Here is a 72089-nt window from a genome sequence, read left to right as displayed (position 1 = left end):
TACTTCTCACTAACGAAAAACAAGACTTTAAAAAAGAAGAAACAGAGGGCAGGGATGAGAACCAAAAATGAGAAATGACGAGTGGCAAACAAGAGGAAAGTATAAATGGCTTGTGACAGATGTCCACGAATGGAAAGAAAGATATGAAACCAAAAGAAAATACACAAAACATAGATGGAAAGAAAAGACTCAAAAAAACTAAAATGACAAACATGCCAAAATCACCACAACCAAAATACCAAAAAACGGAAACCAAAAAATCGGAGAGAAAAGCTTTACCTTAAGACTTTTAAAACTGACCTGTCCAGGATCAGATCATCAGCTCCACAAAACAGCACCAAAAATACTTCATTTTTCAGACTTTATCATATTGTTTTATATTATTTTGTATATGCCGTTGGTTCTCTTTCTAATTAGTGCTTTTAAGTTATTTTAATTTTTAAGACTTTTGCATACATTACCATTTTTGTCAATCTACCTCTGCTTTAACCTTGCTAAACTGAATTTATTTCAGACATTACCTTAGCTAAATTTAAGTAGCCACAAAGGTTTTACTGTCATCAGAGTTACACAAACAGCATGACTTTTCTTCTCAACCATTTATAATTTTTATTTCTTTATTATTTCTTTAATTGTTATTTTTGTGCCTAACCCTGACTCATTCTCTTGGATACCAAAGCCCTTGTCTTTCCTTGTAGCATCGACTAATAAGTGTTCAGACAAGACCTCAGACATGTCCAAAAAACATACACATACCACAAAGAAAGAGGAAAATATGCTGCTTCCATCCTCTATCAGATTTTCTCCTGAGTCCTGGAAAGTAAAGGATCAAAAGAGCTAAATCAAGAGTGGAAAATGGACGTGGGGGATCACAAAACACCAGGGAACAGGAGCCACGACTAAAGATGTGCAAGTGAAAAATCTATAAGCGTCATCTAAAAGGGAAGCATTCACACAGATTAAATTTTTCTTCTTTTGTTACTTTTCTGACATGAAGATCAAACCAAAAAATAAAAGGGAGCAAAACCAGTCAATGACTAAACTGAACAAGAATAAGAAACCCCCAAAGAATACAAGACAATGGGCCATTTAGAGGTGGACAAGGGGGTTGGACGATTTTACAGGAGCAAGGTGAGGTGATGGTTGTTTAGTCATATACTGACCCTGCTGTGACTGTAATAAGCAGTTTACAGAATTTAATGACATGCAAGCTCTATGTTCCTCTTCTTCTCCTGGCTCCTTTCCTTCCCATACAAGTGGCCTCAATTCGTTCACCTTCTCTCCTGGACAGAGGATTACTTATTAACCTCACTGAACTGAATTTTAAAATACATATATATTTTGTTTTAATGTTCTTTTGGGGTTTGTCTGTCAATGCTGTATGACCTTGTCTCATCCTTTGTATTTTTGGGACAACTGAAATAATGTATTGCCTATTTTCATATCTTGTTTTGATCTTGTTGTTGGGGAGTTTCTCATCAGGTAGTTTGAAATAATACTGTGAAAAATGTAGCTTCCAAGTAATTATTTAATTGAGAATGTTGTGAAAAAGCAAAAACTTAAAAACCAAAAGCAAAACCTTTTTTCACACACAAACAAACCAAATAGCAAACAAAACAATGCACAATGTCTGGAGCTTTTGAGAAGATTGTATTGGTGCTAGGTGTTTCTGAATAAAAAGACAGAGAGACCGGCAGAAGCAGAGACTTAAAATTAACACTGATCATTGTTCTGAAGAAACTCACGGATTGCTTGCTTACAGAATGAGTGATTGTGTGTAATTGTTTCTCTTTGTGTGTGTCTGAGAGAGAAATACAGAAAGTATTCTCCAGCATGTAAACCAAATCAGTTTGCTCAACCACTTTCTGTCAAAATGCAAGTTGTTGCCAAATGCAAGAACGCAGACACACAGAAACCAATGATAAAACTTGTATAGGGTGGTGTAGGCGGGTGGGCTTCAGTCAGCTGGGAATGTACCTGTTAGTGTTTCGATAGTTTTTGTAGGGGAAAAAAGATCTATGTTCTACTGCTTACGTATTGCTAATGTAAAAAAAAGGCTGTGAAAAAATCCTTATGAAATGTTGATGATAATGACTTGATTTTAGACCAAAAGCTTTAACCTTTCTCTCTTTGGATTTTCATTTTCATGCAAAAATGTGTGTTAATCGTTAGAGGGTGTTTTGCAATTTGCATTAATTTGCTTAATGATTTGTATGTTACAGACTCATGTTAATTTATTGGCCTATTTATATATTTATATATTTTTATTTATTAGTTTAATGCTTATATCTTTGTAAAGTAAACTGGGAAAATGTGGGGTAATGCTCTAGGAAGAGAACTGAACAAAACTGAGATTATTGCTAGTCTAATTTATTGAACCAAAACCAAGCTGTTTTTTTAATGGCCACAAGATTTCTCTGGGCCTAATTTACCCAGTGCTTTAAACCTACCAAAACACAGGACCAGATCAAATGGGGAAAACTGGAATTACAGAGTTCCATTCACTCATAATTATCTGTGGCGATTTTTTAACAGTATGCGTAGCTCAAGGAGCATAGCTCATTCTAGACCTAATTCATTTATTTTTCTTTTATCTCTATTTTAGATAAGTTTAATAAGAGAGAAAGACAGATAGGGTTCTGCATATACCTCGTGTTAGTAATGCCAAATAGATAAAACTAAAGCTTTAACTTTTTTGACAAAGATGAGCAAAGGGACGTTGCTCAGGAGAGAGGGTTTGATTAGCTTCAGTTGCTTAAGTATAAGGGTTAACAAACTTCCCCACCAATTACCACTTTTAGATTTTTATTATTTATGACCTAAACCTCTATGTTCAGAGACTTCAGAATGTACTTCCTACAATTTCTTATTTATACCTATACACTCTACCTTCAGAAACACAAATCCAGCTTAACAAAGATAAGTGATTGTGTTGTTTTTAATGTTGTCCTCGGCGTATATGTCTACTGAGCTTCTATGTGTGTGGATTTGGGACTTGGGGTGGACCTCTGTGGAGAACTTAGAGCGATACCAAAGTAAACCTCCCAGGCGACCTGTAACATCAAATATATACACACACATTTTTTTTTTACAAACAATAGTCATTCATTGGTTAGTCAGTCATCAGGAAGAGATGCTGCTTTTTATTTTTAAAATGACCTTGTTTGCTTTTAATTTGATTGCAGTGTAAGTTTGTTTTGAATGTAGATCAAATCTGACTGACAATGTTTTACTTTAATATGCAGTTCAGTGTGGCATGATGCTTTTTTTGTAGTTTCATTAGGTTGTAAGGAAAACATGCTGCCAAATGACTTTTTCTGGCCAGGTTACAATATCAACTGTATAAGTTCAGTATATTTGGAATATTTCATTTTTACAGTATTACAGTGAACTTAATTTGAAGAAGAATTTGTTTTAGAATTTCAAAGACACAGTAAATAAGACACATTCTTCAATATTACACATCTAAAAGAATACATCTTCATTTTCAGTTTCTTTTGTAATATGTTTATACCATTTTAAAAAAGCTTTGTGTTTTACTTTATTAATACAGCTTTAATCCAAAGGTTATTTAATGAGGGCAGCAGAGATACTTATAATAAAAAAACAACAGTGACACCAAAGAATTCCACTGTAGCTTTCTCTTTACACTTTTTCCTGAAACGTGGAAATGTTTATTCTTCTTGTGATCAGAAAATGTTCTCATAAGATAAGCCGATGTTGGTAGATGATAAAGACGTACGATTTCTGTATATGCTTGGATTTTTTTTCCTGCTCTTTGTCTGTGCTTATTCCTACTGTTACCTCAGAAGTGCTCCATGGAGTTTGTAAACCCATTCTTGATTTTGTTCTGAACTGTTAAACTGTCCCTTACTCATTCTCTGTGTGCCTGTTGTATGGTGTGACGATGGGGATGGGGGCGGGTGTGGGGCCAACAAACCAATATGTGTTAGGATTAAAGTGCGACTTTAGACTAAGACTTGTCCCTGTCTGATTTATTTCTCTTCCTAATATACCATTGTGAGGTGACCCTGTTCTTTTAAAAGTAAAGGCTACTATCTGTGTATGTGTGTAAAATACATTTTCTGATCTATAAATTATTTTTCTCCTACATTTATAAAGCAAGAAAGTGAAGTAAAGGCTTTTCTATTACATCCACCTGTCTGGTTAGAAACTGTAAAGAAAAATGTTAATATAGTTTTAAATGAAAATGTTAAAATCAGGCAAGAAGTGTTGAAATTTAGATGAAACCCAAGTAAAGACTTCAAGGGTTAATTGGGAGCCAATAACCTAGATTATATGTGAAAGAATAGAGTTTTATAAGCTCAACGTTCTTAAATGTGATGGATGCCTTTAATCACATTAATCGAATCAATCAAATGTCATTTTTATCAAATTATATTCAATTAAAACAGCTTGGCGGGATATTCTGCTAGCACACCATCGCCGAGATTCTGAACTCTTCGGTTCGAAACTCGGTGTTGCCACCGGTCGGCTGGGTGCCATCTAGCAGGCATAATTGGCAGTGCCTGCAGCAGACACGTTTCTGTGGGTGGGGTCTTCAAATGCTGTGTAAGGACCCTGATTTGCAGATAGAGAGGCGTCTGTGCAGAATGCATGGGTGAAAAAGAGCTTCGCTAAGGACTGCACACAGGTCGGATGAGGCGTGAGCAGCAATATACCCACCTCGACTGCAATCAGGGATCCCCCCAGCAGCGGAAGACAAATTGACTCCACCAAATTGGGTGAAAATGCATAAATAAAAAGAAACAAAACAGCAGTGTTACAAGTTGTTTTATTAGGAACCATACTGTTTCACCTAAGTCTAAATCTACCAAACTACCATTTGCATGTCACATCTGAAATCAAGAATTATCAGAGCAGGTAACAATAGCCAAATCCTCAATCATTCAGTTTTGCTAAGCCTGTGCCCACTGTAGCCTCAGATCGTTTTTGTTCTTGACTAACCAGAACATGAGAACATAATGTGGTATTTTGCTGTTGTAGTCCATCCACTTCAAGTGTAGTGCATTCTAATGGCCCTTTTGCATTACAGACCTATTTGTGCCATACTTAATGGGCTGTGATGCTATTCTAAACAAGATGCCTAGAGCAAATAGACAAAAGTAGTAGCAACAACAGTAATGGTTACACTGCACAGATTTTTGTGGTCTTTAATTTTTCTGTACCCCTGTTTAAGTTTTGGGGTGTGGAGGGTTTTATGGCACTGCTTTGCTGACCTCTGCTACCCCATGTAATGCATTCTCGGTGCATTTGCTTAAAAATATACTGCTCAAAGATTAAAGAAACATTTAATCATCACACTATTATACCAAGTCAAACTTCAGGGACATAAATCTGTCCAGTTAGGAAGCACAAGACAAATGAAAGTGACAACAGGTGTACTGGAGAGGCAACAAACCTCCACGTGATAGCCAATGATAACCTGACTGCTGTTAGGAACCAGGATGAAATCACCAGAGCCAGTGTCCAATTATCCTGATCATTGTTGATGTGCCTTGTTGTGCCTTTCAGAGCTGGGTAATAATTTATAATTGACAATGTGTCATTCATAAGCATCACACACCCATTCATGAACCAAAACCTATGGTAGATTCTGAGAAGCAAATCAACCTAATGGTTTTTTGGTAGACCTATCAGTTCCTATCAGTGTACTTTTTTTACTTTCTAGCTCCTATTGTTTATTTTCCTGTTTTGTCTAGTTTCCCATTCAATGTTTTATACTTTTTCAGTATTACATTTGTTCAACACATTTTGACCGTAGCAATATATTCTGTGCTACAGACAATATTCAACTTGCATCCAACATCCCACAGCTCCCACGGTGCTACAGTGATGAATGGTCTGGCAAAACATAGTAAATAAAATAATAACAATAAACCACAGCTTATTGCTGTGTAATAAGAAAATCATTGTGGTTCTATGGGTTGTACAAAGCTTTAAATTGCATGGAACTTTCCTAAATGAAAGGGCTGATCTATGGTTTTACAGGAAATGGTCCAAGTATGATCAATGGTCTGGTAAAAGAAATAGTAGCAATTTCATCAGAGTACTGTGTCAAGGCATGAAACACGGAATTAAAGAGAGCAGAAAAGCTTAACTTTTTCTGCCTGACAGAGTGCAGGAGATTGCTTTCAGGGGCAGATGTATTTCGATGAGAGGTGCCATCCTAGTTCATGTAAATATTAAACCACTTACCCACTCCCTCTCTGTATTTTTATTTAGTCTATATTTAGTGCTTAGATACTGTATATTGACAATTCAAAATATTCTCAACTGGCCTGACACACTACATTGTTTTTTTCACACCCAAGATATTTCACTGTTAAGAAGTATTTACATAGTGTATGTATGAATGTGTATGTATGTATGTATGTATGAAATTGTATGTATTTCACATATTTTATATCTAGAGCAGTTATTAATTTCATTTTCATTGAATTTTAATGTTTTACCATGGCATTATCCTCGTCAGATGCCCAACTGGCAGATAGCACAACTGGGAATTGTAACTCTGGATCTCAGATTAGTGGGCTAATGTGTGTGTGTGTGACAAGAATTTGTACAGCCTTGGTAAAAATATATTAATTTAATTTAGTGTTACTTCTTTCATTTACCATTAACTTTTTTTCACCACTGCTTTATCCAGGCCAACTGTTAACTATTAACTAAGAAAAACTTGGTGTATATTTCAATTGCAAGTGGGTTAAATAAACAAGGTTCCTTGTTTAAAATTGACATTAATGTATGTTTGGGTAGCAGTAAATTACATTAGCCCACTACTCTGAATTGTCAGTTGGGCATCTGACCATGATAATGCGGTGGTAAAACATGAAAATGAAATGAAAATGTAATTAATAACAACTATTGAAATAAAGTGTGTTTAGGTAAAGCAAGATAGCTATTATTTAATTATGTATTAATCTCTTCATCCTGATCAGTGTTGATGTGTGTTGTTGTATGTAAATATGTATGTAAAGTACGTGAAATATATACAGTTTCATCACATTAGGGGAGAGTGCTAGGACACTGTACATGTATATATACAGTTAATGTATATTCATTTACTTATTAATTATTCATTCATTCACCATCGCATTATCCAGGTCAGGACGTTCAGAGAGAGCTTCAGCGCATGCTCGAGCACCATCCATTTTGTGCCTTGTGGCAGTAGTGCTCTTTCTAAAAAAAAATTGTGTGGTACTGACATAGGCAACTTTTCTACAAATAATCGAATTAAGCAATAATGAACTTAAATAGGGTGAGGATCTGAACCGTTTATTTTGTTGATTAGAGAGTCGACGGTAAATATCTGATTCGGTTTACCAATAATTTAGCTCAAATCCGTTATTTTAGACTGTATAAATATAGATGTAATGTCTTTCCCTAAAAAGACTTATGATACCCCTTGTGTGCATCTTTAAAACTGTCTGCACGCAATATATTTGTCTTTATTGCTTAACTATATTTTCTTTGAACGTAAATACACCTTTTAAATTTGGCCACAGAGGTGTAGCAATACCACTGTTAAACACTAGGTGGACCCAAAGCTTAAACTATAAACTTTTCACTACTTTAAGGGGGAAAATACATCACGACGTGCTTAGCAAGAAACCGTTTCAGTTTGGATTTCCACCAAATGACTGCACTACTTTATGTAAATACTTCTTAACGGTGAAATTTCTTAGGTGTGACAAAACCAATGCAGTGTGTCAGGCCTTTTATATATTTTTTTTAATTGTCGACATATTTACATGTTAGCTGTCACTCCAAAATGGCTGTTTAGAGCTACACATTTAATTCAGGGGTTTAAGGATACAAAGTATAGCTGTATACACAACTGGTTTAAGGACAAGGGTAGCCCTGTGAGTAGAGCTTTGGGCTATTAATCAAAAGGTTGAGAGTTTGAATCCTGGCTCATCCTTGCAGCCACCACTGGGCTCTTGAGTTTGAATCCTGGCTCTTCCTTGCAGCCACCACTGGGCTCTTGAGTTTGAATCCTGGCTCTTCCTTGCAGCCACCACTGGGCTCTTGAGTTTGAATCCTGGCTCTTCCTTGCAGCCACTACTGGGCTCTTGATTTTGAATCCTGGCTCTTCCTTGCAGCCACCACTGGGCTCTTGAGTTTGAATCCTGGCTCTTCCTTGCAGCCACTACTGGGCTCTTGAGTTTGAATCCTGGCTCTTCCTTGCAGCCACTACTGGGCTCTTGAGCAAGGCCCTTAACCCTCTCTGCTCCAGGGGCGCTGTACAACGGCTGACACTGCACTTTTATCCCAACTTCCAAGTGAGCTCGGACATGCAGAAAAAGAATTTCATTGTACTGTAAATGTAAATATGACAAATGAAGATATTCTACATTCTATTCTGGTCAAATTAAGTGTATTTAGACTTTAAATAATGCAAAGAAACAAGTTCATATTCACTTCATAGAATACAAATGCTTTGACTAAGGAACTAATGAAGAATAACTAAGAAAGGAGTTCAGAAACCATTTTTCATGCATGTTGGCTTGCTCGTTAGCAGTCATATTGCTATTGGGTGAATTCATGCCACTTTTGACACAAAAATTCAAGCAGCTCAGCTTTATGGCTATTGACCATACATCTTCCTGTTGATCACATTCCAAAGATTTTCTTTGGCATTTAGGTCTGGAGATTGAGCTATTGAGCCATGATAGGGTCTTAATCTTGCAGTCTTCCATCCACACCTTGATTGACATAGCTGTGTGACATCAAGCACTGAGTTACTTGGAATAAAACAATTCTCATAATTGGAAAGCACTGTCAAAGCAGAAGGAAGCATGTTTTTGTCCTGGACAACCTTGTACATGGCTTGATTTATGCATAATTTACAAAGACAAATTTGCTTAATTCCAATCTTGCTGAAGCACCACCAGCTCTCCAGATCTCTTGTCTAACCACTGGCAGTTAACTCCCCTCCCAAGCAAAACGGATCAAATAAGCAGCTTGTAAATGAACAAAACTTAATTATTTAAACATCAAATGCTTTAGGCAAACTTATGGCTATAATAATGTTAATAAATAGGCCATATTTGGCTCTTTCACAGTGTATCAAAAACACAACATACAGTATTGAGCGGCTAGCTCACTAAAGCTAACCGATGTAAACAGTAGTCATCTTGCATTTCCCAGGATGCGCTGCTGTTTACTTGAGACAGTCAGTAGGCATGGTATTCCCAGAATACAGAGTGCCACCAGCTGAATGAGCAATTAGAAAGTGTAAATAATTCGTTTAACAAGATAATTAGTTTGTTTCCTAATGTCTCATCCTTTACTTCATCACAGTCAAAAAAAGAAGCATACATATTAGGTAACTTTCAGTATGTGGTTTAGCTAATTAGCCTGGTAACAAAAATCACAAAGTGCAACATTTAAATGGAAAACATAGTAACCAGCCGGTACAATAAGTGCTAGTTGTACAGCTACTAGGCCGCTAATATGAATCGGCATATTCTGCTGGCTTATTTTTTGTCTTCATGTTTCTTGCCAGGCAAACCAACATGTTTATTTCTTCCAGTTGAAGGGAGGATCTAAATGGAATGACAGTGTTGCCAGCCGCACTGTGTCACGGATCCAGCCTCTGTGTGCTCCTGCTGGAGCGCCTGTGCACCTGCCATGCCCTCTCGGTTTGATTGGTCCCCTGCTTATAATAAGCCCCAGCTGCACCTCATCTGAGGGCATTTAAGAGGGGAGCTGGGATTCAGCCACTGGAGACTATTTTATGTGAATTTGTTTTGTTGGTTTGACTTTGCTTGAATTTACCTTAGCCAATGATTTTGGTCTGGCTGTCTGGCTGTCTGGCTGTCTGGCTCTCTGGCTCTCTGGCTCTGTTTATTCCTGTTTAGCCTTTGTCTGTTAGCCTTAGCTCTTTTTAGCTCTGTTTATTCCTGTTTAGCCCTGTTTAGCTCTGTCTAGTTCTTTAGCTTAGTGTTTAGCCTTTAGATTGAATTATCATTGTTCATGTATGTATAGTTTAGGTTAGCATAGGTCTTGTTAGTTTGTCTTGTGTTGTTCCTACCTGTCTTGTGTAACCTTGTCATGTGTCTTGTCTTTTATCATCATTAAATCTTTGTTAATACATCTGTGTGTGTGTCTGCCCTCTCTTGTCTCGTCAAGTTGAACTGAACATTTTTGTGTCAAGTCCTTGAACACATGACGGTACACATGATGGTACCTAAACAATATATATTGTGTTTATATTTCATATCACACATCATATGCACTCATGTAACCACCTTCACAAGCAAAAAAGGCGAAATAATAAGCCGAAAGACCATGCTGTATATCATGGGAAACGGGGTTCCCATGCAATCCGCTCTTTACCCATGATCATCATGATTATCATGATAACGCACAGCCTCTCTTGTTTCTTACTGCATTTATAAGTAGTTTATAAGTGTTTATTTAAAATAATATTCACAATTAACCATTCTTCCACCAATGTAGTCTGTTTGTTTACAAGAGCTTAATTTAAACTGGTTGCTTGGTAAAATAGTGGCTAACGTATACTATATCCATTAACAAAACAACTTCATTCACATGGCGCAGTCAATCAGTCCTTAGAGCCGGAACTATCCACTTCATAAATAAATTATAACTGCAGTGATGACTACGGTGGCCGAGAAGTGCAAAACAAATTTACATTTCAGAAAACAAAATTACAAAAAAACAAAAACAAATTTACAACGAAAGCAAAAACAAATTTACAAGTGTTTGGGTACCCAGTGTTTGTAAATTTGTTTTGGCATATGTAAAAGTGTTTCAGCACTTGTAAATTTGTTTTCGGCATATGTAATTTTGTTTTCTAAAATGTTAATTTGTTTTGCACTTCTCGGCCGCACATTTCTGACGGAAAAGGTAGGGACAATAACACCGGAAGTGCGTGTTGCTTACCTGCTGTCAATCAAACTGTTTGTCAGCGGTAAAGTGAACGGAGTTTGTGATGGTGACGATAAACATCACTTAGTAAAGCGGTGTGTGCGCAACATAACCTGTTTAATACACCGCTGTATGAGTGCAGATGAAGCCTCATTTAAGCTTTTGAAGCTTTTTTCCTGATTGTGCTGAAAATACCTGGGGGGAGGGGGGGGCACCTTACACAGTCATGAGAAGGTTTTATTTATGGTGTTTAACATTTATTATTTTTATTCTTTATAATAATAAGTCAGAACCATATTTTAGGCAAAACAACGCACTCTGCCCACTGTGCTACTCATACAGCGGTGTATTAAACAGGTTATGCTGCTATAACCAGCGCACACACACCGTTACTAAGAATAAAAGTGAACACTACTTAATATAATTAATTAAACAGCAGTTTCCTTCTGTTTTTATACACATCACACTGTCTCCCATTGATAAAAATACAGAACAAAGCGTCCTGTATCAGTTCAATACAGAACGCGGCGTTTAGTCTCCAGATAAAGAAGGATTCTGTATTTTACAGGACGGTGGGTAACCCTGGTTTGATTGTCTCTTATATAATCAGTGAGATAAAACACAGCACCAAAGCTTCATCAGTCCCGCACATGCTGCTTTAATATAAGCTCCGATACACTGAGTCCAGTGTTACAAAAGTGAAACAAGCTTTAAAGCCTCGGTATCAAATGTTCCGTCCCTAATAAACAATGTTTTGTCCATTTTGTGTTAATTACTTTCATTATTTCGCTTTTGTTTTCCTCGTGGGAATTCCTTAGATGTTTAGAAGAGCGGACAGTAGATAGAGATGCACACACCACGTCTAAACATCTGCACAATCTAATAACTTTCCACAAGAAAAACAATAGCGGGTCAACTGGATAAAATGATTTCCACAAACTAGACAAAACCTTGTTTATCGTCACCATCACAAACTCCGTTCACTTTACCGCTGACAAACAGTTCGATTGACAGCAGGTAAGCAATGAAATGTGCGGCCGAGAAGTGCAAAACAAATTAACATTTTAGAAAACAAAATTACAAGTGCTGAAACACTTTTACATATGCCAAAACAAATTTACAAACACTGGGTACCCAAACACTTGTAAATTTGTTTTTGCTTTCGTTGTAAATTTGTTTTTGTTTTTTTGTAATTTTGTTTTCTGAAATGTAAATTTGTTTTGCACTTCTCGGCCACCGTAGATGACAGTAATGAGCACAACACCACGGTAGGCATCACATAACCGCGTTATTGCAGTAGTATTATTGTCACCGCTAGTTGCAACAAACCACTTTTTTTAGCTCTTACACCTCCCTTTTATTTATTTTATTCCAATGTTACATTACATTTTATTCATAAAATAGGTGGCTTTCAGGAAGCAAAGCATGGGACCAGCAAATGCTGAAATGAAAAATATAACATATATAAACGAGGGATCTTCAAAAAGTTTCCGCACTTTTATATTTTGGTTGGAAATGGTGAGGGCGAGAGGAGTAGTAATTGGTCGTGACTGAGAGACTGAGAGAGAGCTTATAGTCCGAATTTAGCTGCATCTGATTTCCACCTTTTTGGACCGCTCAAAGAAGCTTTAAGGGGAAAAAGATTTTTTATGTGATGTTGTGAAAGCAGAGGTGCATCAGTAGCTATGCGCTTATCCAAAAAAAATTTTTGCTGATGGCATTAGAAGTTGGTACAATGCTGGGAAGAATGCATCGGAAGGTGGCTATGTTGAAAAGTGATGTAATTTGTTTTTGAAATTCTTAATAAATATAGTTAAGAAAAGTGCAGAAACTTTTTGAAGATGGTTGATGACCAATATCAGTAGATATACTGTAACTGTAACTGTAATTTATCAACATAATGCAACATTTTCTGTGAAAATACTGTTATTATCACTTTACAAGTCCAGTCACTATCCATCAGCATCGTTCTGATAATTGTAGGCTAACGTTTCTGTTTTCATGATAACACTGTTTATTAAACTTCTCAAACTCCTCATACGCATTTTGAGTGGCGCACTCATCTTTTTTTCTTGATGCGGTGGCGTGAGCTGGATCATTTGGCTCATCTTGTTTTCCACTGTTTGCTCTTTCTTTCCTTCTTTCTTTCTTTCTTTCTTTCTCTTATTTTTCACCCTTTTACTGTCACATGCTTCAAACCAATGCTCTACCTTCAGTATAATTATGTTTTATAATGTAAATAATTGCATGATTCATTAAGTAACTGTGTTTGTAACATTACAAAGTAAATCTGTTTAATGTGGCGTCACGGCTGATGTGCTTTGTGAAGTTAGGCATGTGTTGTATTGGTTTTGGTGGGCTAAGCCCTGTGTTTACTGTTCCACTCGATATGAAAAACTATTTCCTCTGGTCTCGTCCATGACAGAGCCGACGCCACAATAAAAATGAAATGCAAAAGTAGCATCTGTAAATAAACAACAAAATGCTGACATATAATGTAAATTTGATGTAAAACAGGTATTTTACTGCCTTTTAATGTTTTAATGTACAACCCCAAATCAGAAAAAGTTGGGACAGCATGAAAAATGCTAATAATAAAAAAACTGAGTTTCTTACATTGACTTTGACTTTTATTTCATTGCAGACAGGATGAACCTGAGATATTTCATGTTTTGTCTGCTCAACTTCATTTCATTTATTAATAAACATCCATGCCTGCATTTCAGGTCTGTAACACATTCCAAAAAAAGTTGGGACACTAAAGCATTTACCACTTTGTAGTGTTGCCATTCCTTTTCACCACACTTAAAAGACGTTCTGTCACAGAGGAGACCAAGTGATTTAGTGTTTCAGGTTTTATTTTGTCTCATTCTTCCTGCAAACATGTCTTAAGATGTACAACAGTATGGGGTCGTCATTGTCACATTTTTCCTTTCCAAATTCTCTATTGGGGACAGGTCAGGACTGCAGGCAGGCCAGTCCAGTACCCGTACCCTCTTCTTCCGCAGCCATGTCTCTGTAATGTGTGCAGCATGTGGTTTTGCATTGTCTTGTTGAAAAATGCATGGACGTCCCTGGAAAAGATGACATCTCGAATGCAGCATATGTTGCTCTAAGATCTCAATGTACTTTTCTGCATTAATGCTGCCATCACAGTAGTGTAAATGACCTTTGCCAAGGGCACTGAAACAGCCCCATACCATGACAGACCCTGGCTTTTGGACTTGTTGCTGATAACGGTCTGGATGGTCCCTTTGTCTTTGCTCTGGAGCACACGGAGTCCTTTTTTTTCCAAAAATAGACCAGGAATGCTGATTCATCTGACCACAATACACGTTTCCACTGTGTGATTGTCCATCCTAGATGCCTCCGAGCCCAGAGAAGTCGACGCTGCTTCTGGACATAATTAACATAAGGCTTCTTTTTGCACAGTAAAGTTTTAAGTGGCATTTGTGCATGTAACTTCGTATTGTAGTGCTTGACAAAGGTTTGCCCAAGTAATCCCTCACCCATGTGGTTATATCAGCTATTGTTGAGTAGCGGTTGTTGATGCACTGCTTGTCTATAATCAAATAAAAGTAAAAGGTTGTACATTGATACACTTTTAAATTACATTAGATGCACTGTAAAATAATAGCAACATACTGGCATAGGGTAGCCATTTTCATAACCCCAAAAAAGGACATGAGACTCCAGAAAAGGATGGCATGACAGTGGGTAGTCAAGATAGTGTCTACAGCACACAGAATTAAAACCTCACTTGATATAATTGTGAATGCAACCAAAAGAACTAAAACATTGCCATATTAATGAGTGCTCTATTCACCACATTTAGAGTCTACTTGTGATACTTTATTACAAAAAGCTTAAAATTAATCTTTTCTACTATTTGAAATGAAAGGGTGGTGAGCTGGCCTCTCAGAACAAGTGAACAAGTATTAACACTTAGTAATTAACTAGCATTTCAGATTTTACACCATAACATATGAATCATGTGCATCATATGGATCATGATGAGGATCATGAATCATACGGATCAAGTGCAGATTCTATTCTTTTTAGGTAGTAATACACCTACCTAAGGTGGCACAACTGCCAGTGTGGATGCCACACAATTTTGCTGTCTGTAAGGAGTTTGACATGTTCTTCTCATGACAGACAGGTTGTTTTCCTCTCACCTTTAATTGTGCAGAAAGTGAACTGGGTCCTTTAATTGCCCCTGGGTGTAACTTACTGAGTGAATGGGTGAGCTGCAACGGGTTGGCGACTTGTCGAGTTTATTTAAGCCCTCTTGACTGTGTTTCCAGGTGGTGCTGGACCCACTACAATGTTTTAAAAGTGAATGATGAATGAATATAAATATCAGTAGTGTAGTTGTCTGTACAGTTGGGGGTCAACATTATTGGCACCTATGAATATTAAGTACACCGTGTAAAACATCTCCTAAAAGTGTTTAGTAAAACTGCTTGGAGAGAGATAAACCCATATGTTTAATGCATAAAAATACAAACTTGACAGGTAAAAAGTATACAAAATTTACACACACAAAAAATGCGGCAAAGAACCCAGTTACAACATCCAAAGAACTTCAGGCTGAGCTGGAGACATCTGGAGTGATGGTTTCAACTCCATACACTGCACACTGAATGAAACAGAGCTCTATTTAAGAAGGCCAAGGAGGACCCCAGTGCTTAAAGAAAGGCATAAAAAGGAGTGACTGAACTGATACCTACATAGACAAACCACAAAATACTCCTATAAAATGTCCTATAGAAAGATGAAACCAAGAAGAGCTATTTGATAATGCATGCCAGCGTTATGTTTATAGACGATGAAATAAAGTAAAGTATAAATTAAAGTACATTGTATCTACAGTGAATGGTGGAGGATCCATAATATTGGGGCTGCTTTGCTACCTTTGAGACTGGAGGCCTTGAGCTTTGTACCAGAGCAATGAAATCTGAAATTATTAGAGCATTTGAGTGACATGTGCTCCCAAGTGTACAAAAAAACTAGGTTTGAGTGGAACAAAGTGGGTTCTACAGCAGGATAATGACCCAGAGCATGCATCTAAAAGTACACAAGAGTGGTTAAGTAGAAATAAATGGACTATCTTAAACTGACCAGTTAGTCCTGATCTCAATCCAGTTGAAAATCTTTGGAGAGAGCTGCAAACATGCAAACATTCAAGAGCTTGAGAGAATTGCAGTGGAAGAAACTACCAGCAGACAGGTGCAGGAAGCTCAGAAATGGCTTCTAAAACATGGTCAAAGGAGGCTGTCACTGTTGCCAAAGGTTCTGCAACCAAGTATTATGCAATTTTGTTAATCCTGTCCATGTCATATACTATAGTTCTTCTTTATTTCTGCATGTATGTTGCAATATCTACATTATTTTATTGACTGCATGTACACCGATTAGGCATAACATTATGACCACTAGGGGTGGGCGATATGGCCTTTAAATAATATCACGATATTTTGGGATATTTTTACGATAACGATATTTACTCGTGATATATAAGAACACTTTTTAAAAAAGTTTATTTTAAAAACACCTTTGTTTTGCAGACACTCAGGAAATCTAAGGTACAAATGTTACTAAATGTACATTACATTAAGCATCACTTCCAGTAGGGCTGGGCGATATGGCTAAAAAACTCATATCTCCATATGCTTTTGAGAAGTGGTGATATACGATATGATATCATGTAAACTTGAAGTACAATGGCAGGCCACTGCTCGTATTTTACCTTATGTTTTAAGTTCTCTTAAAAACACAAAACTTTGTAGTTCTGATCAATTCTGACTCATTACAGTGTTTATATTTTGTATTATTATAAGGCTGTATTTATATTAATATTGACAACATTTATATTAAACAAACCAGCAGAATCTCACAATCACATTTCTGCTCCGTTTTACTTCAAATAAATGGGCATGAAAAAATCCCGAAAACGTTTAATATGTGATCATGTAATCATTTCATAATGAAAGCGTGTCTGTCAATTATACAACAACCATTGAAGCGAAAGCTAAATTCGAAGTTCTGATTGGTTCATACATCTGAATCTCTGAATCGGAGTTGTCTGAAGAGAGTCGTTTCTGACTCATTGACTCAGTTTCCTTGCTTATATTGCTCCACACTAGTGATGTAGTTCGGCTTTTTGGGACTAGTTCGTCCTCAGTGCTAACTCCGGTACTACTCTCTGCATTGGTCGCCATTATTTCACTGTTACAAGCTTGAGAGTGAGTGATGCACGTTTGCTAACAATATCGCGATATGGCAAAAATCATTTCGAGTTTACAACTATACCGGTATTATCGTGAACGATAATATATCGCCCACCCCTAATGACCACCTTCCTAATATTGTGTTGGTCCCCCTTTTGCTGCCAAAACAGCCCTGCAACTGCGATGCACTGTGTATTCTGACACCTTTCTATCAGAACCAGCATTAACTTTTTCAGCAACTTCTTCTACAGTATGTCGTCTGTTGGATCGGACCACATTGGCCAGCCTTCGCTCCCCACGTGCATCATTGAGCCTTGGCCGCCATGACCCTGTCTCCGGTTTACCACTGTTCCTTCCTTGGACCACTTTTGATAGATACTGACCACTGCAGACTGGGAACACTCTGCTTCTAACACATCAACTTTGAGGATAAAATGTTCACTTGCTGCCTAATATATCCCACCTACTAACAGGTGCTGTGATGAAGAGATAATCAGTGTTATTCACTGCACCTGTCAGTGGTCATTATGTTATGTCTGGTCGTTGTATATTGACAGGTCAACTTTTTAGTGGAATGTATTTGGGCTTGCCAATAATTAAGTTGGTACATATTCCCTCATTTCTGAAGAAATTGGCTTGTTATACTAAACAATCGAGGGTTCCAATAATGTTGTACATTTCAAAATGGAGGTCAAATGACTGTAAAGTGCCTGTATGTTTACGGAGTTGAATGACCATGTTATGAATGTGCAGTCCAGTGACTTCACACCTTGTGCCAAATGTTTCTGGGTTAGGTTTTGGAGCCATCACAGCTGTGATGAAGATAAAGCAGTTACCAAAGATGAAAAAATAAATACACAATAATATACATTTTGGTGGCACTGGGCATTGCTGCTAGTGTTTGTACCTCCAGGGTTTGATTTTTATTTTCTTTTTATTAATGTGCGGATTTGTATGTTCTTTGTCTCTGTGTGTGTTTTCTCTGGGTACTCCAGTTTCCTCCACCCTTCAAACAGCATTCCACTAGTTTCATTTGCTTTAGGTTAAAGGCTGCAATATTAGCAGTAGCATCAATAATTTTAAATAATGCAACTATTTTAAATCAAGCAGCATTGACAAACACTAATTTTATTTACATCTCTTCATCACGGCACCTGTTAGTGGGTGGGATATATTAGGCGGCAAGTGACCATATTATCCTCAAAGTTGATGTGTTAGAAGCAGAAAAAATGGGCGAGCGTAAGGATTTGAGTGAGTTTGACATGGGCCAAATTGTAATGGCCAGACGACTGGGTCAGAGCATCTCCAAAACTGCAACTGTTGTGGGGTGTTCCCAGTCTGCAGTGGTCAGTATCTATCAAAAGTGGTCCAAGGAGGGAACACTGGTAAACCAGCGACAGGGTCATGGCGGCTAAGGCTCATGCATGTGGGAAGCGAAGGCTGACCCGTGTGGTCCGATCCAACAGACGAGCTACTGTAGCTCACATTGCTGAAGAAGTTAATGCTGGTTCTGACAGAAAGGTGTCAGAATACACAGTGCATCACAGTTTGTTGCATATGGGGCAGCAAAAGGGGGGCCAACACAGTATTGTGTATAATCAAATCTTTGTTCTGAATTTAGTTTGAACGTGTATTGAGTCAACTGAAACTATTACAAGAAAATGACTGATAATGTTTGACCAATTTAATGTATTTTGTAAATGTAAACAAATTTTGGATTTGATGAATGCAACTTAATTTAAAAAGTTGTTTTTAATAAAGAAATGTATATATTAATGAAATTACATCGTTTTATTACGTTCTACAATAAATTGGTAGTAGGTAAAAGTATCATAACTGAGCACAAAAGGAGGATCCACCAAAGATTCAGTCTTTGCAAACAGATGGGTTGGGGCTCACAACTTTGTGCAAATATTGTGAGAGAAAGGTCAATCAGTTTATAAAGAGCATTTCTCAATACAAGGTTGCAAATAATGTAACCTTTCATCCTCTACTGTACATAATTTTGTGAAAAGACTGTAGAATTCTGTGTAGCTGTAAATCACTGTTGAAAGTGTATGACCTTTGAGCCCTCAGATGGCACTGCATAAAAAACTGGGATAAATATAGCCACATGGGCTTGGAAGTATTTCAGAAAACTGTTGTCACTTAACACAGTCTACTGCTGCATCAAGAAATGCAACTTGAAACTCATTTACACAGAGAGAAAGCCAAGACAGCAAGTCTATGCAGAAATGCCACCGAGCTCTCTGGGCCTGAGCTTATCTCAGATGGACCTCAAGTAATAATAATAATAACAATACATTAGTTTAACATGTGTATCTCCCACATTATTATTAGAAAATGTACATAAATAATTATTATAATTATTGTGGTTAGACAAATTTTGTGGTTAGACAAAGTTATAATTGCATATAAAAGTAGTTTTTTCAACACTGGTAAATTGCTTCTATAAGTGTAAATGCATATGAGCACATAATGCGCTGCAATGGACTGACATCCCAGCCAAGATTTTATTATTTATAACTTGTGAGTGTTCCCAGGCTCTAGATTCACCAAGAACTTATAAAATCTTATCCAGTATAATTTTAACGAAATGTATATGTTATCATATTATAACTGTAAGAGTGCATAGTACAACCCCAAATCAGAAAAAGTTGGGACAGTATGGAAAATGCAAATAAAATAAAAATGCAGTGTTCCTTACATTTACTTTGACTTTCATTTGATTGCAGACAGTTTGAACCCAAAATATTTTATGTTTTGTCTGGTCAACTTCATTTAATTTGTTAATATACCTCCATTTCTGCATTTCAGGCCTGCCACACATTCCAAACAAAGTTAGGATGGGGCAATTTAGGGCTAGTAATAAGGTAAAAAAAAAATAATAATAATGATGTGATTGCAAACATGTGATTGTAATCATGGTTTGGTACAAAAGCAGCAACCAAGAAAGGCTGAGTCTTTGATGAGCAAAGATGATCAGAGGATCTCCAGGTTATTAACAAATGCGTGAGAAAATTATTGAAATGTTTAAAAACAATGTACCTCAAAGAAAGATTGGAAGGGATTTGCATATTTCTCCCTCTACAGTGCATAATATCATTAAACAATTCAAGGAATCAGGAGGAATTTCAGTGCGTAAAGGCCAAGAGTGCAAGCTTAAGTTGAACGCCCGTGATCTTCGATCCCTCAGACGGCACTGCATCAAAAACCGCCACTCAACAATAGCTGATATAACCACATGGGCAAGGGATTACTTTGGCAAACCTTTGTCTAGCACTACAATACAGAGTTACATCCACAAATGCCACTTAAAACTTTACTGTGCAAAAAAGAAGCCTAATGTTAACCATGTCCAGAAGCAGCGTCGACTTCCCTGGGCTCATAGGCATCTAGGATGGTCCATCACACAGTGGAAACCAGTACTGCATTCAGCATTCCAGGTCTTTTTTAGAAAAACATGGACATCGTGTGCTCTGTTACCAGCAACAAGGCCAAATACCAGTGTCTGTCATGGTATGGGGCTGTGTCAGTGCCCTATGCTGCCTTCAAGACGTCATCTTTTCCATGGACGTCCATGCATTTTTCAACAAGACAATGCAAAACCACATGCTGCACACATTACAAAGGCATGGCTGTGGAAGAAGAGGGTACAGGTACTGGACTGGCCTGCCTGCAGTCCTGATCTGTCCACAGTAGAGAATGTGTTGAGAATTTTGAAACGAAAATTGCAACAACAACGACCCCGTACTGTTGCACATCTTAAGACGTGTTTGCAGGAAGAATGGGACAAAATAAAAGCTGAAACACTAAATCACTTGGTATCCTCGGTGCCAAAACGTCTTTTAAGTGTGGTGAAAAGGAATGGCAACATTACAAAGTGGTAAATGCTTTACTGTCCCAACTTTTTTTGGAATGTGTTGCAGTCCTGAAATGCAGGAATGGATGTTAATTAATAAATGAAATGAAGTTAACCAGACAAAACATGAAATATCTCAAGTTCATCCTGTCTGCAATCAAATAAAAGTCAAAATAAATGTCAGAAACTCTGTCTTTATTTTATTATTTGCATTTTCCATGCTGTCTCAACTTTTCTGATTTGGGGTTGTAGATGCAATTTAACAGTTTTGGTGATTTTTCATGGAGACCTCATGAAAGCCTTACTAATCATTTACTTTTATATGCTTGCTAATAAACTTTATTTACTAAAATAAGCCGTGCATTTAGTTTTCTGCAAACTTTCCAACCTTTGGCAAGTCTACAGACACTACACTTGGAAGACCCACACAAGCGTAGGCCATGTAGGCTGGAATATGGCAGAAATGTTAAGGCATGCTGTTATTATTATTACTGTTAATGGTGCTATTAATAATTGCTGGGTTTTCAGCTTTGTATAGACTGCAAGTGGTGACCGTGGCAACAGATGCCACACATGGCTGAGGTCGGAGCGTTGGCACGCCGGCTGCTCACCACATTCATCCTGGCACACGAACACACACACACACAGACATAAACTACAGGCAGACCGAGCCTTCGTCTCACAGTCATACCTACTGTAACTTGCACAAACACACACACACACACAAAAGCAGACATAAATCACAGGAAAACTCACATTTACTGTCATACACACCTTTAAGCACACACACACACACACATTTTTTATAAAACCCCACAACTCACATAAAAAAAGTTACATTGTGATACACACACACACTTTCCATTAACCATTTATATAAGAGGTGGAGTAAGGTTGGATTTGCCACATGGTTTACAGACCCAGACCAAAACTGGGCACAGTTTTACTCTTTCCTATTTCATCCTGTCTTCTCTTGTTTACTTTATGCCCCATGAAGCCTAATGTGACCCCTTTAGTTCTGTGATTTTTATTCTCTCACTCGTCTCTCTAGTTTTAAATAGAACTATACTTTCCTACTTTTTTTATTCAATATTGTTTCCTAATTATTTAATAAGTTTGTTTAATTTACCTACTAAAAACACCAATTCAAAGAGTGCCAGAAAAAGCAAGAGCGATCAAGGGTGTAGATCTACCGGGTTGGGGCAGTGGGTTGCCTGCTATTCAAAAAAATTCCTGCCATATCAACAACTGCTGGGGATTTTTTACAACAGTATACTGGGGGGGCATGTCTTCCCCCAATGTACACTAATCAGCCATAACATTAAAACCACCAGAGATCGCTCATCTATTGCTGCTGTTTGAGTTGGTCAGCTTCTAGATCTTCATCAGTGGTCACAGGACGCTGCCCACAGGGCGCTGTTGGCTGGATATTTTTGGTTAATGGACTATTCTCAGTCCAGCAGTGACAGTGAGGTGTTTGAAAACTCCATCAGCATTTCTGTGTTTTATCTACTCATACCAGCACAACCCACACCACCACTAACACACCACCACCATGTCAGTGTCACTACATTGCTGAGAATGATCCACCACCCAAATAATACCTACTCTGTAATGGTCCTGGGAGAGTCCTGACCATTGAAGAACAGCATGAAAGGAGGCTAACAATGTATGCAGAGGAACAGATGGACTACAGTCAGTAACTGTGGAACTACATAGTGTTTCTATATGGTAAGTGGAGCTGAAAAATGGATAGTAAGTGTAGAAACAAGGAGGTGGTTTTAATCTTATGGCTGATCAGTGTATATTGTGATTACGGCCTTGAGAGGGAGGGAGAGAGAGAGAGAGGGAGAGAGAGAGAGGGAGGGAGGGAGGGAGGGAGAGAGAGGAAAGAGGAAGAAACAGTTTTATACAGAGCTACAGAAGACACTGTGAACAAATGCATGCATGCAAGCAAAATACAGCCTAATGACTTTTCACACATACCACTGTACCTTTCACACTCATAATGTTTCCTATTACTCAGTCGCCTTCTCTGAACTCTCCGATAATATCTTTACTCGTGTATAGATTTATCTCTTCTCAAAAACTGTAGGTACTTGGCATGCTGCCCACAAATTGCTCAACTATAATTGATCACTTTTGCATTTTGACTTACAGTGCCCCCCACACATATACACAACATACAAACACTGCAACAGACTTTATATACAGTGCACTTTACAGAGTGGATGAAGTAAAATACACCCTGGTCTGCTAGCCCACCACCACAAAGATCCGTGTGCTATCAGCCAGCCGGGCGACCTTACACAGATATTATCTATATCTGATGGGGAAGATGGTCGAAGACAAGTGATCGATTAGTGCCCTGTACTGGTTGTTCCTGCTTTCCGCCTACTGTTTCACAGGGAAACTGGATCCTTGAAACTGGCAACCAAGATAATAGCTAAAAAAAACTTTCCAAATAAAGGAATTTATCTGGTTTTAGTACCAAATACAGTATTACAGTGGCACTAAAATAACCTAAGACTGTATTTTACAAGGTCATGTTTCTATCAATATGCATCATTTTAAGTAAGTGTTTTCTTAATGTGGTTGTTAATACAGTTTGTTAATATTTGGTACTGCTAATTCTAACAGCTGTTAAAAATAATTTAATAATTATGATAGCCAGTTCTTTATTACGAAATAAAAGAGCCATAAATTCGATGACAGATGTGACTAGGAACTAGTTTCTTGTTTGCTTAGAATTATAATAAATTGCAATTAAGTCAGTATCTGTAATGTGACTAACATAATTTTATCTTAACCTATTTACCTACTGGTAAAAAAATATTCAGATTAAAGTCATTCATATTGTACCCAAACACGAATTTTAATGTCCACACAACTTCTGTAACTCTTCATCCTTGATACCATGCAGAGGGTGCAAGTTTATTGCAGGGCATCACAAACTGACACATGTTTACACTCATCTGTTGGGAATTTAGAGCAGCTAATCCACTTTTTTGCATGGTTTTAGGAGAAAAAAAAAACCTACAAAAACTCACAGTAAGAACATACACTCACAGACAGTGACAGAATTAAATCCAGGTCCAAAGTACTGTTGTTGCTGTGCAGCACCCACTCTATCAGCAATGCTTCAATGCCAGCATTTTAATGTAAATTAGTAATATTTAGAAGCCTTTAGTAGCAAATATGATCAAGTTTATCAACAGCTGATTATACAGACTAAGGTAATCTGATTACTTTGTACCCAGACTAAAGACAAATGCCTCACTGATCTGATGTAGATTAAAACATCTGTTAAACTGGCAGCATGAGACACATGCTTCAGAAACATTTACATTTTCAGCATTTAGTAGCTGCTTTAATCCAAAGTGACTTGCAGTACTGTGACAGTATATTATCTAAGCAATTGAGGGTCAAAGGCCTTGCTTAAGGGCCCAACAATACAGCCTGGCAGTGGTGGGACTTGAACCAGTGACCTTTTGATTATTAGTCCAGTACCTTAACCGCTAGACTACAACTACCCTACAGAAACTTGCACAATGGTGTAAATTATGGGTCAGTGCCCTTTCCTTTTTTGGTTTCTATTCAAATTAATGGAGATAATAGTGGAATCAGAAAGTATTCAGACACCTTGGGCCTTGTTCAAGGGCCTTGCTCAAGGGTCCAACGGTGGCTGCATGGCAGAGTTGGGATTCAAACTCTTAACCTTTCAATTGATAGTCCAAAGCTTTACCATTGTCCCTTATTGTGTCTGGGATTAGATAAAAAAAAGATTTAAAAGTTATTAAATTAGCAATCAAAGGCCGGCTGGGTGGCTACATGAACAACGATTGACTGTTGTTCACAGGGTGGGTAAGCTGGACCAGGGTTCCTCATAACTGGTGCAATTACAACCTCTGCTGGCTGGTTGATGGCCCCTGCACAGAGTTGAGGAATAATGCTGATCAGGGTGTGGCTCTCTGTGCACAAGGCTGGTCCGCATATGAACTCGCCTCGTGCAGGTAAAAAGATGCAGTCGGTACTGCACATGTGTTGGAGGTGGCGTGTGTCAGTTGCAATCTCCTTAGTCAGCAGTGGAGGGTAGTATCGGTATATACTGTATATATATACATATGTTTTCCAAAAGGGTTTCTATAGTTTCTGTGAATAAAATAATATATATATATATATATATATATATATATATATATATATATATATATATATATATATATATATATATATATATATATGGGTCATTCTATAATTTGGGGTACATTCCATGTCCAATGATAATAATTATATTTATTCTAACTAGTTTCTTTAAAAATGTCATATTTTACCTATTAATGGAAAACATGTTGTAATATCACAAAAACATTATGTGCATCCTATGCTTCATTTAACTTGAAATTTGTCATGATGTTCCTAAATGAACAGTTTTTGCTGTGTCTGTTTTTTAAGTTGAGGGTGCCTTGGTTTTAAAATAATGAATAAAATCATTAAGGGCAACAACATCTATTTTTTTATTTATTTTAAAAGTTTAAATACCAAAGAAAAATAATATTTTTTAAATTGAGTTTCTCTTTTAAATAATTTAAATATCTTTATTTATTAATGTCCGCAAAAGTTCTGTCAACTATGTTACTAACAGAACTCCACTCAGCAACTCAAAAATGGTTTGTTCTAAAACTATGTGACCAGCATTACATGATATCATTTTTCTCTGTGGAGAGTATATTGAACAAACTGTGGTGAATGTCCTCTTATTTTTTAAAATATTTTATCTATAATAGAACATTGTCAATGAGTATATTAATTGACCGTCAACTATGTTACATACATTGTTATGGTTAAATTTTTTTTTATAATTTTAATTCAAACGTATGTTCAAATTAGACATTATTCTGTTCAAGAAATGACATGTGGTCAGCCAGGCAAGGTCTACCACTGAAGTTATGGGTCAAAATAGGGAAATTGTCAACTATGTTACCTGTCAACTAAGTTACCTAGTAGTCTACATCTACTGTCCCTTTAAAATAAAAATAAAAAAAATTAATGTTTAAGCTTTGCAAATAGTGGATATGTTATACTAAAGAATATATTAACTTGAACCACTGATTGTTTTATTGAGAGAGAACATTGTTTTTGTACTTTTTTGGTGATGTGAAATGTACCCCAAATTATAGAATGACCCATATATGTATATATATACAGTGTATCACAAAAGTGAGTACACCCCTCACATTTCTGCAAATATTTCATTATATCTTTTCATGGGACAACACTATAGACATGAAACTTGGATATAACTTAGAGTAGTCAGTGTACAGCTTGTATAGCAGTGTAGATTTACTGTCTTCTGAAAATAACTCAACACACAGCCATTAATGTCTAAATAGCTGGCAACATAAGTGAGTACACCCCACAGTGAACATGTCCAAATTGTGCCCAAATGTGTCGTTGTCCCTCCCTGGTGTCATGTGTCAAGGTCCCAGGTGTAAATGGGGAGCAGAGCTGTTAAATTTGGTGTTTTGGGTACAATTCTCTCATACTGGCCACTGGATATTCAACATGGCACCTCATGGCAAAGAACTCTCTGAGGATGTGAGAAATAGAATTGTTGCTCTCCACAAAGATGGCCTGGGCTATAAGAAGATTGCTAACACCCTGAAACTGAGCTACAGCATGGTGGCCAAGGTCATACAGCGGTTTTCCAGGACAGGTTCCAAAGAAGTTGGCTTTAAAAAATAGACACATGAGTGCTGCCAGCATTGCTGCAGAGGTTGAAGACGTGGGAGGTCAGCCTGTCAGTGCTCAGACCATACGCCGCACACTGCATCAACTCGGTCTGCATGGTCGTCATCCCAGAAGGAAGCTGACGCACAAGAAAGCCCGCAAACAGTTTGCTGAAGACAAGCAGTCCAAGAACATGGATTACTGGAATGCCCTGTGGTCTGACGAGACCAAGATAAACTTGTTTGGCTCAGATGGTGTCCAGCATGTGTGGCGGCGCCCTGGTGAGAAGTACCAAGACAACTGTATCTTGCCTACAGTCAAGCATGGTGGTGGTAGCATCATGGTCTTGGGCTGCATGAGTGTTGCTGGCACTGGGGAGCTGCAGTTCATTGAGGGAAACATGAATTCCAACATGTACTGTGACATTCTGAAACAGAGCATGATCCCCTCCCTTCGAAAACCCCAAACACAACCTCCAAGATGACAACTGCCTTGCTGAGGAAGCTGAAGGTAAAGGTGATGGACTAAACCCAATTGAGCACCTGTGGCGCATCCTCAAGTGGAAGGTGGAGGAGTTCAAGGTGTCTAACATCCACCAGCTCCGTGATGTCATCATGGAGGAGTGGAAGAGGATTCCAGTAGCAACCTGTGCAGCTCTGGTGAATTCCATGCGCAGGAGGGTTAAGGCAGTGCTGGATAATAATGGTGGTCACACAAAATATTGACACTTTGGGCACAATTTGGACATGTTCACTGTGGGGTGTACTCACTTATGTTGCCAGCCATTTAAACATTAATGGCTGTTTGTTGAGTTATTTTCAGAAGACAGTAAATCTACACTGCTATACAAGTTGTACACTGACTACTCTAAGTTATATCCAAGTTTTATTTCTATAGTGTTGTCCCATGAAAAGATATAATAAAATATTTGCAGAAATGTGAGGGGTGTACTCACTTTTGTGATACACTGTATATATATATAATTTTATTCACAGAAACTATAGAAACCCTTTTGGCAGCAATTACAACTCTAACTCAAAGCAGCGCAACAAAGCGACCACTTGTCATTCATTTTCAATTACAATTGGCGGTTTCCAGTGACAGAAGGCAGAGCGAACATTATCAGTGCAAAGTGGGCAAAGTTTAACTTTATGCCAATTAGGAGCAAATCAATGGGGCGATAACCAATAGGAACTGAGCATTGAGCTCAGAGTTTGAGTTTGTCTTTTGATTCCTACGTAATAGTTACTACTGGTGATGGAGGAGAATCACGTTGTAGAGTAAAACTTATGTCAGTAAAGGCAGTTTTCTTGTCATGGTGCACAGACAGTGAAGAACTACGCAGGGCTAAAATTTACAGACAAGCAAGTTTTCTGCAAGATTATATTTTTAGCAGGAACACATCTGACTTTGTGATAAAAACTGAGTGAAAATTAATCTGATTTGTAATCAAATTGTTTTCCAGTACGCTGTACTGCAAAGGCATTTCCTTTTTTACTTTTGCTTGGTGTAAGTTAAGCCATGGCAACCAAACGGCCAAAGGCGATGATGATGCTTAAGGTGTGAACACAGAGCAATAAGAGATTCGAGTGACAAGAGGCAAAAAAATGCTGCTGGTTTGAAAGTAGGATTAGTCTCCTTGGATACATCTCTACAAGCCTTGCCCACCTGGATTTCGGCAGTTTATTCTATTCTCAATGGCAGATAATCTCAAGTTCTGGCAGATAATTTATCAAGTTCTCTCTACAGATGTTCAATGGAGTTTCCATCTGGGGTTTGGCTGGGGTGCTCAGCTGCGTTTCGAAACTTGCCCACTTCATTGTCGATTTGGCTGTTGAAAGGTAAACTGTCAACCCCGGCCTAAATTTGTATGCTCTCTGGAGGAGGTTTTCTTCAAGGATGTTCCCCTATTGGGCTGCACTCATCCATCCCTCAATTCTTATCAATATCCCTGTCACTGCTGTCAACATCACAGAATGCTGTTGCCACCACTATGATTCACCATATGGTTGGTATTAGCCAGGAAATGTTCAGTTGTTCTCAGACATAGTGCTTACTGTTTCCCAGAGAGTTACATTTATGTCTCATCACACCGGAGAATCTTTTTCCTCATGTTGGCATAGTTCTTCACATTACTTTGTAATATGAACTTTACTCAACAGTGGTTGTCATCATGCCACTCTGCTTCTAATTTTTAAACTATAGAAACTATAGAAACCCTTTGTGACTAGAGAGCCACACCCTAATTGTCATGTTGGCATAGTTCTTCACAATACTTTGTAATATGAACTTTACTCATCATGCCACTCTGCTTCTAATTTTTAAAGTACAACAGTCCTCCCATCTCTGCACATGACTTTTGGAGCTTTTTTAGAGACTGCAGGGTTCTTTCTTACCTGCCTAAACAATGCCTGTATTGACTGAATGCCCAATTTGCCCAAGTGGACAACTTTAGGAAGGTTCAGGGTTGTGCCAAGTTTCCTCTATTTCACAATTATTAAGCCCACTGTGGTCCTAGTAACAATCAAAGCCTTTAGATATTGTTTTATATCTTTACTCTGATCTATGCCCTATCACAGGCAAACGGTGGTTCTAGAAAGATTTAAGCAGAATTAAATCAAACAGAAAGCACCTGACCACAATTTGGAGTGCCACAACAAAAGGTTTGAACATTTGGGTGAAAACAGATTTTGAGGCCGCTCAGGTGGTGCAGCGGTAAAATACGCTAGCACACCAGAGCTGGGATTTTGAATACATTGTATCGAATCTCAGCTCTGCCATCCGGCTGGGCTGGGTGGCTATATGAACAACGTTTGGCTGTTGTTCATCCAGGGAGGGAGCCGGATAGGGACCTCATAACTGGTGCAATTACGACCTCTGCTGGCTGATTAATGGTGTCTGCACAGAGTAAATGAATAATGTGAATAATGCAATTAGGGTGTGGCTCTCTGTGCACAAGGCTGATTAGCATATGAACTTGCCTCGTGCAGGTGAAAAGATGCAGTCGGCTACTGCACACGTCGGAGGATGCGTGTGTCAGTTTGCTCTCCGCAATCAGGGCAGAGGTCAGCACCAGTAGAGAGGAAGCATAACACAATTGGGTAAAAATTGGTCGAATGCATTTTTAAAAAAAAAGGAAGAAAATGCATTTTAAAAAAAGAAAAGAAAACAGATTTTGGTTTTTGATATTTAATTTTTTTTTCACTTTATCTCCAATTTTTTCCCCCAATTTCTAGTTGTATCCAATTACCCTGATGCGTTACGCTTCACCTTTACCGATACAACCCTCCACTGCTGACTGAGGAGCTTTGCAACTGACACACGCACCCTCCGACACGTGTGCAGTACCAACTGCATCTTTTCACATGCATGGGTTTATATACAGATCAGCTTTGTGTATGGAGAGACACACCCTGATCAACATTATTCCTCAAATCTGCGCAGGCAGCATCAATCAGCCAGTAGAGGTTGTAATTGCACCAGTTATGAGGAACCCAGTCCGGCTTTTCCCACCCTATGAACAACAGCCAATTGTTGTTTACATAGGCTCCCATCCCAGCCGGATGGCAGAGCTAAGATTTGAATATTTTTTTAAGAAACTCTAACAAAACATTTCACGTCATCATTATGAGTAATTAAGTCTAGATTTATGCCTAAAATGGCAATAATATCCATTTAAAATCTAACAACACAATAAAACATCAATACTTAGTGAATCCACTGTATATATGTATGTGTTTAAGCAAAAAATATTTCTCTGCCACCCAAATATTGGTAGATAGGATCTTAAAACAAATGGAAATAGCAGGCAAACTTTAACCAGTCAGCACAAGGAGATACTTGCCTGTCAGGTGTTTTAGCATTTAGCTTTAATGTGTGTCTGTTTGAGGTGTGGCTTTGAAGAAAACTCTAAAGCATGTGCCGAGTAAAAAAACAAAACAGAAATCACTGATGTACTGTTGGTTCCTGTTTGGGTCAGTTGCTCTTTTAAGAGGACAGGGGAAACAATTTTACTAATTACTGACTTGTTTTCTCTTATTCTTGTTTTCTCTCATTCTTCAGCTAACATTCTCTGAACATGTATAAGATTTTAATCTAAAAAATAATTTGATCTTAAAATGTTGCCTAGAAAATACTACATTCATAATCTTTGACCTGTTTTGATCTCATAGATCTCCTAACTTGCTTCCTTTCGTCCTTCTCATCACTCTCTACTGTCCTTTTCAAAACCAGAGTGTGTTAATGCTATTACAAATGTGTGAATACCAGCTGGGACAAGAAGCAGGCGGAGGAGGAGTGAGTACCAAAAGTGAGTGAGCGTATGTGTTTGTATGTGTAGAAAGTTTGCAAGGTCCTGATCCTTCTTCAGAACTTAACTTACACTGGAATTAAACTATGTGAATGTATGCAGACATTAGACTAATTAACAGACAGACAACCTAATGTGTGTCCTGAAGAGTTCAAGCGCTAAGAAAACAAATATATCTGTAAGATCACAAAGAGTTCATTCACACATGTGCTCCCCCTTCTCTTCCTCCTCCCATCTCTTCAGAGCTTTCTCTTATATACACAGTAAAACACTTTTCCTTTCTCTAACATCTTTCTCCCCCATTTCTGCTCGTTTTCCTATTACCTGCTATTTTTGGCTTACTGCTTTAACCCTTTTGCACTCTCACCATTTTGTTCACACCCCTTTCTTCTCTACTTAAACCTCTTCACTAATCCCTTACTCTACTGGGGCTCTTCCCCCTCTTCTCCACCCTACTTCCACTCTTTCTCAATTTCTTTGAGATCGGAAGACTGGGGTACAAGAACTTTTGTGCCAGTTTATCATCTTTTAAACCAATAAGATGTGTGAAAAGAATGGTGGAGGGCCAAGAAAGGTGCGCTGCTGACCTTGACACCTTTAAACATCTTCATAAAGCTTCACATTTCGTGTAAGCACACAAAAGAGAAACTTGGCAGTAGTGGTGCACAAAGCTCTCTTTGTGCACTGGCGACTGTGTGTTTGGATTTGGAATGCATGCATATGTGCTCTATAATGGGCCCCCTTTCTTGGGTCAATAGGAGCAATTTAAGAGCCATAGTTTTGTTGGCTAAGGAGGGCTTATTGCACCCCAATCGCATTAACATTAGAGTCTCTTATCCAGATTTTGTAGACCATCTATTGGCTTGGAAACAACTCTGCTCACAGATCTAGGTCAGCACTTTGATCAGCTTCATCAGTTTATTCTGTGAGCAGCTAATTATTAAACCATTAGCATTGGCTATTAGACCATAATCTTGTCCAACCAGCTCTGTAATCAATTGGTCTCAATTCTTTAGAAATTCCTGCTTTGAAAGGTACTAATTAAAAGTGACTTCAAACACATATTGAGCTTATTTGTATTGAGTTATCACATCTAGTCTCTGATTGAAGTGATTTTGAAAGAAAAAACTATTTTCTCATGGTATAGATTGTCTTTGCTTCTTTGTTGTGTTAGCAACTCTGGGCACTATTGGCAAATGTTTAATTAATATTTCACAAGATGCCTGGAAATAGCCTGGAAATCAGATTGATTTTGTATTCAGATTACTAGGTTTATATGCCATAGTAAGGTTCAATGAATAATGCCATTTTCAGTTTACTTAGGTCAATAATCATTTTTTGTTTTATTTTTCCACAAGTAGTAAAACCTTCAAGTATTTCTTTTAACTGAGCTTGAATTACCTTCAATCATGTGACTAATCCAGAGGCAGTGTATTAGTAATAAACTCAACAGTTTTGAGTTGTCTTAAATTTAATCCAAAGATATAAAAGATGACTTGGCAGCTAAACCCTAATATTTCTATTTATTCATTAGCTCACTACCTTGATGGATAACTCTCCATATTTTCATTTTTTGTAATTCATTAGGCATCACTTACATTTTTGCTTTTCAAAAATTTGATTATCTTTAGATAATACTTAGTAAACAAAGCATAAAATTGTAAACTGGCACATGTCCAGGATGAATTCTGCCAGTGTTTTTGAAATAACTTCTGATCCACTGCATAATAAAGCAATAACTGATGGCTTGCTTGAGCACTCTTTAATGTATATGTATGTAACATTTTTAAAACTAATTCACGTCTAATATATAAAAAAAATGTGAAAGTCTCTGTTTTTTGTAGTTTTTCATTATCGTGAAAGAGCTAGTAGCTTCAGTTGCAGTTATGCGAAGATCCACCTGAATTTGATATAATCTTGTATAGACATTCATTGTAATTTTTTGTATTACACATAATAACTGTAATCTTTATCCATTTTTGCTAGACTTATAATGAACTAGTCAGTAATTGACAGCTTTGCCAAGCTGGCTATGTAATTTGCTGGACCAAATGTATTGGTGTATTAGAACAATTTTGCTATTTCTGGTTCTGGAACAGGTCCAGACTGCTGCCATAGCATAACAGATAAGACTTACCCAGAATAGATTGCTATAAAGATAAAGTATGGCACATAATATGCTGTGCCACACAGACTCTAAAGTGACTAATTACGATTACAAACACAGCTGCCCATATGGAATGAGACCAAATTGTGTATACCTGAAATGCATGTGCATCAGTCACCAAAACTGCTAATACAAAGATTTACTGTTTTACAGAGTACAGTGGACCCATGACTTACGAATTTAATTGGTTTCGAAGGACTGTTCTTAAGTCAAAATGTTCATTAGTTAAACCTATTTTTCTTATAAGAAATAATGTAAATAGAATTAATCTGTGCCAGACCTCCCAAACCACCCCCTTACCTAACCTTTCTAATGTCTTAAATTGTCTTTTTTGTTATAAATACAACTATATTTTCCCTTAATCTTAAATTATAGAATAGATATTACTGTAATAAACAATAATAAACAACAATACACAGTAGTACTGTACTGTACATAAACACACATCATATTTCAGTACAGTACGTGTGCTGTACCATACACCATTATACATTGTATCTACCAGAAACAACAATAACTCATATTTCTCTATTATTTTCTTTTTTATTTCAATAGCGTTGTATTTTTTAGGTGTAATTTCACAAAAGAATAACTTCCTTTTTCTCTCTTACTCAATGTCCCCTCTGTCTGATACACAGTGACAGCTACTGGCAGGAGTAATTATACAACAACAAAAAACTGAGCTTTCTCTGCACCTTCTCTGGGGACATTTTAATATAGAATTTTACAAAATATAAAGAAAACACCGGAAAAACACTGTCCGCTGTCTGAATGTTCACTCACTGTATATATATATATATAGAGACGGTCGGAGCCAACTTGTTCGTGATGTCACGTGTTTCGCGAATTTCAGTCTGTAATCCGAAATTTGTTTGTACTTTAAGTTGAAAAAGATCGTTCGTAACCCAAACTGTTCGTATGGTAAACGGTTCGTAACTCAAGGGTCTACTGTACATCCAAGACATCCAACGGTTGCACCAACCATTCGGATAAAAGCTTTATAGTATAGCTTTATAGCACAAGCTGGTGTTCAAGGCATGACTGTTTTTAAGACTATTCTATTAAAGATCAGTGAACAGCATGCAGCAAAACATGGATTAAAGGCGAGTACATGTGGAACTTTAAAAGAAACAATCAAACAATGAAAGAAAATTGTCTTATGAATCAACTTTTACCTAGCAAATCCTATGTGCAAACATTTTTTCCTGATATTGTGATTATAGAGAAGTTTGATTATCACCAGGGCAAAGTTAACTTTAGAAGAGATCCTAGAGTACAGACTGTGAAGTAGATCTCTATCTGCTGTATCTCTAGACAAGAAATGTGAACTTTTTTCATGAATTATGCTCAAATCTCAAAACCATTGAAGACTTAGTGTCCCATTATTATTTTTCTTTTCTGTAATGTTCTTACATACTTCTTAGCACGTCAGAAACCACTTATTGTCTTTTGTTATCTGTGTGAGACATGCTGGTGTGATCACCCCGCACACAGTCCACGTTAGGCGGCGTTGGCGGTTGCATTGACGCGCAGGGAGCAAATGGCGAGTGGGCGTGAGTGAGCCTCGTTCTCTGTGTGGCACAGCCGTGGGCGGCCCCGTGCGGTGTGGAGCACGAAACACGACACTCCGAAACGGAATGAGGGGGGCGACTGGGAAAAGAGCGCACACACAGAAGAGCGAGTGGGAAAAGGAAAAATCTGTAAAAAGAAAAAGAGAAAACCACCCGGAGTGCGTTTTTTTTCGGACATGGTATGTTTTGACTGTGAGAATGACGTGGTGGCTTTGAATATGCAACTGTATAAGGCGACTAAAGTCATTAGTAATTCAGCAAGTCGACTGGCGGCTAGCTTTCCCAGGCCGTTGGCGTCCATCGGCACGACGCGCTCCAACTTCTCCGCCTCGACTGTTTGACAATAGTGAGCTTCATCTGGACTAAAAAGCTGCATCCTCGGACTCCACGTCGGAACTGAAATTCATGAGCTCGAAACAAAGTGCGGAGCAGCAGGGGGTTCGAGTAGTGTGAGGAAGAGACCGGAGGAGTGAAAGTATCAGCGAGGGGAGAAAAGTTAGCGAGGAGTTTGGAGGCGGTAGCGAGAACCAGAGAAGCCTGTTGATTTTACCACAGCACTGAACTTGTTAGCACAGCAAGGCTAACGAACTAGCTACCACCGACATGAAGACCCCGGGTGATTCGGGTAAGTTCAGAAACCTCTTAACTGACCTGATAACTACTTGTAATTGTGTGGGTTTAGTTGTTTATTGTTTTAGTTATGTTGATAGTCGACTGAAATTTCATTGTATGACCACCGGATTTTAATAGTTACACACGAACCTAAAAATTAAATGGGTCGTAGCCCGCTTATACACGACCCACACTGAATGTTTTCTGGTTATTGGTGTAAAGTCGTCCGGGCTGCATGTTGTGTGTATTTTCTCACTTTTAAAAGTTGTAGAACTTTAAACTGTTTGGGAAAATGTGAGCATGAAGATAATTCCGCTACATTAAAGCATGGCAGTGGCTCTATGTGCTATGTTGCTAGCTAACAAAGTTAGTTTACATTTAGCCAAAGTTATTTCCTCGACGTGTTTGCACTATTTTAAATACTACACGTTGTTTTTCGAAACGTTCGTGTTTTTACGATGTTAAAGGGACTCGACTATGTAGACAGATTTCGAATATATACCGCCTGGGTTTGCAGAGGAACATAAAAGTTGGGTCGTGTGTTCAGGTTTTGGTTGGCTAACTCGGTTTACTTCGCCTCAGCTCATATCGACCTGCGCTTGCCGAGTCGCTATTAATAATGCTTGGTTTTACTAAGACAAATGTCCAGAACTGCAATTGTGGAATTGCAACCGGTTATAGCGAGTCATTAGGGTGTCCACCATTTGCTGGTTTTCCTGCCAGCCATTTGGGTTGAGAAAGTGTTACAAACTCGCGTTACGGTCCCGGACCGTAATCTCACCCCCCATCGCCCTTTGTTTGTGTTTGCAGGTTGTATCGTGTAAAGCAGCGAGCTAGCATCATTCAGTCTGACGAGATCAATGCTACAAAACAACTTTCAGTTTTGATAGTGTTTAATCAGTTTGGTCACAGATAGCTGCCAGATTTGATATATGTTCACCGCTACCTGCTTGAAGTCTAATATGACGTGGTTTAAGCCTAGTTTCTGTTAGATGGACTATTTGATGCATCACGCTTCTCTTTTGGAAAACTGTCAGTCAGTTTTGTTATTATATAGTCCATGTGCAGGTGAATTTGACTAATTTAAATCACCTTACAAATAAACAAACGCATTTGGAATATGATCATGCTTCATCTGTTTGTCAATGCTTGTCAACATTTCAGTGTTGCAGAAGTCGCAATACATTTTTCGCTACTTTGGGTCTCTCTAATATTAACTTCAAATTGTCTGGTCTGATCGGTCAGATTCACTACAGTATGTTTGATAAAATTGGAGAGTGTATTTTAGTACATGGTAGATGCTTGTATGAGTGTTAAAGTCGTTCTATTGTGTCTGAAGGTATGTGCTGCTTGGATAAACAGAAAAAAAACGTGCGCAAAAGTCAAAATTGCCATTGATCATCATAGTAGATGCTACTTAATCAGCATTCCAAGTCGTGTGCAGTTGTCTGACTGTGTAGATTTAGTAAACCTCAGAACTTTTGAAAGTGGGATAAAGAAAAGTGTGTATTTCATTGATTGGCCATGTGAAGTACCAGCCTTCTAGTCTTACTACCCCAGAAACCTCTTCATATTTGGCAACTACAGGTTCCAATGGTACCCAGGAACAGGATGAGCATGACTTTGTAATTGGTCACTGTTTAACTTTTATAAACTTATCATTGTCAGTATCACCATTTAAGAGCTTTTAATGTGCTATTTGAACTAATTAAATTGCTGTGAATGAGCTGGTTAAAGAAATAGTTGATCAGGCAGAGGAGCTCATTTTGGAGTGGTGTGGATTGAAATGAATAATTCGATAAAATTTGTTTTCAAAACTTAGCTCCTGGTTGTTGTTTCTTCTTTTTTGTTGTTGTGTCTTTTCAGTATTGGGCTTCATTTTGTTTTTCTGATGTGCACTTAATTGTGAATCTCTTGCATTTAGATAGATTGTCAAACAGATTTGTACAAACTTAAATTAATAATCCATTTAAAATGTATCAATTTGACACTAAATGATGATTACCTTTAATTGCTCTGCTTTAAACTTTCTTTGAAAGGAAAGTGAACTAGTTGTGTACTGTACTGAAAATGCACTTTTTTGGCTGTCTCTGTGACCATTCCAGTAGTTGTAATAAAGGCAAATAGTAAGTTGCTAAAAGGCAACTACGCAATAGTAGCAATTAAACACGTAATTCTAACGGTTTTAGTCGCCCCATTCTCCCAGCCATAGAGTAAAGCACACAACTCTGATAATATTCAAAGATTGTTGACAAGTTGTCATCCCAAAAATTTTGTTTTCTTTAATTTTAATGCCACATACAGCTTTGTTCTATTTGGATAATTAAAGGCTCAGATCACACTACACACTTTTAGCACTGATTTTTAAAGGCAAATTGGCGTGATTCGAGAGGATTACTTGCATAATAGCGAAGAAATATCTAGCATGCTAAGTCCAAATCATGTATTGTAAAAAAATTTTCCTTTCAGGTTATGACTGGCAGTGAGTGTGGTGTTGAGCTACAACCAATGAGAACGCAAGATATGGAATGATGGGGAAACCCCAGGCAGTTGTATAAATGGAATTATATACATCTAGTTGTGTGTGGGGGCAGGGGCATAGTATAATTTACATTATAATACTTTGGCAAACACATGATTTACAGTATTTAAACTTTACCATCTATGCCAAACCATAATGCCTTAGTTTTCCTTGCAAAAAACATTTATTTACCTCCAACTCTCTTTGCAGAATAGACAGTGCCTGTTGACCACGTATCCCAATCCACTCTTTCACCCATATTCACCCATTAGATTGCTAGGTTTTGCTGATAAATATTTCCTGGAGGGAAAAAAAAACTGTCACACTCATGGTATCACGTTATCCACCTTGTCACTTTTTGCGTGTTTTCATGACAGAATGTAGTTTGGATACCAGACAGACTTGTTGGTGATTCCTTCTGGTGAAAGTTTGTGTAATGTGTGACCCCCATCGCTGATCAGTTATGTAGTCTGCAAACCACAGTGACCTAAAGATTCACAGTTATAAGTGATCAAGTTGTGTAGTGTGTCCATTAAGAGACTTAAGGAATCATCAGGTCATCCCAGTTAATGTGAATAAAGTTTAAGTTCAAATCTATATAAAATTCTCCAGTGTTAAAGTACTAACTTGCACTTGACTGAAAACTTTACAGCAACATCTGTAACAGCAACTGGAACCAAATGTTTGGAGGAAACATTCATGAATTGTTTCTTTGCTGTATTAGTTTTGTGCTTTGTGTGTTTAGGCTCTATGCTTAAACCGAGCAGGAACTCTGCCCTGCCTGTAAATTCTTGCATGGGTGCCCAAGGGGTTAATTACTTTAAAACTGCTGTTGTCTATCCTTATACTACTTACCTGTTACAGCCACAAAGAACTAGACGGCTTATTCCCCTGGCTATTCTGAGTGGTATGTTAATAATTTCACATAGATAAACAAACTTTTTACATACAAATGTTGTAATGAACTGCAGTTTAATACAGTGCTATTTACCATTGTTTTAATCATCAGCCTATTATGTTACATCTAAAATATAACCTGCCTTTAACAAAACCGCGAAAAGGAAATTATTTGGACACATGCCTCTGAAAGCTTAAAATATAAAAGCGTGACAATTTAAACCCCAGGGTTTTTATTAAAATTAAGCCTTATATATGCACATTTGCGTCACAAGCCACTGGCGTCTTGGTTTTGATTTTTCCCTCACTTGTGTTAGTCATTATATCAACAATTTTGCACATGTGAGCCAGCACATCTGGAAAAGGGCATGCTGTTGTCTCTTCTAGCATGTGAAGTGAAAAGACCCATATGGGCAATTAGCCAGCATTTAAGGAAAGCAGTCATGGGTCCTGTTACTTTCAAAGCAAGTCTGTGGTTGGGGCGGCCTGAGCTGGAGGTGTTAGTAACTCAGCATTTTGTGGCTCTGATTCACTGCTTCAAGGGCATTGTGCTCAAGGGTTTCCAGACCTTGGCATGGCATGTTTACTCTTAGGAAAGTGTAAAACGGTACTTGGGGGTGAGTTCCTATGTGAACCTTATCAAATACCTTGTTAATTAAGCGTAAGTAGTCATGGCCTCTGGGTATACTAGCTAAAATGACCTGGACTTTCATTCCTGTAAGCAATATATATTTAATTCTTTGAATTAATCAGGGGTATTCCAGTCTTTAAATATACCATTCTGTTAGCAACCATGAACACCCATACAAGCATGGCCTACTGCTATATTTCTGTAATTCCGATCATCTACTAGGTATGTTGATGGTTACCTGGTAACCTATAAGGTCATTGTTCAAAATTCAAATTCATTTAATTAATTTGTGACAGCTGCAGTCAATTTGCAACATTTGAATGTCTATCTCTAACCCCGACCCCCAGTGTGCATGGGACAGCTTTATAGAGTACTGCATTTCCAACCCAAACTGGAAAACTTTTTCAGGCATATATATTATTTAAAATATTAATTGATCATATATAAGTCATTATATATAAACACATACATATATTCAGAAGCTGTAAAGCTGTTTGGTGTATGATGTCAGACTGCATGCTAAACTCTGCACATGTGGATCTGTGTGATTTTTGTTTATAGCAGGTTCCAATCTAACATATAAAACTCTGTCATAAAATAACTACACTAAGTGTCTGAACTTTATTATCTCAACTACCTCTCTACTCTTTGATTAGCATGTTTAGTTAACACTTATTATAAACTGTTTACCTAAGTTTTAGTGTTTTTATCTTACTGTTCCACATTAATGCCATGTTCACTAACGTCAAACTGTAGTCTTGTTGAGATGAGACCTGATGTGTTTTTTGTTTGTTTTTGTTTTTGTTATTTAGTTATTTAGTTATTAGTTAACTGCAGACTAATAACGGTCAGTTATCAGTAAATCGAAATTGGCACAATTTTCATCTTTAAGGTACAGATTTAAAAATACGGGTCATTTTCGTATTGGGTTATTGAATTTGTCTGCTTGGTGTACCAGAATATGATGCTTAGACAGAGCAATCAATCGAGCAAGGTAATTCGAATTTTATTATAATAAAGTGCAAATCATTAATGAAATTTTCATTGGTACTACGTACCAATATATTCACGTAAACATGTCAACAAATTTGAAGACAGAACAGCAAAATGTTCCAGTCAACATGCTTTTGACTGCACTTTTTGTTTAAATTGCTGTGATTTTATCTGACACGTGGTGATGCACAGGAAGTAGGTTATTTCTAAAAACAGCGGCAAGATCTGAGTTCGGTGGCAAACGTAACACATGGTTGAGGCTCAAGTAATGCGAGTTAACCAAAACCACATGCCCAATTGTGACACTGACTCAAAGTTTGCTTGAAGTGTCTCAACCCAACAACCATTGACACCCCCCCCCCCCCCCCCCCCACACACACACACACAGACATGCAAAGGCCGATGATGATGATCTTAACATTTGGAGACAAAGCCAGTCACCTTGGAACGAAGCCTTCGGGGGTTGTGAAGCTGATAAGAAGTTGGAACCGTTGTCCCTAACCTCCTTTTGTCACACTCACTATTTAAATTATTTACCCACAATGCTGCTCTGCTCTCTCTGTCTCTATGTTCCTAGTTCTGTGCCATATTGGTTCTGGTTTCAGCTGGAGGGAGGCTCCTTTAGTGTTATGTCTACTAAAAACCATGGTTTGGTGGGAACTCTTTGAGGTTTAGTCGAGACTGTGGCTTTAGAGCCCTGTTTGCCCTGTGTGTCTGTGGCTTTTGGGTGTGTGTGTGTGTGATGTATTTGTGTGTGGTCGTACTTGCAAAAACGGTCTGTGTGTGAAAGAGCACAAGTTGTGTACTTTGTGACATTTTCAAAAGCATCTCTGTGCCCAAAGATTTTAAGTCGCCTGTAAAGTTGTGGAAATACCTTAAACATTTCTGCTTGAATTGTATTGTTACCTAAAAAAGAAAATATACAGCAAAATTAGAAAAAAGTATTACCTTGGCTAGTGATGGACGCACATTCTGACAAATCACGTAAATGGTCTTATATATAAACAGTCAATAATAGCAGGAGTGACCTTCAGTTTTTTAACACAAAACTTAAAATATATTTAACTTTTATTTGACCTAACAAGTTTGAGGTTGCATGTCTTGATGCACCGGCTGGCTTTTTTAAGTGCCCTTTTTCAAATTACTCCTGAGCACAGTATCACTGTAGTCTGTGTTTATGCAGTGTCGTCTGAGGGCTCAAAGGTCACACACATTTAACAGTGATTTCTGACCTTGCTCTACATGGACTGAGATATCTCCGAGTTCCCAGAATTATGTACAGTAGATGGTAAACATTGTTAAAGCTAAATTATTTGCAGTCTTGTGTTGGAAAATGTTCTTCCTATAACTGAAACACTGTTCTGGCACAAATTGTAAAGCCATGGCCTAGCCTTACTTGACTGAGCTTTTGGTAGATTATGGTGGATTCCCTTGCGTATAGCCAGTTCACCTGTTCATTGTGGAATGTTTCAAAACAGTGTTAATATGTTCCAATTCTGTAAACCTTTTTCATGTGTGTTGCAGGCATTAAATTCAAATTTTGGTTATATTTACAAAATAAGTTGGTCAGTGGAAAACATTTAAAGTAATTTTTTTGTACATGTGCGAGTTAAATAAAGATTTAATAGAATTAACAAATCAAAGATTCTTGTTTCTGTTGCATTTTACAAAGTGTTTTAACTTTTCCTGAAATAGGTTTTATACTATATTATTTTACATAACAGTGATGGTGCCACTGTGCACATCATGATTAGCTATGAGTGTAACACGGCTTAAAGTTAACCACAGAATAAGTCAGTAATTGTGTGTGTGTATATATATATATATATATATATATATATATATATATATATATATATATATATATATATATATATATATATATATATATATATATATATATATATATACACAGTCCCTGACAGAAGTCTTGTCGCTTATCCAAGTTGTAGGAACAACAAATAATAACTTGACTTGTTGTTGATCAATTGAAATCAGAACTGGCTTATATGAAAGGCAAAGCCCTCTAGATTATGCTTATTATACCAAAAGAAAGTTTTGTATCATTCATTGAGTTTTATCATTTAATTAGGACAGACAGGTCAGATTTTGCTTGGACATAAGTCTTGTGGTATACAAAAATAATGTTGAAATTATACATATACTTTATTTTGAATACACAAACATGCTACAATAACATTAGAACATAAAGTCATGGTGCCTTGGGAAAAAATAATTAATATCGTGTATGACTTCCATGGGCTTGGAGGACTGCATCCATACGTCTTGGCAATGACTCAAATAACTTATTGATGAAGTCATCTGGAATGGCAAAGAAAGCAGTCTTGCAGGACTCCCAGAGTTCATCAACATTTTTTGGTTTCATCTTCCAAGCTTCCTCCTTCATCTTACCCCAGACATGCTCAATAATGTTCATGTCTGGTGACTGGGCTGGCCAATCCTGGAGCACCTTGATCTTCTTTGCTTTCAGGAACTTTGATGTGGATGCTGAAGTATGAGAAGGAGCGCCATCCTGCTGCAGAATTTGCCCTCTCTTGTGGTTTGGAATGTAATGGGCAGCAGGAATGTAATGGGCAGCAAGAATGTCTTGATACTTCAGGCTGTTGATGTCGATCCGATCGTGTGATATATAAAAGATCATGTTAAGTTAACAGCTCAGTGGCAACCATCGCATTTTCTCAGACACACTTAATATTGAATAAATCTTTAAGGTACTAAACCCATAAGCTTTGAACAGCCTACCAAATGTTCTTCAAACATTGTTTTTAACATTCGTGTATCTGCGCTGTTAGGGTACCTAAAACTGTATTATGCTGCTTCAGAATTGTAATATGAAACTATCCTTCCATCCATCCATCTAAAGAAGGTTTCTCCAAAAAGGTATGTGCAACATGATGATGACACAACCACCCCAATACCAAGAATTTATTCAGTTCACCTGTTTCAAAATGGTGAAACATGAATATTTTACACTGAGTCAAAAAGGGACCTTTGTACCTTTGCCCATATTTTTGGTTAATGTTGATACATTTTTTAAAACTCTTTCACTGTTGCGTTTAGAGGGTGGCTTGATGGCTCATTGAGTAGTACTGTCACCTCACAGCAAGAAGGTCCTGTGTTCGATTTCCAGGGGGAAATGTCTGGGTCCTTTCTGTGTGGAGTGTGGATGTTCTCCTGTGTTCTCGTGGCTTTCCTCCGGGAGCTCCAGGGATGTGTGTGTGTGTGTGTGTTGCGGGGCTTGGTTGTTTAAGGTGTGAATGTGTTTGTGTGTCTGCCTTGCGATGGACTGGCATCCTGTCCAGGGTGTTTCTGTGTGTTTTAGGAGTGTAGCTACAATACCTTGTGAAATGGTAATAAACTCTGCATGCTTGTTTTTTTTTCTAGTACTGTTACGATGCATTTTATAAGGTCTCTTCTAAAACAAGATGCTTTGTTCCAAATTGTGTACTATTGAACTAACAAGTATTTCAATGTACCTAAACTATTGACTATTTATATTTCCCACTCTTTAGTATGAGGTGTGAAACGTACATGTTTCCAGCCCACTTTCAGGCAGCACAGTTGAAGCTTCACTCGCATACTGATTCACACATTGTTTATTGTAGAATTAGCCTTAATACTTTCCCCTCTGTTTAATACAATATGGTTTTACCCGTCTGGCGGCATCTGACAATTATACAACAATGATTATAAAGCAGCCTTAGGACTAATAATGTTTTATGTGTTATTTATATATAGACAATTAAGCTTTTGAATACCAAAGACTTGACTTTCAAGTTGACTTAATTTGAGCATCAAATGTGTCATCGTCTGCACCCCAGATTTCTTAGATTAGTGAAAGGAACAATTAAAATGAGATGGGGATTCATTTTTAGAATAGATTCATTTGCAAATGCTCCTATGTGACAAAAAGACAAAGGTTGTTTAAGACTATTTCCATTGTGATATGTAGTTTCAATTTTTTGTATTTTTTTCCTTTTGTCATTACTAATGTGAGTGTAGTGCTGGACAATAATTCGATATCGATATATATCGCAATAGAAAATGTTTCAATAACGGTGATATGATTTTTAAACAAATTCGATCGATATGCTTACGTCAGTGCGTGATGACGTACGCCACAGGCATGACGCCAGTGCTCAGCGTTACCGCTCTGATTACACTCCGCTACAACACGGTGGATATTAGCGGCTAAATGAGTTCAACAGCTGTAAGTGAACGAGCATCCACTGTTAAAAAAGAAGCAGTAGTTGATAAGAGAGGAAAGACTATACTCTTTTTTTTCTGTAGTCTTAAAGCACAATACCTGATATAGCAAATTCTGCAGCAACTCTAAGCACTTTTGTTCGAAAATGTTTACATACAAATAATAATCAGTCCATGTTGTGGATTAAAGTTGGGACCAGAGGTGGAAAGTAACATTTACAGAGGTGGAATTACATTTACCCGCGTCACTGTAATTGAGTAGTTTTTTTGTGTACTTGTACTTTTTAAAGTAGATTTCACAGCCTGTAATTTTACTTTTACTTAAGTATGTTTTGTATTAGGAATTGTAATTCGCTACATTTTAAATAAGATCCGTTACTGAGTAAAATAAAAACGATAAAGAAATCGCGTCTGGGATACTACTGCAGTGAATTCTGCGACGGGGAGTCGAATCTTTTGTCTCGGTTCCTTTAAAGAGTCGTATATATTAGGGCTGTCAAACGATTAAAAATTTTAATCGCGATTAATCTCAGAATTTCATATAGTTAATCGCGATTAATCGCATAAAAAAAAAATCTGTGTAAATGTTATAGAAAACAAGGATTTTTAAGTGAAATGTTACAATTAAAATGGTGAACACATTTTATGCTAAATGTACTGATGTTAAAAACTGCTGGGACAAGAGAAAACTGTAAGGGAGTTTTATTCACTCACATACTAGGCAGTAAATGTCAGATTGTAGTTTAGAATTTCTCCATCAGCAAACATTGTAGATCAGCGGTGCTTTAGGTGGGATAAGGCGTAGTTATTGTAACAGACTTTTCTGTGGTTGTATTGTGACAATGGTTTGATGGCCGTTTCTACACGAAGTGAGTGTGTTTTGACCCTTTGGGGCTTCCATAGTGCATGGACTAACGTGCTTGACTCAGCTTTCCGGTATTTGGTACCTTAACAGAATAAGTCAATAAAAGTGTTCTGCTCCCGACAACTTGTGAATATAGCGTGTATTTATTTCTTTATAAGTGCATCACTACAACGCTCGGTTACATTATGTTAACAAACCGCAAATGAAAAACGGTGGCAAGTCCGACATTAAAACGTTTGTTTTAACATAATGTTAACATAATGTAACCGAGCGTTGTAGTTCTACCAGTCAAGTATCAACATGAACTAGAACTTGCGTTAACGGCACTATTATTTTTAATTGCGTTAAATTGAAATCGCGTTAATGCGTTATTATCGCGTTAACTTCGACAGCCCTAGTATATATACATAACGACTCCCAGAAGCGCGAATCGATTCCTTTGTTTCAGTTTAAAGGGCCGTTCAATAGATTCGAATCATTCTACGACACATCACTAGTGGTTATACAGTTTGAAAAAGTTTTATGGGACTAAAATGACACATTACACATCCCTAAATGTTTTAAATGTTGTACCAACATGTTTCTTTTATTATATTTGAATTAAAAACAACTATTGTGAGATTTATATCCACTTGTCATGTTTGCATTACACAGAAGAGACACGCCCTCCTGTTAAAAAAGTAACAAAGTGAAGTTTACTCTGAGTACATTTTAAATGAGTTACTTTTTACTTGAGTAGATTTTTAGACTAGTAACTTTACTCGTACTTAAGTAAAAATTCATTAAAGTAATAGTACTTTTACTTGAGTACAATATTTTAGTACTCTTTCCACCTCTGGTTAAGACATATGTTATTATATTATATATTGTCAAAGCTTATGTTTATTTGAGAATGATGTTGTGTTTTTGTCTGTATACAAATGCTGAATACAAGTAAAAGGTAAAAGCTAATTTATTTGTAATATTATTATTATTATTATTATTTCTAAAATATAATGTAGTTGTAAAGGGTGAGATTTCATAGACTTTTGCAGGGTTCAGAGGTTTGCAGGTACAGCCTTCCAATGTTGGGGTTCCTGGCAGTTTTTCTGACATTTGTATTATTCATATCGATATTGGAATTATATCGTATCGACCGAAATTAGGAGTTATATCGTGATATAAATTTTAGCCATATCGTCCAGCCCTATGTGTATTTAAAAGAATTACCTGTACTACAGTAATTAATGTGAAACACTTTAACACAAGAGTTAAAGCTGACTGTCTCTAACACACTATTGTTAGTGGTTTGTAACAGTATTTCTGTGACATTTATGTAACAGCCCAACTTCAGTTGAGTTAATGCTGAGAATAATAATCTTGTATTAGCATCATTTGTTTTGATATTTTCATCAGTTCTTTTTAATCCACAGTTTATTTAGTTGTTCTGAAGATAAAAGTGAGCATATATACAGAATGGTGTAAAACAATCATGTGCAGTTTATTGGGTGGGGGGATCCCCCTTCATTCCACTTTAATAGTTTTTGTCTGCATTGCATTACACACACACAAATTATACACACATTTCCAGTTCTAACACTCTGGCTCGATCTCTCTCTTGGGTTGCCACCATCATTGTGGTGACGCCTCTTTGACTTGCTCCCTCTTATTTTTGCTTGCCTAATTTATTTTTGCAGGCGGATCCAGTGTTGGCGCAGCAGGGCTTGTACTCACTATGCCAGCATGTGTGTCGTTTGAAACATTAGAAGAGTGTGGAGAACACACTGTCTGTGGTGTTTGTTTCAGGGCGGCACAGCTATTTTAGTTTATCCCAATCTGACTCACGAGTCTTTTGTGTGAAGGAGAGAGTGCTCTCACAACCTGTCAGTGGATTTCCGATGCTGTGTGGGTCGTAGTGGAACTACTCATTTAGGTACTAGCTTTGTGGAAATAAGTTTATTAAAAGACAAGTCGCAACTTTAGTAGGCTGTAATCTGGTTGAGCTAGAGGTGATTTCCTGACCTTTCAGTCAAATGCTTTAAATAGATCAACACTGTTGGCAGCCCGTGTGGTCTTTCATTGTGCATTCGTTACATTTAAAAACTGCAACCGAGAAGCAGCTGTGCAAAATTCGAGAAGTCCTTGTGCCTGTACACAAGTCGAAAGCTTGTAAAATAAAGTTGCAGTGAGGGACGAGGGATTGAATCCTGCTGCCGTTTCTCAGCCCGTGGAGACAGCACACTAATCCCACAGCTGGAGCCAGCACGTGTCGTCAGCCATTCCGTCTGTGCTTTGAGTGCGTATGAGCACGTCTGGCGCAAAATGAAAGTGAAGACCAAGATTTAAGCCTTAACCACAACATAGAACATTTCAAAAGAGGCCATCTATCGCTTTCTTTTGTTCTTACTGTTTTACTCCCTTTCTTTTTCCACTAAGTCTCTGTGCTCTTGCATTTTCATTGCTCAGTCCTTTTTCTTGCTCATTTTAAAATCTTTGGATGTAATACTGTAGTACCCTTATGTTCACAGCTGAGAATCCTGAAAACCAAATGAGCAAAAGTAATAACAGGAAATTCCTATTGTAAGAATGTAAAAAGGTTAATGTGTGGAGTTAGTTTTAAATTTTGATTAAATAGAAGGCAGGTAAATTGGGCCGAAAAGTTCTGCCATCAAAGGTTCAGACATTCAGTCTCCTTTCACTATCACCGCCTCTTTGTCCTGCCCTTGCCTGTCGTTAAAACACCCATCAGGCAGATTACGCACACATCCTAGATTATTGCCTGGAGCCTGGATGACTGTCTCTCTGCCCCCTAAGGGTTTGATGGGGTCTGTTCTTCTTAGTGTGTGAGTGTGTGTGTGTGTATACAAACTAGTATATGCTTGGAAAAAGTTTTAAAACTTTTACTGTGCACTTTGTTCGTATTTCAATGTGGTTTGTTTTCTTTTTGAAGTCTGCTAATAAAACTAAATGAACTTCAATTTTGTGTTGGGTTTCTATAAATGTCATTAAAGAGTAAATTAGTTAATTATCATAAGTAATTGGACTATAGCAAAAATTCTTATTGTTAGTAATTTAATCTGTTTGTTATCTAATAAAATATTTTATTAGCATGGTTACTTGTAAATACACTCTTAAGCACCAAGCTTGTATTATTGCTGTTACTTCATTTATGCTATTTATAAGTCAGTTAACTTAAGCCCAGTTAATCTAATTAAAAAAAGGTTGTCCTTAAATGCCTACACTGCACTGTGTCTTGTAAAGCTGAGATATAATAAAGTCTGCATACAGCTGTATGAAATTTAAATTAGTACATAACCAGTGGTCTTGGTTATATTTCAGTATATGCATAGTTGCAAATAAAAAACATTTAAAGGAAATTACCCATAACTTGGTTCAAATCTGTTTGTGTTTACCTGTTTTCTTCTTTTAGCCCTTTTAGTCGGAGTTGAGGTCTGTTGCATACAAGATAATTTCAGATTACTGCTGAAGTTTACAGAAATATCAAAAAGATTTTATTTAAGCCGCTCAGGTGGCACAGCTGTAAAATACACTAGCACACCAGAGCTGGAATTTCAAACACATTGTATCGAATCTCAGCTCTGCCCTCCGGCTGCGCTGGGCGGCTATTTAAACAACGTTTGGCTGTTGTTCATCCAGGAAGGGAGCCGAATAGGGACCTCATAACTGATTAAATTACGACCTCTGCTGGCTTATTGATGGCGTCTGCACAGAGAGAGAGAAATAATGTTGATCAGGGTGTGGCTCTCCAGGCCCAAGGGCTGGTCTTCATATGAACTCGCCTCGTGCAGGTGGAAAGATGCAGTCGGCCACTGCTCACGTGTCGGATGGGGCGTGTGTCAGTTCGCTCTCTTCAATCAGGGCAGGGGTCAGCACCAGTAAAGAGGAAGCATAATCAATTGGGTAAAAATTGGATGCTCTAAAAATCGGGAGATAAATAAATAAAAAGATTTGATTTAAATGTAGATGAAATATTTTAATTAAAAATTATTGCAAGTTAGTATGGTTTAACAGATTCCAAATCTTCTGCAATCATATGTTTAAAGTCAGTTCATAATACAAAGTCAGACAACAAATTAGATCAAAACTCTCAACAGGGGAAAAAATTGTCTTTTGTTACCAAAATATGTAGCAAATTAGTAAAGACAATAAGACTGGCCCTGGCAGTAGACAGTATGTGGATTTTGGCTATCTACCACATGAGTACAGTAAGTGTTGCTGTTTTGAGCATGTTTGGAGACTCACATTTTGTTCGTCTGCCCATCTAGCCTGGTATAACCAGACCCAGGCGGAATCGTGCCAGTTAAAATTAGACGCTTTGAGTGATTGCACAGTAGCAAGGAAAATAGGACCAGCATGAAAAATAAGCTAAACCCGGTTCGAGTTGTGTTCATACTGGTTGACCTTTACCGGTCATCCAATGGCGAACCCAGAAACAAGTTAATCTTATTTAGGTTTGCTTAAGAGTATATTGTAGCTGAAAGGATATTCTTATTTTTTTCAGACATTTTTTTAATTAAAGAAAGTTGATTGTTTTATAAAGATTTCTAACCTTTAAAAATGGGTTGGCATTTTAAAATTTTGTATCTGCAATATTTTGCAAATGGCATATAGTGTTCTCAAGTTTGCTTTTTCAAGGAACTCGCCTGATTTGCTGAGTAAATTCTGTGTCAGTAATTAATAAATCACATCGTATCAATACGTTTTATAATAACCAGTTGGTAACTACTAACCATCTCAGTCTGTTGGTAAATAAGTGTTAAAATTTGAGCTTGTCTTGTGGCCATTGTATTAAGTAAACCAGAGACCAGTTTCGTACCAGATCTATTGGAACAAGGTTAATATGTGGTGGGGTCTCTTTAACGTAGCAAACGTGCTGGGGACCTGCACAGGCCTGTTGGTGGAGTTGTCTGGCTGCTCGTCATGCTGAACTGTCTTCACATAGCAGGAGAATTGGCCTAGAAATGCGCCCTGCCTGACCATCTATGGCTGATTTAATCACAAGCCTGCAAGGAACTCCCCTGTGACTTGTCTGGTTTCTGTCTGGGCAAAGTTGGCTGTTGCACTGTGGCGTCCCGGACATCTGGAGTAAAGTCTCCACCTTCGTTTTGCCGGGAACTGCTTCTTGCGTCTTGAAGGTGTTGACATGGAGACATGAAAATAACAGCTTCTGGATGTTTATCTTGTGGGGAAATTCAACTGTAAATGTACTTGATGGCTTTATTTTAGGCACAATGTTTATTAATCTCTTATGTCTGACGGTATATATACCCAGTACCGGCTTGCATACACACGCGCCTACCTCCCCATGGCCTCAGTGTTCCCCATGCTGGGCTTAAAGTTTTCCTATACCATTTTTAAGCACATTACATCAGAAAGCACATGGTTGGTGTTGTGACTACAGTGTAGCCTGGGTTCCTGGCTATCACTGCACAAATAATTCTTGTGCTGTCAACCTTGTAACGTCTGCAACTGTCATCCAAATTTATTAGCCATATACAGTAATCCCTCGCTATATCGCGCTTCGACTTTTGCGGCTTCACTCTATCGCGGATTTTATTTGCAAGCATGTCTAAATATAAACCGCGGATTTCTGCTAGTGATGGGTCGGTCGCGAACGATCTGGCTCTAAGAGCCGGCTCTTTAAAGTGAACGATGGGATTCGGCTCCGGGTTTTTTTTCTGTTAGAGCCACACGTGATTGGTCAAGATGCGTAGTGGCGTGCACAGACAGCGTGCACACGAACAGGAGGGAGAACTTGATAAAGTTCTGCAGACAAGGGGGGTGTGTTCGAAAAGCTAGCTCTTTCTCTACATAGACGCATTTTACGTCATCCTGTGCGCGCTCCCGATAAGGAGGCTGTTCAAACATGGCTGACGGTGCGGACAAACGAATGGAGTTCTTTTCAAACATAAATAAAATATTACTGATTTTTAACTTGTATAAACTTGTACCGAGTGTTTTTATTTGCAAGTTCGGGCTTGTCAGGAAATGTAACCGTTATTGTTACATGAAGGGAAATGTTATATTGACGTTAGCATGCTGTGCTACCTCAATCCATTGGTTTTAATGACAAGATGCTAAAGCCGATGGAATCGGGTTATAAAAATAACCATATAAACACATGGTTTTTACTTCGCGGATTTTCACCTTTCGCGGAGGGTTCTGGAACGCAACCCCCGCGTTTGAGGAGGGATTACTGTATACAGTATATATACACCGATCAGCCATAACATTAAAACCACCTCCTTGTTTCTACACTTACTATTCATTTTTCAGCTCCACTTACCATATAGAAGCACTTTGTAGTTCTACAATTACTGACTGTAGTCCATCTGTTTCTGAAAATAGTCCACCAACCAAAAACATCCAGCCAACAGCGCTCCGTGGGCAGCATCCTGTGACCACTGATGAAGGTCTAGAACAGAGGTCACTAACAGGCGGACCGCGGTCCGGGTCCGGACCCAGAAGCTGTCCCATACGGACCCGGACCTACAGCCAAAACAGAAAGTTATGATTTGAAACCTGACGGAGCGCTTCTATTTTAACCGGCGCAGCTTTTGTAGTATTTATGGTAGCGGTTTAGCGGATGAGAAAACGCACAGACCAATCACGTGACACCACTCAGCCAATCAAGTCTGTGCATTCCAGCCGGCAAACACTGCGACTCTACAGTGCAGACAGATGAGAGAGTTAGAGGCGAGTTACATGTGAAAAGACGGTGGAAAGAAAAAGAAAGATAGCGAACGTAGAAAAAACGAAGGGAGAGATACAGACGACAGACAGGCGAGTGAGACAGGAGACAAATGGCGCTCTCCAAAAAAGAAACGTGTACAGCAAAAATACAGCATTTAATCCGTGATGGAGAGACTCATTTCTGTTCTTACTTCCCACTGGAGCACAATTTATTTTTATTTTTTCTTAATTTGATAAGAGAAAGGTTTGATAAGGTGGGGCAGTCTGGGTCCTCTCTGTGTGGAGTTTGCATGTTCTCCCCGTGTCTGTGTGGGTTTACTCCGGGAGCTCCGGTTTCCTCCCACAGTACAAAGATGTGCAAGTGAGGTGACTGTGTTCGATATAAACTTGTGAGCTGATGAATCTTGTGTAATGAGTAACTACCGTTCCTGTCATGACTGTAACCAAAGTGTAAAACATGACGTTAAAAACCCTAATAAATAAACAGACATCTGATTTGACAGTCAGTTATTGATTACATGCAGATGTTGATACAACTACTAGGCTACTTATATATAATAAATATAAATATATATATATAGCAGTGATAGCTCAGTGGTTAAGGTACTGGACCAGTAAACAGAAGGTTGCCGGTTCAAGCCCCGCCACCACCAAGTTGCCACTGTTGGGTCCCTGAGCAAGGCCCTTAACCCTCAGTTGCTCATTGTGTAAGTCGCTTTGGATAAAAGCGTCTGCTGAAAATGTAAATAGCAATATCAATATATATATATAATTAAACATTCCGGACCTTTGCTTCAAGAAATTTTCTCTAACTGGACCTCTTTAAATTTTAGTTGAATACCCCTGGTCTAGAAGATGACCAACTCAAACAGCAGCAATAGATGAGCGATCGTCTCTGACTTTACATCTACAAGGTGGACCAACTAGGTAGGAGTGTCTAATAGAATGGACAGTGAGTGGACACGGTATTTAAAAACTCCAGCAGTGCTGCTGTGTCTGATTCACTCATACCAGCACAACACACACTAACACACCACCACCATGTCATTGTAACTGCAGTACTGAGAATGATCCACCACCTAAATAAAACCTGCTCTGTGGTGCTCCTGTGGGCGTCCTGACCATTGAAGAACAGGGTGAAAGCAGGATAAAAAAGTATGTAGAGAAATTGAAGTTCTACAATTACTGACTGTAGTCCATCTAAGTGCTTCTTAAGGTAAGCAAAGCTGATAAATTGGACAGTGAGTGTGGAAACAAGGAGGGGGTTTTAATGTTATGGCTGATCAGTGTATATGGCTAAGCCAAACCTACTGGGAGAAATACCAATCAATTTAAAAAGAACATTGCAAAGATTGCAAACAATTTAGTTTTTCACCATCTCCTGTTCATAACATAATATTATGAAAAATGTAGAGAATCTGGAGAGATCATAGAACTTGAAACTCTATTACACACAGAGGAAGCCGCACATCAATTCTATGCAGAAGCGCCTCAGAGTTCTCTGGGCCTAAAATAATTGTCCGAAAGACGGTACAAATGAACAAATGAAAGTAAGCTCAGCTTCACATCGTGGTATTCTTTGCCATCGTTGTGACATTTTTCGGCTATTACTTCTTACTTATATCGTATACTTATAATACATCCTTGTTTATGAGTGGTTGAGAGGTGTGTATTAATTCCCTAGAACAGTACAACTCAGGAAATTTGCTTTAAACATTGCACAGATCATAAGTGTGTATAAATCATCAGTTCATGGTTTACAACAGGATAAAAGCATCCTGCCCTTTAAATGCATTTTAATAAATCAGTATTAGTAATAGATGAATATTGGCAGAAACAGGGTTTAAGCCCTGTTTAGAATATAGTAGTATAGTATATTCCTTACTTTAATTAAATAAAAGAAGCTTCTCAGATAGCTCACTGGGCAAAACGCATCCTCAAGCTACATCCATACATTTACAGTTTACTACATTGAAATAAAAAAAGTCTTAGTACATCCATGTCAAGGTGTGCATTCTTATTACCATCATCAGTAAGCTCTTCCATAGTTTCAGACTTGGTACTCCTAGACTGGATTGGGTACCTGAATACTCTACATCTGGATTCCTGATGCACTTTTACTGGGAAGCCAGTTGACACAGTTCTGTCCTCCTGTTGGGGCTGCATCCCATGACCACCTATATTGACATTAGCAAAGTTACGCTTAACTTTACCCTCCCACCACAGTATGGGTGGGCCATATGGATTCTTTAAAGGTCAGAAGGTTGGCATGCCATGCACCAAACTGCCTAGCCTCTAATCTTTTTCTTTACCATTTTCCATTTGCTTTTTGACCCTGTTGTTGGCTGTACTTGCTCTGCCAGGTTAGCTTATGCAGTTTTGGTTTATTTTCTCAGATACAGTACGGCATTGCACGAATGCTAACCGGACGCCAGACTGTGAGGTTGCTGTGCATCTCTTTTTAAAACCATAGGCAATAATATGGAGCCCCCTTGCAATAACAAGTTTATCAGTGGAAATGTCCCTATTTAGGCAAGGATTTGCAGGGTCAGGCACTGATGTTAGATGAGAAGGTATTGCTTTGCCATCGAGATTTAGCTTCATCCCAAATGCATTCAGTGGGGTTAAGATCAGGGCTGTTTGCAGGTTGTTTGAGTTGCTCCACACCAAACGAACTAAATAATGCCTTTCTATAGCTAGCTTTTGGTGGCACTGTGGCTCATTGGGTAGCACTGTCATTTTGTGTGATTGCCAGAGGGGATTCCTCATGACTGGTGCAGTTATGACCTCCTGACCACCTGATCGATGGCGCCCGCAGAGATGGAAGATAACAGAGATTGGTGCATGACTCTCCATGCGCTGTACAGATCCCCATATGAAATTGCTTTGTGCGTGCGAAACAGCTCATGTTTTGGAAAGGAAGTGTGATATTCTTGGTCCTTCTCGGTCAAAGTGAAGTCAGCAGCAATAGAGAGAAAGCGAAATGCAATCGGGTAATTGGATACAACTAGATGGGGAGTCCCCACAATGATTTAGCAGTTTGTATCGATATGGAACTTATCTGGGGTTATTTGAGTTATTTCTCTACTTTGAGCAGCAAAATCAAATGAAATATTTTATGGTCACAGCTTTTTTTGGTTAATTTATCAAGTCTATGCATTATTCGCAGCAAGAAATGTCTCTGTTCATACAAATAACTATCAAAAGCTTCTTTCTTTACTCTCTGAGAACAAATTGTACATGAAACTTACATAGTGTGAGATTTGCAGCTCCTGGCTCTTTATATTATTCATCCCACACACATTTACCATTTTCACCGCTGCTGCCATCATTAGCAGATGGAGACTGACCTTTTCCTCTGGCTAAATATAAACCCTACAAAGAATAGAAGGAAGGGAGGTGGGTAATGGATAGAGGGAACAGGGCTCCAAAGAGTAAATGTTGGTGCCCTAAACCATATTGGAGCCATTAGGTAAACACACAGGTACTAGAGGAGCACAATGCTGTTTGCACCAGTTTTCATTGACGTCACTGTCACCATCAAAACAGCTAAGTGCTAAGCATGAACTGCATGACATTTAAATTTTTTTTTTTTTTAAAGGAATCGGTTATGTTACATTTTTGCCTAATTGAAGTCAGAAAACCTTTGTTGGGATTCTACACAATCTATTCTGTTGTCATTTTAAAAGGCATCGTGCAACATTAGGGTGCATTTTCATAATCGGTCACCTTTGAGCTGTTTTTATCATGTAAGAATTGTGTCATTGTTTATGTGCATGGTTATCAGGCAAGATAGTTTTGTGTGTGTCTGTATGTGTGTATCAGGTGGTTTCATGTTTTTACCCAGTGGTGACAGTAACCATCTGAGAAGCAGAACTCCCAGCAGAACACTTAGACATCAGGGGCATAACTGTTAAAGCTGTTATTGCACTTCAGTCATGTTTGCGTGCGTTCTTGGTTGCTTTGGGTTAAGTTAAAGCTGTGTGTTTATGCTCTGCACGGCTGTTCCTGAAAAGCCTTTCCAAGCGATCTCCTATAATCTTGTTTCAGCTCAACTTCAATAATAAAGCTAATAAATAATAAATCACAGCATATCTTGATGAGTTTTACAGCTTTTCAACAATCCACAAATACAAAAATCCAAAAGCACGAAACAGTCAGGTCCAATATGCTCAAACCCATTTAAATATCTGTTCTGCTGTTCAATAAAACAAAACTGGACCTATTGGTTGTGCCTATGGATCAGCGGTATGTCTGGACGATTGGAGGATGTCTAGAGGAATAATAAAAAGAGTAGAATAGAAGGTCTTTATTTGTCATATATAAATATACAGACGTACAGTACAACAAAATACTTTCTTTGCATATCCCAGCTTGGAAGCTGGGGTCAGAGCACAAGGTCAGGCATCATGTGGCGCCCCTGGAGCAGAGAAGATTAAGGGCCTTGCTCAAGGGCCCAACAGTGACTGCATGGCAGAGCTGGGATTCAACCTTTCAGTTGATAGCCCAAAGCTCTACCCACTAGGCTACCACTGTCCCTGTAAGGCTGTATATGTATTTATGTATGTATGTAGGTATGTACAGTGGTACCTTGAAACTCGACATCAGTTGGTTCTGGGAGTGGCGTCAAGTTTAAAAGACTTTAAATTTCAAGATATTTTTTTCCCATGCTAATGGCTAATGGGATTGTTTTTGACTCTTATTTGCTGAAAATAACACAGGAGTAAAAGTAGTTTCAAAGATTTCAAGTTTAGGCGACATTGAGTTACAAGGTACCACTGTATTTATGTACATATATAATATTACACCCTCACAGTTACGCAAACAACACTATAAAGTCTCTTCATGAATTTCCTTAAAAGATAGAACCTATTATTCAGCCATGATAATCGCCATAGCAGCTGATATTGCGTTAAGAATCAAACAAACTTTTTGGACAGCTCTTATGTTGTTGCATGTGTGTTTTTTGTTACTAGGTCATCTTAATCTACTTTTTATTGTAGAAAAGTGCTGGAAATAATAACTTGTATTTTCATATTCACATTTCTTTCACATGGAAATTGTAATGTAAAACAGCTTAGTCAAGTAGAAAGAAATAGCACCTCCTAACAAAGATTAAATTACATGGAAAAAATTATAGAACCAAATCTGCTTAAAGTGGGAGACCACTCTTCATCTGGATAACAGCATCATACTGACAATGCTGTCGAACACTGGTCCTGTTATTGTATTTTCCCATTAGCAACCAGTGCAGAATTACAGCCTGCCTGTCTTTTTTTTTTTTTTTTTTCTTTTTAGATCATGTTAAACTGCAGGCTGTCAGAACTTGAAATGCAGTTATCAGTTTTTTTCTTGAATTAATCATATATTGTTTTTGCGTTTTTTAAATTATTATTATTATTATATTTCAGTTACTTATGTATTTATAGACCTAAAGTGTCTTGTTGCTAGGAGATGGCATGGGAGCGAGGGAGTAAATGAAAGAAGGAAAAGAATGAGAGCAGAAAGAAAAGGTGCACTTCTTGTGAAAGCTGAATGACAAACACTCGCTCACACGCTATGAGTCAGCGCTGACGCACTCGCTCAGTATGTGTGCTTGCCCACTCACATGTTCGAGCTCTTGTCCCACTCTCGCTCAGCTCATCATGTATGAGCCCCATCTGTGTACTGTGACCTTATTCTCTCTTGCTAAGCAAACTAGATGTTTTGTATGTATAAAGCTTTTTTAATGTCAAGTACTTGTGAGTCTAATCCCGATTTAGGGATGGTACCCTCTTGTACTTCCAGGTGCGTTACCATCACAATCACTTAAGTTGTGTGCACTGGGATAACCAATCAGAGTAAAGCATGAAGGTATTCATTTGTCAGTAGGGTAGCACTGTCGCCTCACAGAAAGATGGTCCTGGGTTCGATCCCCAGGTGGGGCAGTTCGGGTCCTTTCTGTGCGGAGTTTGCATGTTCTCCCCGTGTCCGCGTGGGTTTCCTACAGGTGCTCCGGTTTCCTTCCACAGTCCAAAGACATGCAAGTGAGGTGAATTGGAGACACTAAATTGTCCATGACTGTGTTCGATATAACCTTGTAAACTGATGAATCTTGTGAAATGAGTCATGAATGTAACCAAAGTGTTAAAATCCTAAACAAACAATAAACAAACAAACAAACATTTGTCAATATGTAACAATGACCTTTTGGTTCCTAGAAAAGCAGGGCATTTGGTTAACAGTACTATTGAATTGGTATTGGTGATGTCGTTTGGTATGGGCACACCATTTAAATGAATGTGTAGTGCTCTAATAAACGTTTATTTTTATAATCAATTAATCTGTTTGATTAATTAAATAATCCTTTGTATCTTTTCTGGCTGCTCTCATATTTTAAGAAGTTGCCATAGCTGATCATTCTGGCACAGGTTTTATGCCGGATGCATAACAACAAACATTAAGCCATAACATTAAAACCATCTGCCTAATATGCTGTCAAAACAGTTCTGACCTCTTGAGACATGGACTTTATAAGACATATGAAGGAATCCTGTGTTATATGGTATCAGCACATTGCCAGCATGCCCTTTAGTTTATGTTGTGAGGTGGATTGTCCAAGAGTACGTCCTGGTGCCAGAAACAAATGAACAATGCCCAACAAATTCTGTTTTCTCCTGACCATGTGGACGGTGAGGCATGTGTGCAAGTCAACCTACTTTCATTGCATCGATTTCCAGTTCTGATACTCGTATGTCCATTGTACAGTAGCCTTTCTGTTGGTCCTTACCAGTTGCCGTAGCCTTCATGCCTTCAACAATGTGTTGGCTTGTCCCTCCTTAGGCCACCATCAGTGGCTACTCACCACAGCTGCCTGTGATCATATAAAAATATCACAACAATAAGAATATAATGTTTTGTTACTGGATGCTGAGAATGCAATTATGAACCAAAATAGTAATGGAATGTTCTTCATACAATAAAATGTATATTTTATGCCTCCAAATATACTACATATTTAACACAGGATATCATAATTGAATGTACAAAACTCAAATTTGTTTGTTTGTTTATTTGGATTTTAACGTCATGTTTTACACTTTGGTTACATTCATGATAGAAACGGTAGTTAATCAGTTCACACATTCTTAATGTCAAACACATTCATGAACAATTTTGTATCTCCAATTCACCTTACTTGCATGTCTTTGGATAGTGGGAGGAAACCAGAGCTCCCGGAGGAAACCCACGCAGACACAGGGAAAACATGCAAACTCCACATAGAAAGGACCCAGACCGCCCCACCTGGGGATCGAACCCGGGACCTTCTTGCTTTGAGGTGACAGTGCTATCCACTGAGCCACCATGCCGCCCATAAAACTCAAATTATAGATTGTAAGCATGTTTGGCTTCATGGCAAAAGTTTTTTAAAGTGGGGAAACATTTATTGACCTTGTTCACCTATTTTTAACTCCCATGCAAAGGCCAGAATAACATGCAAAATTATTTTCTGATGAGGTACAAAGCCTAAATATAAAAATATATCTGCAATACAGTCGAACAACTAAAACTAAACACAATACAGCGTAATGTACGCGGTTCACTGAGACTTTTCCAGCACATTTCCAGTGTACACTCATGTTGGCCACAATTTTTATATCCCGAAAATTACGCCAGAAAGCAAGCACTATTTTAAATGGATTAATGTATTTGCTGTGATGTTTTTCATCTATATGACATGCTTACCATTCAAGTTGTGCCTTTAAGTTGTGCTAATAGCCGCCTAGACAAATTTAAAATAAATAGTATGCTACACCGTGTGAAGAGGTAATTGTTGCACCCTGTGTAGTGTAGGGAATTACAAACTGGGGATGAATTTGAGATTGTGTTAGTGCTTGCATGACCAAGACAACTCATAAGCATTGTCATACCTAGCCATGTTGTTATGGACTAAATGTAACAACAAATGATGGATAAATTGGTCAACTATTGTGATAATCAATTGTGTTGTTGTTGTTGCAGCTCTCGTGCAGAGCTGATGTGAAGCTGCATTCTGGTGGTGTTCTAATTAAATAGATAAATAACAAAACACTTAAGATGTATCAATGTGAAGTCCATGTGAAGCCTTCTTTGCCATTGCTGCAATTGCCTTGTCCAACTGCTGGCCATTTTTTAGGTTTCCTCTTGTGTAAACAAATGCCAGTTTAACTATTTAGGTGGGTAACTTTTTCAGGTATGTGTCTGCTTAATTAATCTGGCTTGATAAATATTAGACTTTATGCAAATAACATGAAAAATGTAGCCTTTACTCATTTCTGGGTCTTGCATCTATTGAGTATAATATATTATTATTTACTGGGTCTGTCTGAAAACCTAGTTTTCACTCGGCGAGCGCTCTGCGATCACTCGGCGAGCCAGTCGGGTCGAGTTGTTGAGTAGTTCACACATAGCGACTGAGAGCCGAGTTTTGATCGCCGAACGAACACCGAGTTGCTCCCGAGTCGGCAAATCTAGTGCCGACCAGTCGCCGAGCGAAAATCTGGGCAAAAGTCATGTAGTGTGAACTAGGCATAAGCTAACACAGTTCATCTCGGGCAATTCAGACCAATGAGGCGGCACAACCTGCTAGCAAGCCGGCTACCATCTCCCTCGCATACCGAAAATGGTTAAATTGTCCCTGACAAGCAGAAATTTGCAAATAACTTACACTTGTGCATTTATTTACATTTAAAAGTAACTCTGTTTGATGCTCGGCGATTCTTTGTGAAAGAAGTTGTGCCGCACTGAATGCTGGGATTGCCTTCACCACCAAGGAAGCATCGGATGCTCACTTGTTATTCAGTCAGATTAGAGCTTAGAAATAAGGCAGCTCAGTAGGCAGACTTTTAAGGTATCTAAGAATTTAGACAGCGTTCTTTTCGAGAGGATGATGTAAAATGCTGTCCTTGTAGAGAGCTCACTAGGTTTTCAGACAGACCCATTGTTATCTTTTAAACTAGTGTACGTGTCATTTAGACAGTGAACATTTTTAAATGAGCAGTAGAAATAATTTCAGCTGATACTTGGGCCTATATAAAGATGCTAACATATCTTTTAGATGCCAAGCATGCAATTCATAAAATACTTATGGGGTTTTAATTAATATAAGTAAAAAGAACTCAGAATCTGCAATTTTAAACTTACTTCAATTTAGAAATCACCAAAGGTCTCTTCATAGTCATAGCACTTCTATAAAAAGATTAGAAATAAACAAACTAAGTTTCTTGTATAAAAGGGAGCAACCTTGGAAAAAGGTTTAAACCCGCATGTGTAAAGAACTACAAGCCACTAAATGGACTTTAGTTGAAAGAAGGATATGCTGAAAATTTGAATACCTCTGTGGTATCATTTGAATAAACACTGTTCAGCTATTTTAATAATAGTTAAAAAAAAAAAAATAATAAAAAAATAAACGTCCTCTATAACGGTTTGCTGTATGCTCATGCTTTTTTTTTTTTTTATAGTGTCGAAGCTCAGCTAGTCTTTGCTCAACAACAACCGAACCTTTTGTTAATAATGCTGTTTTACTCAATCTTAACAGCTACATATTACGTGTTTTCCTGTTCATCTTCACAACGTTCCAAAAAAGGGTTTCTTTATTTTTCACTTTTTTGGATTTGGCTTTAAAAGTCAGATTTATCAGAATTAGAATTTTATTTAGTTGCTCTTAAGTTAATAAGAGGTTGTTTAAGGTTCTTGATTTGAAAGTTTTGCTTATCGTTGCCACTCTAGTCGTCGTGTTGAGGAATGCTGAGGAATTTTAAAGTGTTTTGTTAGTATATTAATAATGGAAAACTTTAGATACTCACATTCATGTAGTTTCATTTATTAAAATGCACTTCAATTTAGTTCTGACCTTCTATTGTTTAACTATTGTGTCTGTTAATCGTGGAACACAGGCACTTGTGCATGCTTGTGAACTGTTCAATGAGCTTGAGAAATGTTTTGACTGGTGTTTCAAGGATGCTGTGACGAGTGCCGAATGTTCTCATAAGAACTTTACTGACAGTGTGTTTAGACTAAAACAGATACTTGGACAGAATATAAATACATTACATCTACAATTAAATATTGAATCGTGTGTACATTTGATAGTCGTTAGACTTTACCTAACGACTATAAAATTCTTCCATTGCACTTTGCCCAATCTAGGGAACTTGGTCACAAAGTACAATTTTCTGTTATTGTACAAAACATTTAATCTAATTTGAAGGAGTTTAACAAACATAATTACATTTTCTGTACTTCTGTTCAATATAGCTAGCAGGGTGAGTGTATATAAATAAGAACAGTAGTACAAGGGTTCTTTGAAAAGTTTCCACACTTTTTTGAACTCTATTTATTAAGAATTTAAAAAACAAATGACATCACTTTTCTACAGTCACCTTCCGATGCATTTTTCCCAGCGTTGTACCAACTTTTTAATGGCATCAGCAAAATTTTTTGCTGATGCACCGCTGCTTTCACATCATCACATGAAAATCGTCTTCCCCGTAAAGCTTCTTTGAGCAGTCCGAAAAGGTGGAAATCAGATGGCACTAAATCTTGACTATAAGCTATCTCTCAGTCCCTCAGACACGACCAATTACTACTCCTCCCACCCTCACCATTTCCAACCAAAATATAAAAGTTTGTCATTGTTTTTTTGATGCATGTTTAGCAAGAGTTTCTGGGTACACATAAAATAGGTCATAATAAAAAATACAAATTGTTACTAAGCTGGACTTTCTTACTAATCTTGGTATCATTACCACATGTTACATTAGTTGTCAGCTAATTTATTTTCATGTCTGCAGGGTTCGCCTTCCCAGAATGGGCGTACAAGCCTGAGTCGAGCCCAGGCTCCAGACAGATCCAGCTCTGGCACTTCATTCTAGAGCTGCTCAGGAAAGAGCAGTACCACGATGTCATCGCCTGGCAGGGAGACTACGGCGAATTCGTCATCAAGGACCCGGACGAGGTGGCACGACTGTGGGGCGCTCGCAAGTGCAAACCACAAATGAACTATGACAAGCTCAGCCGAGCACTCAGGTATAAATAATTATAGTATCTTTAGCTTTACAGTGCATTTGTACATTTTTAGGAGTTACATTACTCAGTTTAAGCTTCAGTGTAAGGTGATATGTTGCACTATGCCTTGAATTGTTTTTTTTTCCGTTTATTTATTTAACTAGTTTACTTTGCATTAAATATTGTATCACAACTTTTTACCCCCTCTTCTGCTTTCGGATTTGGTGCCACAATAGCAGATTATTCTGGTCTGCATTCCTAATTTGGCACAGTTTTTTCATGCCAGATACCCCTCCTGACACAGCCCTTCTTATTAACCAGGCTTGGGATCAGCACTGAGGGCACACTGACAGGTGCACCTCCAAATGACTAGCCTGTTCGGGCTTGATACACTAGTACCAGCATATCAGCACACTACCCTGATACATTAGCATCACCAGCACAATACCCTGATACACTAGCATTACCAACTCAGCAAACTACCCTGTTACACTAGCATTACCAACTCAGCAAACTACTCCGATAAACTAGCATTACTAACTCAGCACACTACCCTGATACACTAGCATTACTAACTCAGCACACTACCCTGATACACTAGCATTACAAACTCAGCACACTACCCTGATACACTAGCATTACAAACTCAGCACACTACCCTGATACACTAGCATTACTAACTCAGCACACTACCCTGATACACTAGCATTACCAACTCAGCACACTACCCTGATACACTAGCATTACCAACTCAGCACACTACCCTGATACACTAGCATTACCAACTCAGCACACTACCCTGATACACTAGTATTACCAACTCAGCACACTACCCTGATACACTAGCATTACTAACTCAGCAGACTACCCTGATTCACTAGCATTACTAATTCAGCACACTACCCTGATACACTAGCATTACTAACTCAGCACACTACCCTGATACACTAGCATCACCAGCTCAGCACACTACCCTGATACACTAGCATTACTAACTCAGCACACTACCCTGATACACTAGCATTACTAACTCAGCACACTACCCTGATACACTAGCATTACTAACTCAGCACACTACCCTGATACACTAGCATTACCAACTCAGCACACTACCCTGATACACTAGCATTACTAACTCAGCACACTACCCTGATACACTAGCATTACTAACTCAGCACACTACCCTGATACACTAGCACCTGCACCTAAGCAAATATAAATTAATGTACACAAATGTGTTTATTTTTAAGCATTTAAGGGTGGTATTTCCTCTGAAGACTTTTGCTTTATTTTAGACTAGTTGTTGTTTTTATTTTGTTTTGGGATACTTTTCTAAATATGTTTTTTTACACCTTATTTTTACTTTAACCCTGTTTATCACAATTAAAACTATCCATCCTAGTACCTAATAAGTTTACTGCCTAATCTCACTTCGCCTCTTCAAAGCTTGTTCTTTCCCACCCTGTCACTTTCATCCCATTCCGGTTTTCATTTGCTGTTCTTCCTCTATGCCACAGTTCTTCTCAGTCTGCATGTTGTTCATGTATTCGTGCTAGTCTCCGTGGCAACTGTAAATGCCCACTCAAACCCGTTGAACCTGTTCTTTCCATCCCATAACAGTCCAGATCACATCAGCTGTGCACTAACAAAATGAGTGCTGTCTTTGCTGCTTCTGAGAATGTCCACCTTTAGGAGTGAAGAGAACAAGGAAGGAAACAGATAGGGAAAGAGACTCCCAATTACTGTTGATAAGCATGGCTAAGGTGTAAAAACTGTGGAACTCTTGAATGTTACACTGGAGGTAGTGCATTTTCCCAAAGGATTGGGGAACAGGTGTATTTCACCTGGTCACTGCATTTGCCTGTTGTTTTACCTGTCTGTTCATCGGTTTATTTTCATTAATTGAATGTACTTTTGGAAAACTCATGAGCACAGACCATGACTCTACCAGCAGTTTACCAGGTTGGCATTGTATAACATCCTGCGGCTATTATTGCTCTTTTGCTGTTCCTCAAACAGGGGGTGGGTCATAAATAATATCATTTAAATGCTTAATGCACACTTATTAGCATAGTGTTGCACCAAAGTAACATGTTCAATGTACCAAAGCCTACTGTGTTTTTATTTTTAAACTGTATCAATACAATAAAAAAAAGAAGCAAGAAACGTCCCAGGCAGACTGCCAGTCCAGCACAGGACAGGCACACACAGTAGCTCTAAATTGGCCTGTTTGCATGTCTTTGGACGTGGGAGTAAACTGTAGCACCCAAAGGAAGCCTCCCTTGGCTCTAAGCACATCTTGAACTCTTTTGAGAAACTGTTCTGAATTTTTTTGAAGTAATCTTCTGGTATGTTATACCAGGGTTCTTTTAGCACCTCCCAGAGATCTTCTTTAAATTTAGTTTTTTGGTTTGTTATTAATACTGTATACAAATTTTCTGTATTTTCTGGTTGTATTCTAATAAAGAGGCTGAGAGATATTAATATATGGTCGTTATACCATTCCTAAAACATCAAATCTAATGTTGGCCTTTTGCACAATACCATACATATATACATACCAACATATATATATAATGTTCCTAATAAAAAGGACAGTAAGTTGTAATAGTATATAAAAATCCCAACAACCATGTCTTTACCATGTCGGTGTCATTGCAGGGCTGAGAACGATCCATCACCCAAATAAAACACTGTCAGTTGTAGTCCTATTAGACTCCCTTACAATTAATGCAAAGGTGGAGGGTGTACAGTGCGACAGATGGGCTACAGACAGTAATTGTATTTCCACAAAATTAAGCTAATAAAATGACCACCTTTAACATACTTTCATTGTATTATTGATATTTTATAATACTTGTCAGCCAATGTATATGAAAACCTATAACGAATATTTCTCTCTGATTTAACTGTTCTGTGGGTCTTATTTTTATAAAGCAAGTTATAACCCAGAAAAGCTTCATCCAGATGTGAGCTTTTTTAAATTCCGCAATAAAAAGGATTGAATGATTGCTTTGGTGGCATGTGCAATGCCTCCAGTCAGGAAGTAAAAGCTATACAGCAGCATGTGTGAGAACAGAGATAGCACTTTTATGTCTCTTTTGGAAGCAAGTTCAAATGCACTTCAAAGAGTGTGCACACCAATGTGTTTTTGTGCCTCGAAGTGTGTTTTGTGTGTGTGTTTGTGCATTCTCTTTTTTCTGTTCTGTCTTTGTTCCTGTAAACCACACTGCTGAAAAACTTTATTATAAGAATGCATGAATATGCACCACAGTCATACCCAGGCCAAATAAATTGACAAAAAGCTAAATTTGTTAGCCAAGCTGTATCCCAGTTATTGATATTTTGAGGTTATTTGAAATATCAATTATTTATTTTTTTATTATTATTATTATTCAGAAGAGTATTAATATGCATAATTTGCCTTCTTCATGTCCTCTGGACCTAATTTAAAGCTTCGACGTGATCCTGACTTACTAAACGAAATCATTATGATGTGTTAATACTGCTTTAAAAGTTAGAAACTATACCATCTACGGTCATACATTTCATGTGCATGACTGTAGTCAAAATTGGATTTTTGCAGGCAGCCACTGTAAATAGAAAATAACTCTAAAAGTAAAGTGTACCACAGTCCTTGTTATACCACCCATCTAAACATTTCCAAACGTGTGCAAGTCGACAGTTTTCCCCTACTTTAGTGTATGGAACAGGTAAAATAAGTGCAAAAAGCATATCCAAATTTAGACAGCATTGTAGGGCCACAGACTGAGTTAAAGGTTTTATTATACCTCACTATTTTATCCCACTATATTTATTTTGCATGCATCCTTTTCCAGTCCACTTTTGATAGGTACAGGTGTGAAAAGAAGTACAGTGGTATCTTGTAACTCAACATCCCCTAAACTCAAAATCTTTAAAACTCCACACCCTTCGTTGAGATATTTTTACCCTTAAACTCAATGTTTCCCTTGAACTCAACGTGTTTAGTTTTTTTTTTTTTTCTCATTTATTTAATTTCAAATTAACAATAAACAGTCGCTTTGCTCAGCACTCAGATTGAGCGGTGCAGTAATACGTGATCAAAGTGTGAATATGAGACAAATCTGCATTTGTATGAAGTAACAGTCACTCTGAAAGCTCCACATGTATCTTTGTTTAGCTGGGTTTTCCTAACTGTTTCACTTTTAAACTTGTGGTACAGCTCGAGGTTCTGAGAAATTGTAAGAATCAGCTTTTTATTTCAGGGTTTTGTATATTGTATTTTAGTGTTATTTTTAGTGTATAAGTGTCAAAAACAACCCCATTATTTTACATTAGCCTAAAATATATGCAAGTCCACGGGACCATGGAATGCATTGACTGGTTTCCCATACATCCTTATGGGAAAAAAATAACTCAACACCAGTCCCATAACCAATTGATGTTGATTTTTAAGGTACCACTGTATTCAACAATGTGTTTTTACCTTGGAAGTAATGCTATCTATTTTTACTTATTATGAGAGGTGCACTTGTCAGTGTGCTCTGAAGACCAGTCCCAGGCCTGAATAAAAAAAGGATGGTTAAATCATAAAGGGCATCCAGCTTAAAAACTGTGCCAAGTACAATATGTGGACCAGATTTGCTGTAGCAAAACCGTTAATATAGGATCCGCAAAAAAGCAAACGGGCAATAAAATTTGCTGACATTTTGGAAGTGAAACAATGAGCTTTTTACATCTTTGTAGTTGATGTAGTGATTTTGACCTGTATATTGCCAATTTGCCACTCTATGTAAGTGTATCCGCCATTGTAAATAAGAAGCAGTTCCTAATGACTTGCCTGGTTAAATAAATAAAATAAAAATGTATGTTTTTGGCTAATACATACAATCCTTATTTTGTTAAACAGAAATTAAGTTAAGTTTTCGTTTTATAGTTCTACTTTTTTCCCAAAGGATGTAGGACCAGAGGTGGTTGCAGTGTCGTTTATTACTAGTTGTACTGTTATTTACACTGTTTTCGGGTCATCCTTTTTTTTTTTAAATGACTGCTGGCTTGCCTTTTGCCTTTTTTATTAGTAGTACGTTTTACCATGATTGCTACAGAGCTTAATTTTCTAAATGTATCTTTGACATAGATATTAGATCATGCTGATCATTAGATAGTGTGTAAATTTAAAACAGAGAGATATACTGAAAGAATATTCAGTAAAAGCCAATTGTGTTACATACTTTTTTGCTTTATTTTTATTATAAAGGATGCTATAAAATATGTCAGGTTTCCTGTCAGTGAGCTTGTAATCAGCCTCTCAGAGCTTAGTGCTTCTTTTTAAACAGAACAGTTTCCTTTAGACAAAAAGAAAGAAAGATGTCATTGTGTTTTTTTTCTGGTTAGAATTGTACTTCCTGTTAACAACCACAAATCAGTACTGCAGTGTCATCTAATGTATATGTGGCTGTGTAATAGGGTAGAAGCTAAGGTTAATTTAAAGACAGCCGAGTCTTTCACGGATTCGTAACCATGCCAACACTTTTTTTTTTCCTCTCAGATACTACTACAACAAACGGATCCTGCACAAGACTAAAGGAAAAAGGTTCACCTATAAGTTTAACTTCAACAAGCTGGTGCTGGTCAACTACCCATTCATAGACATGGGATCGGGAGGTAAATATCAGTTTGGTCAAGTTGTGTTTACAGGACCATTGCTTGAATTGTGAAATTTGGTTTAATGTTGGCACACAAGATAATTAGGATAATATAGGGTGAGCACAATTAACTTTCACAACCCTCCATTTTCATAAAGTATACATAGTTATAGATGTATTTGTCATATATATGTATACAGGTACAGTACAGCAAAGTTCTTTTTTCACATATTCCAGCTTGTCTGGAGGCTGGGGTTAGAGTGCAGGGTCAGCTATTGTAGCCCTGGAGCTGAAAGGGTTAAGGGCCTTGCTCAAGGACCCAACAGTGGCTGAATGGCAGAGCTGGGATTCAAACTCTCAACTTTTAAATTGATCATCCAAAGCTCTACCCACAGGGCTACCACTGTCCCTAATTCAATTAGTAAATGCAAGTGCTTTGCTTGAGGTTTTTAAACAAAGAGCTTTTTGAAACTGGAAGTTTAAATGTATTTTTTTTCTTCATATGTTTTATCTCTCTTCGCTTTTCCATTTAGGTTCAAACGTGCCTCAGAGTGCTCCTCCTGTTCCATCTGGCATGGGCACCCACTTCCGTTTCCCTCCCTCCACTCCATCTGATCTTTTCTCTCCAGGAGGTGAAGAGTTACGCAGTCCTGGTGTGTTCGCCAGTGTGGCACGTCGGGCGGCCCGTGGCTCTGTGTCTGACTGCAGCGACGGCACCTCTGTGGCCTCTGAGCTAGAAGAGGTGGGCATAAATGCAAGCGACGACCGCCCAGCCGAACGGGCCTTCAGGTCCCTTCTTTTACCTCATCACCCTCGCCTCACCCATGACTCACTGTTCCGCATGTACGGGGTTCCTCCTCCAGCCACGGGACTCTTCCCTGCCTCTCCTCTTCCTGGAGGCCCTATGCTAGCCCCGCCGCTCTCTCCCGCACTTTCCTTGACCTCGACGCCAACCTCACACCTCCCCTACACTCCCTCACCTTCGCTGGCATCACCCATGCCTTCCTCACGTTTCTCCTTTAGCCCAGAGGACATGAAGCGCTATTTGCAGGCACATGCACAAAGTGTTTACAACTATCACCTAAGCCCACGCGCCTTCCCCCACTATCCAAGCATTGTTGTGCCGCAGCCACAGCGTCCTGAGAAGAGCTTGGCGGTGTCAGCAGCCGGCTCACACCTTGCTTCTCACCCACTGCACCATCAGCAGCCTGAAGAGCCCCAGTTCTCACCCTTCAAGTTCAAGCTGCAGCCGCCACCACTCGGACGCAAGCACAGGGACTGCCTGCCCCCCTCAGCTCCAGGGCACAGTTCTTTAGACTCTACCTTCGCAGGCTCATTTGGTGGCGAGTGCGGTTCTGCAACGGGCTTGGATTCCAACTCTGCCTCATCTAGATTGGCCAATAGTGGCTCTGGAGGGCTGCCAAAGATCAAGGTGTGTATTTAATTAATTGTTATGAATATATAATAAATATATTAATTAATAATAAGTTACAAAATTGTTAAAGCATTGCACCTTTTTTTTCTAGGTCGAGCCTGTCTCTGATATAGAGACAGAGGAAGAGGTAGAGGTCACTGATATTAGCGAGGAAGATGACAACTGCGATGTCTTTGTCCCCTCTCACACAAATGGAAGCAACGCCGCTCCCTGCCACAACGGCATCGTCGACGAGGAGGACGACTTCCTCGACGAAGATGTGTTCAAGACTCCAGCTGCACCTCCCTTTGGAACTGCCAGTGGCATTGCCACAGGGGCTGGTGTGGCCTCACCAGGTCTCAAATCTGAACCCAGAGAGTTTGGTCTGGTACAGGGAGCTCCAAGCAGTCCCAGCGGCAACCATTGCATCCCGCTTAAGCTGCGCTTCAAGCGCCGTTGGAGTGAAGACCAGCGCATGGAGGCCGAGACAGAGGAGGCAGAAGACAAGAAAAGCCGTGCCGAGAGGGTGGAGCCGTCTGATAAAGAGCCGCAGCAATGCCATGAGGCAAGGAGTCCCATAAACTTGGTGGCACCCCTGGGCACGGGCCAAAGGAGAGTGAGCTCTGAGCTTCAAAGAGCAACAGCGCAACTCTCTTTGGAAAACAGTGGCTGCTAAGGGAAAATAGGAGAGTGGAGCAGTGTTTTTTAATTGCACATTCAGGACTATTTTCTGAATGACACACGGTCGCTTAAAGCCATTTTCTTCACATGAATACCTGAAGATTCATGCATTGAACTAATACACCTGCAGAATCACAGCTTTACTCACTTCAGGGTGCTGAGACACTACAAATGGCTAAAACTGAGCGCTCCTCCTTGCGCTTATGTTCTGTCCTCGAACATCAGACCTGTCTGTTTTGTAAGTTCATCCCATCAAAGTCAGATATGAACAGATTATGTAGGCACGCATTATAACATGGGTTAATGTGCCTCCTCTGCACCTCTTTCTTAATGGATGGAATAGATAACAGTGCCTGGCTAAGTGGTCAGTGCACACAATTACAATATAGATGGCAAAAACCGAGAGGGGTAAAGACTTTTTAAACAGAGATTCAGAAATGTCCATGCTCACTTCGTTATCTATTGTGCCATGGCCTTGTTCAAAGCTAGACTTTTTAAATGGCATCATGCGAAGATGGACATTTTCCTCAGACGTGAGCTTGCCGACAGGTTTATTATTGGTCACCATGCAGTTCCTTAACAAGACTCAGGTCCGTGCAGGGACCTCTGCTGAACAAGTCGAACTTTGCCGAACAACCTTGCCTTTGCTGAACAACCTTGCCTTTTGTTCTCAAAACAGGCCTTTTGTTCTCACTGCCTTTAAATCTGTTGATGCTTATACACTAACTGCTAAACAATATCTTTTTTGACCAAAAGTGGTCCAGGGACATTCAGGAACAACTCGCCACTCGCTTCAATTTTAGATCAGCCTCTGTCAAAGGGACCACTTGATTTTTTTTTTTTCTAGCTTAATTTGAAATATATATATATAGATGCATCTCCGATATAATAGATTGTAATGCATATTCCCTCATTTTAGATGTTTTATTTTAAGCAATGCTGAAAGAAACAGCAGTTCACCATTATGGGTCTCTTTTAAAGCTGCGAGTTATGATCTAGCGTATGTCTTTAAAGCCAGTCCAAAGAATAAAGCACAACAGGTATGTGAGCTCAGATCTCAGTCATAGGTTAATAAGACCTAACCTTAACTCAATTTCATTAAGTATGG

At 38.3% G+C, this 72089-nt stretch overlaps 1 protein-coding gene across 1 annotated transcript; it reads left to right on the top strand.

The window, feature by feature from the left end:
- Nucleotides 1-34874: 34874 nt before the first annotated feature.
- On the top strand, nt 34875-71520 carry erf (Ets2 repressor factor). The gene is made up of 5 exons (XM_062990123.1): nt 34875-35417; nt 63046-63280; nt 68790-68905; nt 69420-70318; nt 70413-71520. Exons 1-5 carry the CDS (start codon nt 35396-35398, stop codon nt 70974-70976), a joined length of 1836 nt encoding a protein of 611 aa, XP_062846193.1. The 5' UTR covers nt 34875-35395; the 3' UTR covers nt 70977-71520.
- The last annotated feature ends 569 nt before the right edge of the window (nt 71521-72089 follow it).

The sequence above is a fragment of the Trichomycterus rosablanca genome, chromosome 2 (genome assembly GCF_030014385.1).
Source record: "Trichomycterus rosablanca isolate fTriRos1 chromosome 2, fTriRos1.hap1, whole genome shotgun sequence".
NCBI classification, from domain to species: domain Eukaryota; kingdom Metazoa; phylum Chordata; class Actinopteri; order Siluriformes; family Trichomycteridae; genus Trichomycterus; species Trichomycterus rosablanca.
The sequence above is the reverse complement of the archived record's forward strand: the minus strand, read 5'-3'. Positions and strand labels throughout refer to the sequence as shown.

What these genes read in the sequence shown, in the direction of transcription:
- erf (XM_062990123.1), top strand. Translation starts at nt 35,396, where the DNA reads ATGAAGACCCCGGGTGATTCGG. An exon ending in GAAGACCCCGGGTGATTCGG is followed by an intron (nt 35,418 to 63,045) that starts GTAAGTTCAGAA and finishes TCATGTCTGCAG; the next exon opens with GGTTCGCCTTCCCAGAATGG. An exon ending in GAGGGCTGCCAAAGATCAAG is followed by an intron (nt 70,319 to 70,412) that starts GTGTGTATTTAA and finishes TTTTTTTTCTAG; the next exon opens with GTCGAGCCTGTCTCTGATAT.